Source organism: Carettochelys insculpta, chromosome 17, assembly GCF_033958435.1.
Source record: "Carettochelys insculpta isolate YL-2023 chromosome 17, ASM3395843v1, whole genome shotgun sequence".
Lineage (NCBI taxonomy): Eukaryota > Metazoa > Chordata > Testudines > Carettochelyidae > Carettochelys > Carettochelys insculpta.
The window spans coordinates 27,748,879-27,820,540 of record NC_134153.1 but is presented as its reverse complement, the minus strand read 5'-3'; the positions used below and the strand labels follow the sequence as shown (position 1 = coordinate 27,820,540).

General features: G+C 44.6%; 1 protein-coding gene across 3 annotated transcripts; it reads left to right on the top strand.

Moving 5' to 3' along the window:
• The first annotated feature begins 13,854 nt into the window (after positions 1–13,854).
• ARHGAP40 (Rho GTPase activating protein 40) lies at positions 13,855–54,921 on the top strand. Of its 3 annotated transcripts, none has more exons than XM_075011890.1 (15): positions 13,855–14,053; positions 23,114–23,310; positions 30,550–30,773; positions 35,677–35,755; positions 36,822–36,979; positions 37,943–38,108; positions 38,456–38,547; positions 38,662–38,739; positions 39,329–39,488; positions 41,574–41,656; positions 42,956–43,162; positions 43,739–43,879; positions 46,108–46,268; positions 47,121–47,176; positions 51,326–54,921. In XM_075011890.1, exons 1-15 carry the CDS (start codon positions 13,938–13,940, stop codon positions 51,430–51,432), a joined length of 2,025 nt encoding a protein of 674 aa, XP_074867991.1. In that variant the 5' UTR covers positions 13,855–13,937; the 3' UTR covers positions 51,433–54,921. The 3 variants fall into 3 exon arrangements, with proteins under 3 accessions (XP_074867991.1, XP_074867990.1, XP_074867989.1); XM_075011889.1 differs by having other exon boundaries at positions 36,819–36,979; positions 37,946–38,108; XM_075011888.1 differs by having other exon boundaries at positions 36,819–36,979.
• Positions 54,922–71,662: the final 16,741 nt, after the last annotated feature.

The window sequence follows — 71,662 nt, the reverse complement described above, 5'->3', positions numbered from 1 at the left end:
AGCGCCTCATTAGAATGCCAGCAGCCACGGCACTTCCAAATTGATGCAGCTCGCCACCGTGCGGCCTGTCCAGACAGGGCTCCTTTTCGAAAGGACACCAGCAACTTTGACATCCCCTTATTCCTAACAGCAGATAAGAATAAGGGGGTTTCATGGTTGCCAGGGTCTCTTTGAAAAGGACCCCCCTCTGGACGAGCTGGGTCAATTGCAAAGTGCTGTGGCTGCTGCTATTCTAATGAGGCACTGAATATGTATTTCAGCGCTTCCTCAGTAAACTTCGAAATGGCTATTTGCATGGCCATTTTGAAGTTTTGGGCTAGTGTAGACATAGCCAAGGCGTAAGATTGGATTGATTTAAATCAAGCTACCAAAAAGAGGGGAGGGGGAGAAAGGGGGGGGAAAAAAGAAAAGCCAAGACTGACTGTGCTTAGCATGCACTTAGTTTTGGCACAAGTCTCATTGAACTCACTGGCATTTCTGGGGGGCTTTTGGAGGTGGGGGGAAATATATACTAGGATTCCATTGGAAAAGTTGTTATGCTGAAGTAAAATAGGGAATGGACTCATGGAATCAGCATTATGACCCATGGCAGTGATGCCACAAAATAAAGGGCATGTATTATTTAATATAAAAGAAGAAAACTTCATTCAGTGGCAACTGGCAACTCTAGTTTTCACTTACTACAGCTTTCTGTACTGTATACTTGGGTGATAGATTCTAAACCTAGTTAATTAATTAAACAAGCCATGAAGATAAGCTCAATTAAACCTTTTTCTTCTAGGAACATCCAGCACAGCAAACAGCTTGGGAATTTATTCGTCAAATAACGCTTATTCTAGTTCCTAGGAGAGTTATCCTGGGGCTGCACAGGTTTTCAACTAATCCAGAGTCCCAGGGCAAAAAATGGGTCAGTCACCTTTTATGCTGTCCCTTCCACACTCAGATTGTACTGAACCTCAAATAGAGGAGCACAAAATCCTTCCCTAAGTGTCTGAAGAATTGTGCCCTAGATCTGTTTAAAAATCATTTGCATAAGCACATTATGCAACTACATCACTAGCAAAATAAATACTTGAAGTTGCTAGTACAGAAGAACTCGAGGTTTTACTAAATTCCAGTGCATACTGAAAAGTCCTTTTAGCAATTAAAAAAAGTGAACTTTGCTAGTACTAATACATACGATGTGTTGCTGGAAGAAAAATGTTAATAAAGGAGGATCAAACAAAACAGTGATGATATGGCCAAAGAATTGCTTCTGCAAGGCTACTCTTTGTGTACTTGGCATGCAAGTCCCTAGTGCAGTGCTGCAGCAGAAATAAGCATCCCTTTGTGGTCAGTGAGGAGGGCAAGGAAAGGGAAGACTTTGTAAGGACAAGGAAAAACTGTTTGGCAGCTGGATGAGACATCTGCAAACATAGATAAAAAGACTTGTAACCTTGGAGCACAACACAAAGACCACAATAACATTCAGACACAATAAAACATCCGAACTGAGTCACGCACATGTGGGGAAATGTTGGTTTTGAAGGATGTCGTGCTTTGTTTTTTCGAACTAATGGATTAGAACACTTTTTCAGAGCTGAGCTGAGGTGTCTATAGTACAGTTATGATGAAATGCAGGATTTGTGAACTGAGAAACCAAATCACTGCTACAGCATGTGTCTGTGTAAAGCAGGGGTCAGCAACCTTTTTAAGGCAGAGGACCGTACATAGGAGGTCAAAAAATCAAATTTCGGCACAAGTGCTGGTGATGCTTTTGAAAGTCACTAGTAGTCCTACTTACAACAGCTTCATTAATAAATTAAGATGCAGAGCTCTACTATTTAGGTGGTGGTTGGTATCATTAGGTGGTGTTTTGTTAATTTGCAGGCAGCATGGCTTTGAGCAAGCTTCCGGCTTCAGGGGGAGGCGGGGCGGGGCGGGGCTGAGCTCCCGACTCGCATGCTGATGCTAATTGGCTCACGTGCCACTCTTGTTACTGGTGCCATGGGGTTGCTGACCCTGGTGTAAAGGATGTGTGTTCATTTGAGATGTGTGTATTGGGAAAGGGGGGATATAGTGAAATGATGCTAAATTATATGGAATGGAATTCTGTCACTTTGTCCATTTCTATTATTTCATATAAAGTTTATGTAACTTTACAAGGCCACACAGCAAGTCAGGAATAGAATAAGGAGGTGTGGCTTCTAGTGCCTTGTTCTGACCTCTAGATATGAGGGATGCAGGGTGGTGCACATTATATGCCAGTGGACAAGAAATAAAGATATGTGGGTTCTAGTCTAGCCTCTACCACTGACACCTTCTGTATAGCCTTGAGCAGTCATTTCACCTTTCTTTGTTTTCCATCCCATAAACAGTACTTGTTCATGTCTGTCTGTAGAACACTTTCAGGTTATTTATGAAAATAGCTGTGAGAGATCTTACTGTTGTTCCATCTCCCTTTTAAAGTCTTCACCTCACTTCAAAACCTAAATTATAGCTATCCTCTGATCACCTGTGCAGTTTGTCCACCTTGGGTTTCATGAAGATTCATATAATTCCATTTATGATGTGACCTAAATAGCTAAAACTATAATTCCCTGGAGGGTTGTTCTGGCTTGTTGGGGTAGGATTATAAAACTGCACAATTATTACAGAGTAATTTGTAAAGATGTGAGTAAGCACCCTTATGAAACAGATGAAAAACACAATTGTGCGCTTCTTGCATGCTAGCGAGAGCCAGGTGATTCTGGTTGTCATTTCTAACAGCTTTGTGCATGATCAAAACAAAAAGCAGTCAAGTAGCACTTTAAAGACTAACAAAATGGGTTATTAGGTGGGCTTTCGTGGGACAGACCTACTTCTTCAGACCATAGCCAGACCAGAACGGTCTGTTCTGGTCTGGCTATGGTCTGAAGAAGTGGGTCTGTCCCACGAAAGCCCACCTAATAACCCATTTTGCTAGTCTTTAAAGTGCTACTTGACTGCTTTTTGTTTTGATAGTGTAGAGACTAGCACGGCTTCCTCTCTATTGCTATTCAGCTTTGTGCATGGTGTGAGGATCTGCCAGGTTTTGTTGAAGGTGCAGTGTAGGGTAAACTGAGACAATCAGGTTGTCTTTAACTCCATAGTTTTCAGGGGAAAATAGGCTAAATGAAATACTGGCCTGATGTCAGTCCTGGCATAAATGACAAATAAGGAAAAGGAGTGTTGATTCCAGTAACACAACTTTTGCCATAAGAAAGGGATTATGTAACTAGGAGAACAGTGGCAGTCTGTTTTACGGACCTGCTCTGGTTGCCACTGAGAGGTTGGCCATGTAGCCTGTGCTAAACCAATGTAATGGTAATTATGCCTTTTGATTACAAACTCTGGCTGATACTCTTGGAGAGGGGTTCCCCCAGCAAGCTTCTGGTGTGCAGGCAGAGGACAACTGATAGCAGTTGCTAAGGGAGCAGAAGTAAATAGATGCCATCTTTTTGGGAGCAACACTGGCGAGCATTGGTGTTGTGGTGAAAATAGGACTGTCCAGAGATGGAAGTTTCCCCCAGTTCTTCTGAATTGGGTACAACCCCCCCCCCCCCCCCCCCCCCGGTTTTTAGAGTTGCTGCACAATATGTCATTTCAAATAAATGCTCTCCTGCAATGGAGAACAGAGCCAGGGCTCTCAGCAGGCATTGTTTCAGGGCGTGGGGGTGATTGTAGGAAAGAGGCAGTTAGATTGGTACAAGCAGACAGCTTTATTTGCTTTTCAGTAGACATAGGCCCTGGTTGACAGTGTGAGCAGATGAATATATTTCTCTTGTTTGGTGCTCCTGTCATACTTTGCACAGCAAACAGAGGCTTGTCTGGTGTCCAAACCCATAAACCAGTGCAGCAGCATTTACTTAAAAAGAAAGTCTGTGTCCAAAAGTACTGAGAACTGGAGGTAACCTTGGCCATGATGATATTTAAGTGTTTGCTTGGGAGGTATTTTTCTGTGGATACTGGGGGAAAACAGTGGTGTTCTGGAGAAGTGAGATCAATTTATAGTCCCTGTGCTGTATTCCAAAGGAGAGTGCTGGCTTTCTGGAGCGGGCCCCCTTCCATTTTCCAATCTAGCCCCAGGATTTGGAACAAATGAACAAGCTGCAAGCTGATATGAATTCCAGAAAGTATTTTGATACCCAGATAAACTTGCCTTCAAAATGCAAAAGGGGTAAGGTTGAAGAAGGCACCATATATTTATTTAGTTTGTAACAAGTGTTCCGACTTCATTTGTGATAAATCTTGTGCTAATACAGTCTTGCTGAGGGATTCTGCACTCCTCTCTGTGATGAGATTTTCTTTCTCCCTCTTTATGATCCCTTCCTAAATATTATTCCAAATAAAATACAGGCAGTAATTGTGTGGCTGCTGACTTCAGATAGTATGCAACCTTGCCAACCCTAGAGCAATTGATTCCACATTCACACAAAAAAGTGAAGCTCTACATGCGTTGTGCATCCTCAGAGTGGTCATGCTTACGGAACTGTAAACCCCAGGAGATTATTTAGGAAATGTACTTAAGGGTCATCCTCTAGCTATTGCTGAGATTCTTGTGATCGTGGAGCAGGAAATAAACAAGATGTCTGTGTTAAGTTTTTGTGATGTATGCTGAGAAGGAGGGCAGTAGCAAAAGAAATAGTGGGTCCGTGTGTTGCATTGCCCCTTATCTACAGCTCCATGTTTTTGGGCACCTTGAGGGGAGTGTTCTCTGTAAGCTGAACCCTTGGGCAGCCGGCCACATAGGATTGATTTCGGGTGCCATCCACCTGATTAGCAGAGTGCCCACAGCCACCCACAGTGGGCAGCACATGTTTCTATTGGTGGTGCACTTAACAAAACTTATTCTACCCATGGATGGTGAAAAATTAGAGGGAACACTGCCTGAGGGCCTCCACTCCTACAGCAAGTGTTGCCTTCTTTATCTTCAGGGGGAAAAATGTAATTGCAATGTGCTGAATTGAGAGCTGGAGTCTGAGCTCTGCAGGTTCTTCATCCATGGAGACAAAAGTAGTGCAAGCTTTGATCATAACTCTAAGCCAGTGTGTCCCAAACTTGATGTGGAAGAGGCAGCTCTAGAGAGGATAGCTCAGTCACTTCTTGCCTGCTCTGCAGAGATGACTTGTTGTGTTTATGTGGACTTGTGTCCAATGGGACCTCAGTGCAGTTCACTGCATGAATGTTGGATATTCAGTCATAGTGAGGGGCTGAACTTTGGAGCAGAAAGTACAAGTGAAAGGTGCTCTGATCAACAGAGCTGGCCAAACCTGTGGCTATCCACTTTTTCTCTCTCATTTTTGCAGGTGTGGATACACATTTTGTATCCACGCAGGGTACTGCTGATCAAATACCAATCCTATCCTTATAGTCTCTCTTCAGATGTGACTGATAGCATTGCCTGTCATCTGGTAGTGTGTTCTGAGGGTCAGCGTTTGTTTACTATTATTAATAAACCTACCTGAGTGCTAAAAATGTGTTTAACCAGCTGAATAGATGTAATCGGATACTGCATGACATTTTCTTCATCTGCTCTTATTTCCGTATGAGGCCAAGTGGGGCTTATGTTCAACAGTAGGTAAACAAAGTAATAACCAGAAATCTATTTTAAGACCTGCAGTTTTTTATTGACTTAGAAAAATGCCCAGGAGGCAGAAACTTGAGCAGCTAGATAGTAAATAACTTCGTTCATCAGCACATAAAGTGGCTTTTGTGTATTAGAGCTTCCTTCTATTGTTACATCTTTCCCTTGGGCAGTGGAAATGTTTTGGGTGACTTCAATTTCATTATTTACAGTGGTGAGTAGAAAAAAATTTATATTTAGATAAAGTTATTGTAGAGGTGTTTGCAATTGGCTGGAGAACTTTTCACCCAGTGTTAAATGATGTAATTAATGGGGCCCAGGATGTTGGTTAGACATGCATTCTCTTAAGTGGCTTATGAAGGTGCAAGAACAAGAAAACCAGTGCTGGTTTGCAAGCCCCATGGCTGTGCTCTGGTTCCCAGAGTGGATGACTGAAACAGGACAGTAACTTTAAGTACAGACTTCTGAACAGATGAACATTCTGGTTGTCCGCGTTGCCATCAGTAAAGAAAGCACTATATAAATAGGGCAGAATCGAACTCGGAGCACAGAGTTTTTGGGGTGGGATCAGAACAGACTGAGGAAACACCCTTCCGCGCCCCCCGCCGCCAGGTCCTAATAATTGCAACATTCATATCTAACACACATCCTACCTTAGCCTCCACCAGATCTATGTACATTATTCAGATTACATACACCCTCAACAACGTTTCTTCTAATTTTTCCCATCTATGTGCAGAATAAATTTTTATGTGCACTAGTGGCGATGCACCACCTGTAGAAACACATGCTGTTGGCTGTGTGTGTCCTGCTAATCCGATGGGTGGCATTTGACTCTCTCCTGGGTAGGCTGCCCAGGTGCTCAAGTTACAGGGAACAGACAGTGGAGATGTGGGGTGGTATGCTTTTGGTTTTGTTTTTAAATGGTCACCAACAAGCATCAGGAAAGTATTTTGTTTCCACTGCTTGTCTTGAGCTCCCAGTCTCCCCAGTTCCTCCAGCTACTAGTGTATTTCTTGAGCATCATTCGTTTGAAAAATTATCAGTTGCAAGTTTCTTACATGAAAAGAGAATCTGCACTGCTTTCCTGGGTCATCTGCTCCTGCTGCCTGTTTGTTTTTTCCCCTTGAAGTTCTGATTCTCTGTTTGTCACATAGCATGTGAGGGCGCTAAAGCAGATTATGAATTCACAAATGGCATCTTATGCCCTCTGATTTTTAGTCTTTGGCTAGGATCAGATTTGGTCTTATTTGCCATTTAGCAGGCTCTCACTTGCTCAGTATTTGACCTGAATCCTCCCACTAAAAGCCAGGTGGCTGCATGATGTCATGTTGGGAATAAAATGTAAATCCAAGTTCCTGACTCTTGGAGGAGCTGTAGAACCACAAATTTGGGAGCTCCATGAGGTCGAAAATTTCCGGTAGCTGCTTTAGTGCTGCTGGTTTGTCACCATTAAATTAAAAAATAGCCTATTACTTTACACTGCCTCAAGACAGAACACTGTATTTAGAGCCTTGTGGATATCTGTATCAGCATGTTTGCAGATTGTGAACTGGATGTGGATTTATCCATGCTGGCCTCTGTCTGTAGCATTACTCTGAGATCAAGGAGAGACTCAATCTTATCCATCCATCCATCACACAGGCTCATCTCATTAGGGACTACAAAAATTGTAATTACTTCTTAGTCTAAATAGGGATGTGTGAAGAGCTGAGGAAAGTGCTAAAATTACTTGGATGACTTCACATTTTCTTCCCTGCCCCGTAGTAATGGGCACTCTCTCTGCAATGTAAAGAGAGAGCCTGGAAAGGCCAAGCTAAGGTTCTTACCTTTTTGTGCTTTTTTTTTGAGCAAGCAACCTCCTTCTCTTAGGGTGCGTCTACACTTGCATACATTTCAAAAGAGGAATGCATATGAGGTATAAATTATGGCACCTCATTTGCATGTTCTAATTTCGAAAGAGCTTCTTTCAAAAGAAGAAAGCCAGTGTAGATGCTGCTCTTTCGAAAATAAACCCTTCTAAAGAATCCTCCTACTTCCCATGAAATAAAGGGAAGGGTTCTTTCGAAGATGGGCTTACTTTCGAAAGAGCAGCATCTACGCTGGTGTTAGTCTTTCGAAAGAAGCTCTTTTGAAATTAGAATATGCAAATGAGGTGCAACATATGCAAATTTACACCTCATTTGCATTTTTGATTTACCTCATTCGCATACCTCTTTCGAAAGAGGGATGCAAGTATAGCTGCACCCTTAGGGAATTTCAGCTAACCTGACAGACTTTCACTGTTCACTCCAGGGGAGCACTGTCCTTTACTTGGGAGCACAGATGAAGTCTGAATAGTTAAACTCTTGTAACCCAATCCTCCTCCTTGCCTCCAGAGCCAGGTGTCTCCAGCCCTCCCACTCTAACCTGATGCTGCCGCCTCCACGCTTTTCTCGCGCTGGGGAGCTCATGCAGATCCGCAGCTGGCGCTCCTGGCGCACAGCTCTGAGGCACATTAAGCTCTGCTTTGTGGCCCATCAGTTGCGGAGCACTGGTAGAGCGTACAGCTGAGTTAGTGCAGCCTGTCAGCTTCTAACGTCTCGCCACGGTGTGGCTGTAGGCTAACACCATTCAGCTAGTGCTCCTGGTTCTCCAGCACCTTCCCATGTACCCAGACAGCTAACTGAAGTTGTTGCAGAGCTCAGCCTGCAGGAGCAAAACTTGTGAAGAAACAGCTGTAGAGCTCTTGGGGGCTTCACACAAGCTTATCTGACACCTTCCGCCATGTGGGGCACATGCGTTCTGCCTGACTGAACCTCCTGTTTATCTGACCTGTTCCCTTCAACCCTGATGAACTCAGGGCTTACTCATATTGGCCAATTCGCCTGGAACCATTTTGTGCAGCTTTGTTAAGCTACTAAGGAGCCACTTGTGTTTTGAAGCTGGCAGCGCCTATATTATGTTCACAGCAAGATCCTGGCCCAGGGCTGCACTAATGATTCGTTCACAGTCTCAGAAGCCAGAACAGAGTTTTATTTTTCCATTTTTCTTTTCTTCCAGCTGGATGGATGAGTGAAGATGCCCATGAGAAGCCTGGTTCTGAACCCCCTTTACTTTTATACCAGTGAAATGCACTGAATCTAGTAGAGAAATCCCTGATTCTCAGTGGTGAGAGAGCAGAGTCACATGACAGGAGTTGCACCTAGCGCATAAGGTTAGCCAGCAGTGTGACATTCTGTCCTATTTTGGAAGGAATTTCATACAAATTATCCCTCCCAGATGCCAGCAACTTAACTGCAGAAAGGAATGAATACAGGATGGCTGAGCACTTTGACCCACTTGGCTCCATACGAGATATGAGGCAACTTTGAGGTGTCTACATGTATGCCTGTTATTAAACTCAGGTTTGAAATATTTGTGTAAAAGCTGCTTTTCTCCTGGTAATTAAGTTACATACATGTAAACTTGTTCCTGTTTCGAGCCATCCTGTTCGGTCTAAACTCTTCCATTTTGTAACTTGCCTGATTGGACTCTTGTATACACAAGTCAATGATCACTTAAGATCCAGGGCTGTGAAGCTAGTTTGTACTATGATTGAGTGTCCTGCAGACAGCTTGTATTATTAGAAAACCTGTTTGGCGAAGGCAGGACATGTTAAGGCTGCCTGCCTGTGCTGGGAGAAGGTGGCTGTGAGGCGAGACATGCCTGCTTTTCTTTCGGCAATGGTAGTTACGTGCACTTGTTTTCTTTCAGAACAATTTTAAGGGACGCTGTGGAAGGATCACTTAAAAAGCTGTGAATTTCACAGCCTGTTCCAGAGCACAGTGCCCCTTGGCATGAGGCCACTTGTGGGACAGCTTCAGTGGAGCGATGCCAGTTCAAACCCACTAGAGGTCTGGCCCATTGATTGAATACAAACTCTTCTTACTTGGTCAGAGTACTAAGTTTTGTAGAATCACCTCACTTACACAGCTGGTTGAAAATGGGAAAACTGATTTGCTTTCCCTGGCTTTTGTGGGCTACTCAGGTCCTAAATCTCAGTGGGTTAGCTTATTGGATTTAATTGTATAGTACTGTGTGGGGGTGTAATTGTCATTAACTAACTATTATGAAAGCTATCATTTAGATGGCATCTCGACTTACCATTTTCACATACTCCGCAGCTTTTGAAAAATTCTCCCATCGTACATGTTCTGTGCTGATCACAGTCCAGCATTGACTTGAAATAAAACAAGTCTTGAGGGGGGAGAAAAAAATCATTAAACTGCAAAAAAAGACAGTGGGTGGAGGGAAGTACCCTTTTTAAAGTAAACTTGAAGATGTCTTTTGTTCCCAAAAAACCCCCAAGTGCTTCAGCCTGACCATGGGAAATGCTCCTGGGGCCTAGAAGTCAGTATGAATGAATGAATATGTCCAATAGGAGCTGTGATATAAAACACAAGCGAAAGGAGCACAGCCCTATTTATTGCCTATGCTGTAGGAAAGCAGGTCACTCATGCTAATGAGTAAAATTAGTGAAAATTACTTCTGTAAGCAAATCTGCTCCCCTTTGCATGTTCACTAAACTCTGCTCAGTGAAATGTTACTGTAAAGAGTTACATCACAGAGATCCTCTTGCTACTGTCCCCCCAATGTGCTGATCATACCACTGAGCTTGCTTAGCAGACCTCTGGAACTCCGAACCCCGCCCTGCCCCGCCCCACCCTGTCCAGCTGGGCCAGAAGGGCTGTCTTTCTGAGCAAAGGTACAGAATTGGGGTAACAGCCCCCCCACACCCCAACAGAGTAACACAGATGCTGATACTGGCTCAGCTACAGGGACTTTTCAGCACCCAGGAGCATAGCCCCCAATATGATCTAAAACTCCAAATAAATCTATCTTTGTATGGAAGTTTTACATGGAGGCTCCTAAGTTTGCTCCCTTTATCAATGAGAGAGCTGTATAGCTGTTGCTCCACCCCAGGTAATACTTACACTAGGTTTGATAAAACACAAAAGTATGTTCAGTATCAAAAGTAGGATTTAATTGGTTGCGAGTAAAATCAGACGGATCAAAGTAAATTACTAGTAAAATTAAAACACCACTATTTCATGTGCAGTTCTCAGCAAGCGAGAGCTGATCATGTTCACTGACCTGGGTGCAGCAATGCTGCTTCACCCCTTTCTCTATTTTCCTCCCCAGGTGGTGGTCTGTATAGAGTTCCCGCAAATCTGTGCATATCTGCTTTGTATCCACATCTGTGGCTCATTTTTGCAAGAATAAATTTTTGTCTCTAGAACCCTGCAAACATATGGGTATCTACCTTGTATCTATGGCTATCCATATCTGCAGGTATGGATGCAGATATCCACAGCTCAGCTTCAAAAGCTAGCTGAAGACTCCTTTTGTTTGCTACTCATCCTTTTATAGAATTTCGCCATGGTGTTTGTTCTACCCCCCCCCCCCTCGTTTCTCCTCAATTCCACTGGAAAAATGCTAAATTCAAGATGGCATGACCACATGTCTTTGTAGGAGCAGCCACAGTTTAGGCTTACAGGAGAAGCGACACACATTGTTGTTTTGAGCACCAGACCATTATGTTCCTGAAGTGCTGCTAATGGTGTGCACCAAGAAGACCTAGATGGATAAAATAGGTTTTCACTCAGTATTTCCAGTTTCACATGTAAGAATGGTACTTGCACACAAATAGAATAGACACAGAGGGGATCAGTCTCTCTCAAATGCTAGGTTACTTGCCGGGTTGTGCATAAAGCATACTTGACTTAGGCATATTAAAAACATATTTCCATAAAAATATGGGGGTGTGGCATCCCGGTTACCATTTTACAAAATTGCTCTTGGTTTGAGTGATAGTCTGTGGTTTAAGGTTCTCTCCCCTCTTGAGTTGACCATTCCTAGTATGGAAGCACAGCAAAATTTTAAAATATATATTTTTTAATGTGGGTGGGAAGTCCTATAAAAGAGCGATGTGTGTTTGGGTGCAAGAAGCTGAGAGAACTTTTCTGTTGAATGCAATGTGTTTATCCTTCCTTTGGAACTAGAAATCAGTGACTCTCTTTCTTGATAGACTGCGGGGGAGGGGAGGGTGAGAGAGAGACTTCATTGGGCATGGGAAAAGGCCCTGACTGAGCAAGAAAGTTGATGTCCCTCACCATGTATTGCAGATGTGAGAGCACTCCAGGTCTGGGCTTGGCTGGTCTGTTTTTGAGCAGAAACTTTATATGATAAACAATTTAGAATCGCCCTGTGGAGTTCCTAGACTGTCAAAAGGACAAATTACTGAACAGAAGTGAGGGTAACTTTGTTGTTTTTATAGAAACGGTGACTTTTACCCTGCTAGCTGGTATTAATGCCCACGTGAGAGATTCACAGAATTCTACAAACGGGTTGGCATCTAAATTCAGCCTCCTGTACAGAAACTGCACATTGGAACAAAGTGAAGCATGAGACTAAAGCTTGCCATGGGCCACGCTTGCCTGCTGTGAATAAACTGGTGGTGTTGGCTGGCCAGTAGATCTACACTGATGAGCTTCAGTGGTTTGGAATCGCCCACCTAGGAGCTCCATAGCTAGTAGAACGCGGATTGGAAGAGTGGCTGTGTTTAAGAAAGTAGAAGGAACCCACAAATGAGGGCCTTTCCATACTCTTAGTTTTGAGTCATTCTGAGGAAAGCCAGCTGGTGGCGCCCCTTCTGACCCAGTTATAAGAGAATGACACACAGCTCTATCATCAGAGGGGTAGCCATATTACTCTGCATCCTCAAAAACAAAGAGTAGTCCTGTGGCACCTTTATAGACGAACAGGTGTATAGGCTCATAAGCTTTCGTGGGCAAAGACCCACTTCAGCAGATGCATCTGACAAAATGGGTCTCTGCCCATGAAAACTTATGTCCCTATAAGGTGCCATAGAACTTCGCATTGCCAAGCTAGGAGGGGCACCCTCCTAGCGCCCCTTGCACTAATTGTGCTATCTCAACGTTTGACTAGCCTCACAGGGCTTCACTGAGTAAATTTCAAATGTGATTTGCTTTTTCTATCCGTTTTGCAGTGGTAAAGGCAACTCTGTTAGTGTAAAGATAAGTAGCAGAAAATAAACAGAAAATCAGGCAGGGAAGGTCTCAGAACAATTGACTGTGGAAGGAAGAAGCTGATGACAGGACAAAAGCCATTCACAATGGGAAGGAGGAATGCTTGCTTTTCTTTTGCCCTCTGCTGTCATGTTGCTTGTCTTAAAAGAATTTTTGAGCCAGGGATTTACGTTTTGCCAAATGTTTTTGGTTGCATGTTGTTTGTAGTACAGCAATCCACTTAATACAGGCTGAATCTCTCTAATCTGGCACTCTGGTCAGGCAACATCCATGGTCTGGCATGATTTTGGTTAGCCAGATGTTTACTTATCATGGGTGTGGCCAAATTTCCCTTGGTGCTGTAGAACTGGTGGCTGCACACAGACTTTGGCTCAGTGTTCTGTGCTGTTATTTGGCTGTAATTTATCCCTAAATGTTTTCTAACAACCCAATAAGCAGTGGTAATGTTGCAAGACCATATTGACCTCCCGTGGTCTGGCAAAATCTCTGCTTCAGCACCAGTCAGGTCCCAAGGGTGCTGCACTAGAGAGGTTCAACCTGTACTGCTTTATGCTCTAACAGGTCAGGAAATTGGTCCAGAAGGTGATACCAACCCGAGGAACAGAGACTGAACAGTCATAACTGTTTTCCTTTTTCCCAAGAATTGTTGGGCTTCCATTTGTGTACTTTATCTGCCAGAGGTCAGATGACTTTCTTTGGGATTACTGGAAGGCTAACATATCCCAGTCTGTCAGGAACCTTGGTACAGTTCAGGTGGCTTCGTTGTATACCGCTATTCATGCGGCTCAAAGGAGTTACTTTTCACATGGCTGATATTTTAGTTATCATTCAACCAGCCCTGATATGGGCATGTTCCCTGTCTGATTTCATCGGTTATATGGAAAATGGTAGCACAGTCTCTAGATCTAAATTTACAGTACACTTTTCAGCTGGTTGAAACTGGTCTCGCTGTGCCCTTCAGGTATGTATTGCATTCCTAGCAGAGGAAGGATGATAATAGCCCTTGGACAGGCTGCATATTTGTGTATTTAAAGTTACAGGTATGTTTACCATGAATTAATTATATCAGTCTGTCTGGATGGATGAGAGGAGGAGGAGGGAATTCCATCCAATTAGCAGAGTTTCTACAGCATGAGTAGGTGGTGCTGTGGTTTTGCTTTCTTTGCAATCAGCTGCAGATGTAATGCAAGGAATTACAGCAACTCTTGCTCTGACTATGAAAGGGGCACGGATGGACTGCTGCTGAAAGAAAGTAACCATAGAGTCTTCTTGAAACCAAGACCATGGATAAAATAGGGAAGCCTGCTTCTGCATTTTCCAGAACTCGGATTCCCAGACCTCAGATAGTATTGCAACCCATTCACGGCCCTATCCATTCGCAGGTCTTGGGCATTTGCAGGTACTGAGTACTCACATTTTTAGTTTCCTTTTTTTCCTAATTGTACATTTAAGTTTTGCTCAGAAAGCAGGAGGTGGAGGTGGGACAATATTGCACTAGAATGTACAAATGAGTGGAAACCAGGTGAAATGCTAAAAGGTATATGAACAAGAGTAATTAAGAATTCCTTTAAAACACACTTTGGCCATCTTGAGCTTCCACAAATTCTCACATAGCATTTGAATGTAAATCAGGGTAAATTAGTATGTTTCTTAGCTCTGAGTTACTATATGAAACAGAACAAACCTTAATCAATGAAACTGTATAAGCAAAGGGGTGGGGGCAGACAGAGAGGGAAGCATGTCAGGGAGGGACTAACTTATGGGATCTGAAAATTTCTTCATCCAGACTTCAGAAGTAAAAACTTGAAACAATTACAAATGCAGTTTATAGCCCATTTTCTATAGTTGATGAAACTGAACACGAGCGCCAGGAAAAGTGTATTTTTATACAGTATGCAGTGTGAATTACTCTCTGAATCTGTATTACACTGTTCTACAACAAATCATTTATTACTAAATCAAATCTTTGACAGAATTACTCTTGGTTTTAACCTGCTGTTTCATATCAGAGCATCTTTTACTGGATTCTGCTAGTTAGTTGGCTCACCAGTTTGTATCTAGAATATACAGCTGCTGGGAAAAGACCTACTGTTTAAATTCTGTTTTGAAAATGTTTTATTGTTAGGATAATCTAACCTACCTATCTGGAAGGGTTCACAGGAAAATGAATGAATGTTTTCAATTGTACTTTTTGAAGTTCAGCACGTTGTGTAGTCTGTTTTGCTGGATAATTGGTCTGAGCAACATGGGAGGAAAACAAAAAACATGGTTTTTAAAAATTGTGTGAGGGGAAGAATGTTACTTTATATCCATATTATATATGAACCAGATTCTAAATCAGAAGCACCTTTTTGAGACTGTGGAAGTATTTTCTTTGGGACAATTGAGTACTGCTAGAGTACTGAGTATTTTGAAGCCTTTGCACTTCTGAAAAAAACATGTAACCACCTGCTTCAAGTTCTTGATTCTCCACACTGCCAACATAATACCTGTATTGCTCAGTCTGAAGACACTGGAGTAGAAGTATCAGTGAGGTAGCTGCGTTAGTCCGTATCTTCAAAAACAAGAAGTCCTGTGGCACCTTTATAGATTAACAGATATTTTGGAGCATAAGCTTTCGTGGGCAAAGACCTGCTTCGTCAGATGCCTGAGACCTCTGATGAAGCAGGTCTTTGCCAACAAAAGCTTATGCTCCAAAATATCTGTTGATCTACTTACTATAGTATTGTAGAATATCATTGCTGTAGAGAGAAATGATATGCAAAAAATCCTGATATTCTGATTTAACTGCTTTTAATGATCCATTGTTCCTGCAATAGGAACTATGGAATGTGCATCAGATTATCATTAAGATACTTATCATTTTACGCAGTAATGGTACCTTTTTGTTTAGCTTTCTTCCCAAGTACTCTCAGAAAAGAGCTATTGATCCAGCTTTCTGTCCCTGAATGCACCCCCCTCTATTATTTCTAAACCTTCTATTTAAATTTGGCTGACAAAAGGCCATGTGTGTGTCTTGGCAAGTTCCCTGTTGTATACTCTGGAAGCCAGCTGCTTTGCATTCTCTAAGCTCTAGAACTTGCTTGGTGACATTCCATAAGATGACCAAGCTGCACATAGGAACTGTTCAGGCAACCTGAACAAATGCAGAGGTTAACTGGTTTTAGGCAGCTGTTTTTGATAAATCTCTCAGAACAATTACCAAGCTGTGGGGGTCTTCTGCTTCTGAGCAAAGTCAACACGCCTTGCTGCCTCAGCATGGGTCTCTGGAAAAAATTAAGGCAATCTAGCTGTGTTGTTTGGGGTGGAAAATTCACACCCTGAGCCATGTAGTTAAATCAACCCACCTCCTGATACTGACAGTGCTGAAAGAATTCTTCTGTCTACCTGCTGCTGCCTCTCCAGGAGGTGGATTAACTGCGACAATTTAAAGATCCCTCTTGTAGCTGTAATGAATGTCCTGCGTTAGTGGTAGGCAACCTGTGCTCATGGGTCACATGTGGCACTCTGGAGTTCCACCCACAGACCCCCTGCGCTTCCTGCCCTTTTCGTGCTTTTCAGAGCACCACAGGTCTGCGAAGTCACACTCTGCCCCAGCTCCTCCCCTTTCCTGCCAGAGCTGGAATGCTGCAGATCAGCTGTTTGTGACTCCAGCTCTGTGATACAGGGGAAGGAGCAGGGACATAGTACAAATCGGGCAATTGGTGGCAATCCAAAAGTGCTAATGGGGTGGGGGGGAGTAGGACTTGTAGGGCTCTAGTGTGTGAGAGGAGCAGACAGGGTCCTCAGGACGCAAGTGGAACTTCAGTGGGCCACGTACTGCCACAGCCCACTGAGATGGAGGGCCACTCATATGATCCACTCCCTATTCTTGGTTTCCCATGGCTGGTCTACACCAGAAATTTGCAGTGACACAACAGTTTTTAAGTGTGGATATTACCTGAGCAATCTAAGGAGCTTATGGTTTCTGCCCTTCCTGTTTCCCACTGTCCCTAAATCTCAAGTATGAAGCTTAACTTGAATCTTAAGTGTCCTTCTCTAGTCCTTATACTGTTGGTCAGTAGTTAATTCATGTACCTTCCTCATAATGTCTTGCCTGTTGTTGTTTCTCAGCATTCCTGAGCGGTAAACTCTGCTTTCTATTCTGTCTGGCTAAATGCATAGTGAAATTGGCCAGCCTCTGGAGTGGGCTACAACAGGAAATGAGTGGTGCTGCTGAGTTATTTCATGGTAATTACTACAGTAGGCATTCAGCATTAGAGTAGTGGGAAGGCAACTTAGAAATGTACTAACCTCATGTGAAATGTATCTTTGTGATTCCAAGGAGGCCTTATTTTGATAAATGAAGGACCAAACAGAAAAGGATCCTTGACATACCCTTCTAGCATGCTTTCCCTGAGGACCTCCAAAACCTGTTAAGAAAGAGACTAGCTTCCCTACAGAGAACAATTTTTGTTCCTGAAATTAAGTGGCACCTCACCCCAACCCATCTAATGTAATCCAGACTGACTGAAATTTCAGTCATGCTCATATGGGGGGGAGGGAACCCTCTGTCAGCATGCGTGCGTAAGGAAGGAAGTCTGTAGAACATAAAAACTTTATTAATCAGTATAGAAATGTAATTGCACAGACATAAAAACCGTAGCATAGCTCAACATTTTTAACGAGATTGGTGAGCCTGACACCAACAGCCAATCATTCTGCGCCTCCTTATGGAATTTCATGCCCTGCCCCCTTTGCACACCCTTGCTGTATAATACAGGCCAGAGAACTCCCCCAGAACAATTCCTAGACTAGATGTTTTTGTAAAAAATCTGATCTTGATGGAAAATCCACTATGATCCTCGGTAAACTGTTAAAATGGTTAATCAGCATCATGATTGGGTTGGTTTTTTTTTTTTTTAACACCGTCCAGTCTGATTTTTTTTTTTTTGTTTTTTTGTTTTTAGCTTGAGCTTCTAGCCAGTAGACCATATCCTACCATTAGGTGACTGTGGCTGTTCTTATGTTCTTAATTCTGGCTGACTGTGTATAGTTGGAGAATTAGTGCAACTTCTGTACTGGTACATCAGCAGTCAGCATGCTCTTTGCACTAAGATGGAATAAGAACAATGCAAACTTCTCCATGGATCTTACAAAGGCTTTTGATGTAGTCAACAGAAAGGATTTGTTGCCCCTCAGTCTTCCTTAGTTGGATTTGGATTGCATTAAGCTGTGTTGGTGATCAAAGTGATAGCTTTGAAATCCACAGTTGGTATCAAACAGGAATGTGTCTGGGCACCAGTTCTCTTGAGCGTATTGGTCCCTCTTGCTGCTTTGTAATGCTTTCTCATCTAGTACACAGGTGTTGTCTCCACACAGGATTAGATGGGAAAACTCTTCAATGCCGCATATTTGAGAGCATGACAGAATTTCCTATGTCATTGACACAGCACTTGCCACACGCAGGGAGGTGAATTTTGATATCAAGTGTGAGAGCCAATCTACGTGATGCAGAAGTACTTGGAAATAGCAAAATTCAGAACAGCCAGATGTAATCACTAGTATCAAACACAGATATCTTTATGGACTTGGCTGTTCGTAGTGACTGGACAATGGGTACAGTCCAAAGAATTTCCTGGATGGAAAACTTAGGGTGCTCCAAGGCCACTGGGCTGACCTACGTTCAGATTTAAGGATATTTGCAAGAGGGACTTGAAAAGTTTCAATGTGGATGTTACCAGCTGGGAAGATGCAGCTAGTAACAAGCTGAGTTAGATCATTGTGTTGCATCAAGAATAAGTAGAGATTGTTGGACGGAGAGGAGAGTGAAAAGAGAAGAGCAGCAAGCTTCCACTGCTTGGAGTGAGTCAGTTTTATCTTCTGGTCCAGCACTTCGTCTACATTATCTCTTGCAATGACTCTTGCTTTAGTTTGGGCTTTTTAGCTACCCATGATGCCTGCAACATGACGTGCAGTAAATGAACTTCTTTGGTACTTACACCATTGTATTTTGAGGTGGAGGGTTGCCATGGTTGTGTTTTTTGTTTAGTTTTTAAGCTATGCACTTCACCAAGTTGATTTTCTAGCTGAATGCTTTTGTTGAGTTAATTTTTAAAAAACTTTAACCCCAACAAAAAGTTTTCTGAGTATTAAAGTTCATCAGCATGAACCTGGATGTTCCAGCCACTCTTTGCTCAGGTCTAGCTGGCTTGATTGTTTGAAATATACAATCTCCACATCCAATCTAAATTGCTGCTACTCGTGTGGGTTACTGAATATTCCTTCTTCAGTGAGCGCTAATCTTAGCGTCCAGAATCTGATGTTAACTTGATATGTTTTCTGCCTCATTGGTCACATTTGTAATGCAGCTTTAAACAGGCTTTGGAAAATCAAAAGAAAACCATTCATGGTTTTTAGTTTAGAGATGCAATTGGGCTTGAAATCTGTTTGCTTTAGAGTAGTGCAAGAGGAAGGATGGCCCACTGGCTAGTGTGTCAGTCTGAAGATTTGGAGCTTTCAGGTCAAGTCACTATACCACACCAGATTTCTTACATGACCTTGGGATAATCATTTGCCTTCCCTCTGAGTTCTCCTTCAGTAAAATAGAAAGGACAGCGATGTCTAACCTTATTGGGTGAGAATAAATTGCGAGGCATCAAAGTACTACAGCCATGGCAGTCATCGATGTTCCCTCTAATTTTTTCCATCTGTGGGTGGAGTAAGTTTTGTTGTGTACCAAAGTATGTATAGATGTGCACCACCAGCTGTGGGTGCTCTGCTAATCAGTTGGGCAGCACCTGAATCTCTCTTGGGCAGCAGCCCAAGTGCTCAACTTACAGGGAACACCGACGCATTTCGCTCGTACACGGCTCATCTACAGGAGGCCCTTTTCAAAAGGTACCCCGCAAACATCGAAATCCCCTTATTCCTATCAGCTGACAATGACAGTCAGCTGATAGGAATAAGGGGATTTCAATGTTTGCGGGGCTCTTCTGAAAAGGGCCCACTGCAGATGAGCCGTGTACGATCGAAATGCAGCACTTTCGAAGTGCCGCAGCCAGCAGCATGTTAATCAGGAGCTGAATATTCGTTTCAGTGCCTCATTAGTATTCACTGATTTGGCCACTTGGCATGGCCCTTTCGAAATTTTAGCCAAGTGTAGATACAGCTTGATAGTCATAGGAATTATTTTAAATGGAGCACCCGCTCAAGGGCCAGCATTCCATTGTGCTAAAGGTTGGACCAAATGCACAATCAAAAGATGGGCCCCTGCACTAGAAATCTTGCAGTCTAACTTCACGTATGATACCAGTGGGAATGGAACCCTGGATGTCCGTGGGCCAAATTTAGTGAGAAAATGGTTGAGTCAGTTACACATCAGGTGTGACTAGGTCAGAAAACTGGGATGTTCTGAGTTTTTGGGATTGGGGTGGAATCGCTGTGAGTGTAATTAGCATAGGTATAGTCCCTCTCATTGCCTGACTAGCTTATTTCCTGCCTAGCTAATGGCATGATGAGCATGTTTGTAGATTCTTCTGTGCTTCTGAGGTCAAGATTTGGCTCTTGATGTGGGTAAATTTTGTCTTTTTCCTGTCCCTGACAAGGTAAGCAAGGTGATGTGTCCTTGATTCAGTGTTCCCATTCTCTTGTATGCCTTATTTGACCCCAATGCAGAAAAATAAATGTTTTGTGTATATAGCTTTAAATGTAATACATGTGCACATTTATGTATCAGTGTCTGTCTTATGCATACAGATGGATATTTTTCTGTGTTCCTGGCACCACTTTGATTCTGGCTTTTGAAAATCTGTGAGCAGTGATTAGTTTCCCCAAAACTACTTCCTGGGTGAGGCCAGTGACTACTATAGAAAGAAAGCGATTGTATCACAGAGGCAAGCACTTGATCAAGAGACCATTACTTTCCTTTGGAATTGGCCCAGGGGCATACGAAGCAGAACTCTTCTATTTTGGTCAGTGGGGAAAGATACTTGTTTTTATTTCCCCAACTCATACTGTAATATGCTCGTTTCTTAAGAATTTGGTTATTGGATCCCCTTTAGAAGCACGTCTGACCTTTCTTGGGGACTTTGCAAAACTGCAAATGCAGAGCTCTTATTTTGAGACTGTATCTGGGTGATACAGCTCTCAGTAGGTGGGGTGAGGAAGCAAACACTCATGAGCTGTGTCTACACGTGCACGCTACTTCGAAGTAGCGGCACTAACTTCGAAATAGCGCCCGTCGCGGCTACACGCGTCGGGCGCTATTTCGAAGTTAACTTTGACATTAGGCAGCAAGACGTCGAAGTCGCTAACCTCATGAGGGGATCGGAATAGCGCCCTACTTCGACGTTCAACGTCGAAGTAGGGACCGTGTAGACGATCCGTGTCCCGCAACGTCGAAATTGCCGGGTCCTCCATGGCGGCCATCAGCTGGGGGGTTGAGAGATGCTCTCTCTCCAGCCCCTGCGGGGCTCTATGGTCACCGTGGGCAGCAGCCCTTAGCCCAGGGCTTCTGGCTGCTGCTGCGGCAGCTGGGGACCCATGCTGCAGGCACAGGGTCTGCAACCAGTTGTCGGCTCTGTGTATCTTGTGTTGTTTAGTGCAACTGTGTCTGGGAGGGGCCCTTTAAGGGAGCGGCTTGCTGTTGAGTCCGCCCTGTGACCCTGTCTGCAGCTGTGCCTGGCACCCTTATTTCGATGTGTGCTACTTTGGCGTGTAGACGTACCCTCGCAGCGCCTATTTCGATGTGGTGCCGCACAACGTCGAAGTTGAACATCGACGTTGCCAGCCCTGGAGGACGTGTAGACGTTATTCATCGAAATAGCCTATTTCGATGTTGGCTTCACGTGTAGACGTAGCCATAGTGTGGTGGCTGGGTGGTCTAATAAGACTTTATTATCTTGAACTTCCCGTCAGGGAATCACAGCAGTGCACTCTCTGTTCTGTAGGTCTTTCCTGCTTTACTTTTCTTACAACAGTAGAACCCCAATTATCTGACCTAAACGGGACCAAAGGATGATCCGGTAATCAAATGTTGGATAAAGCAGGGCCAGCCAGTGGATCAGGGCCACTTGCTGTTAGGCTGGCAGAGCATACCAAGGAGTGTTGGATAAAGGAAGGCTGGATAATCAGGGTTCTACTGTAATTGCCAATAGTGCCAGTCCCAAATATTTAAAAACACAAGAGCTGGATTCCCCAAAGCCATGATTGGCTTAAACACAGAGATTTAAAAAAAAAATTAGGGTAAAGACTTGCTTGCCTTTTGGATTTGAGCATTTAGGGTTTTGTTTTTTTTTTCTTTCTTTCTTTTCTTTTTCCTTGCCCATGAGGGCATCAGAAGCGTTTTTAAACTGAAGCCGAGTTTCTCACAATTGCATGTCTTCGGGAGCTGGAGCTTCAAGGAAAGCACCAAACATTGTGAGACTTGTGATGCAGCTGCAAGAGTTGGCAACACTGAACTGTTTCACCTGTAAGAGCTCTTAACAGTCCTTTGAAATGCAGAGTATAACAGCAAAATCTGTGATGTAACACAGAGGTTCCAGGTTATCAGACTAGTTAGCAGGCTACATAAGGCTAGATCAGTTTATATAGCTCGTGACAAAAGCAGTGGTACTGACTGGTTTGTCTCGGCACTGCTAAAGGTTTGCATTCTGAGTCTGGAATGATCTAGAATCATTCTTTTCTTCAAGGAACTTTGAGTTCCTTGTGGAAATCAGGCAGGCAAGCCCTGACCAACTAGCTAGGGGCTGAGGTTGAACCCAAGTTCTGTAACTATGAAGCTGTCAAAGCCATTGTGAAAAACAGTCGGAGCCTCTTGCTCACCCTGAGTGCTGTGGCAGTGTTAATTCCTAAATTCTCACTTCCTGGCACTGTGCCTGGGATAACTTCTGTTGTACACTTGATGAAGCTTTTTTGCCTAAAGCCTAACAATCTGTTGCTTAGCAGGTAACTGGGGAGTAATTTTGGTCTCCATGTCTGGTCTCTAAAGGCTCGTCTATGTGGTGCTAGCGAAGAGTACCAGAGGGGTGTGATTTGTTAGGTGCTCTGAAGTCCTGTGAACTAACTGCCTAGTGTAGACTCCACTGGTATGCTCTAAGGTACCTAGTTTTGTGCTGGCATAGTCCCATGTGGACCAGGATAGGCACTTCCTTTAGCAAGGCGTACAGTAGGCGATTTCGTTACCCCTCACTTCCACTCAAGGGTGTTCCATAGGAGGTTACTGGAAGGACAATTCAAAGAAACTTGTATTTTTACTACTTCCACTCACATCATACTGCATGTAGCTAGACTAATTAATGAGCTTGCTTCCAGTGTTCAACCTCCCTAGTATTGCTAAACAAAAACAATAGGACATCAAGCACTTATCTTTATTTGATTGTCACAGTAATTAATCATCAAGTGTTAACTTATTCTCAGTAAGTATAGCAGTGGAGCCTAGATTTCAGTGTATTTAATTTCCGTCCTCTATCCCCACCAGAAATTGCCCTTGCAAAATGAGCCAGCTTCCTCAGAAGAGTTCTGTGGAGCCCCTGTTGTCCGGGTGCTTGAATTCCAGAGCAGATTCTTTGGACAGCTTGTCAATGGACAGCTTTTGGCTGGAAGTGGAGAATATCAAACAGAGCACAGAAGCTGAGCAAGAGGAGTGCAACCTGGCAGATATCAAAACCCCAGAAGGTAGGTCATTTGGAATATGGGTGGAGGGAGAACTGGTGAGGAAAATGTCATTGGCAAGGAACAAATATCACTGGAAAAACTTCCGAAAAGTACCTAGAGTCCTTTTGAATGTGAGATGTAGGCTCCTAATTTATTTCAGTATATGTGTAATATTGGAGGCTATTCTGGGCACCAGTCAGAGGGCCAAATCAGGGTGAATTGCTAAAAACAGGACTACTTACAGCCCAAGACTGGGGGGGATTGGGGGGGTCCTCTACTGTAAGACACAACAAATCAGTCACAAACAGTACTTCTACCACCTTGGCTAGCAAGAAGCCACACAAGCAATTCCCATGCATGCTCCAGCTTCTCTTGTACCACAGCCAGTAACCTTTGCAGAGATGAGAGGTTATGCAAACAAATCTCACCAAGTCCAAACAAGTTTTTCCAGGCTCAAAGGAACAGCCATATTCCCAGGCCAATGAATGGGGTAAGATCTGAGAAAGAGCAAGCTGTGCCAGTCCTTTGGAATCTAAAGGTTTATTCGTAAAAAGAAAGAATAGGTTGAGAGTAGAATTGTTAAAGCCATCAAATTACATACCCCAGTCAAAAGTGCTTGATTCAGGCTTGCAGCAGATGTGGAGTAGGCTGCTATCTTAAGTCTCTGCACTATATCCTTTGGGGCTCAAGTTCATGGCAAAGATGCTTCTGAAGTGATGAGCTAGAAGGAAAACAAATGGAGGAGTTTTCTTGGCTCCCCTTTTACACCCTTGCCCAAGTGGAAGGAGTTCCATTGTTCTCCCTCTGTGGAAGCACCTCTGAGAGGGCATCTGTCACATTAGCAGGTTACCTGTCCAAGTCCTTTTTAGGCAATCAGCTATTGCCTGCCTGCTGGATTGCATGTTCACAGCCAAATTCCTCACGTTTTGAATCCTGGTAAATCCCTTTCTTTCATTTGACAAGGAAGCCTTGCACAATAGGTTACCAAGCCTCCTGTTGAGGTCTTCCAGAAAATAAAATTTTCAAATACAAGTGCAGAGCCAGTACTTATACCTTCAAATATAAAAATGATACATGCATGTGAGCAGTATAAACAGAATCAAAGAATGTTATGCTTTCCATAGATCCTTCATGTTGCCTACTTTGCACAAGATTTGGTGCAAACATAGAACAGAGATTGCAACAATGTTTGCATGTTCATATTAAAATTCAATAATGTCACAACAGGTGCTTTTGATTATTTTACCTGGGAATATCGCTCCCTCTAGCCCTCCCCAAAATTATCTCTCTATTACCATTTTTTTTTTCTGCAAGTAAAGGTTAGAGGCAGCGATCTTAGTGCAGGTCTGCACTACAAAAGAAATTTGACCTAAGTTAGACAATTCCAGCTATGATAATTGCATAACTGGAGATGATATACCTTAAGTTGAATTTCTGGTGCAGCCCTACTGTAGGAGGTTAATGGGAGAAACTCTCCTGTCGACTTCCCTTTACGAGGAGTACCATGGTGGGCCGGGGGGGGGGGGCAGCCTGTGACTTGAATATTTTATTTTTTTAGCATGTCCCTGCCAGATGCACTAAATCAAACTCTGGAAGATCGACTGTAGGAGTGTCAATCTTCCGCTAACGGTATGTCTGTATTTACCCAGCTTTCAACACACGGCAGTTGATCTTTTGGAGTTCAGTTTTGCCGTGTGTGTGAAGATCCAGCAAAATTAATCTCTCTGGCCTCAGCTGTTGGCCTTGGTACTCCACGTTATTGCCATGGAATAAGGGACATCATCGCGAGTCGGAAGATCCCTGATCTATACTAAGGCAGAATGTTGATCCTGATGCATTGATTCTAGCCATGCTCATAGCATAGCTAGAATTGCACATCTAGGATCGACTTTGTTCCCTAATGTAGACCAGGCATTAGTGAAAACTCGCCCCTGATGTGGAAAAGGGAGAAAGATGCTGGGGTGTGAGAAGAATTCTGCAGCATGGCCTTGTATACACTGAGCATTTAAAGCTTTATTTTGCATAACATAAAGCAACTGTAGGTGTAAGGTGCTGCATTTCCAAACAGTCTCATCAGTTGCAGGCATCATCGCCTAGCCTGTGCAGATGAGCTCTGGGGATTCCAAATTGGATCCTAATGTGGCTGGGTATCTGACCTTGTTTGTGAAAGGCTGTACATCCACATGTAGGGTTTGTTTCTGGAGATGCTAGGAGTGCATTTGTGCAAACATGCTGAACATTGTGAAAAGGCATCCTCTTTCAAAGACATTACCTTCCCTCTGGTCATCCCCCCTTCCTTTCTTCTTTCCATGTGGGTGCTCTGCTAATCAGGAGGTCAGATTGGATCTTATAGTCCCTTCTGTGTTGGAAATCCATGAATTCCCTGTTAAGTTTTTTACTTTCATTGTTTTGTGAACGATTTTCTTCTTGCAGGCAGTGCAGCCCACTAGATGGTGCTGTACCATGAGCTCTTCACAGCTTTGCCAAAGGGAGGAGAGCACTGAATGGTCTTTGCAGATTAGGCAGTGCAGGGTTGGGATTCCGGGTTACAATTTAGAGCACAGCAGAGGCGTGAGCACCTATTTTGATGGCGTTGGAGCAGGGGGAGGCGGGGGAACTAAGATTCTGGTAACTGCTCGTGGGTTGCACTTTCCTATGGAAGGAAGCATGGGATCTGGGATAGAGGTTGGGCGCAGAAGAGAGCTCAGTGTGGGGGACTGGGATGCAGGATAGGCTGTCGGGTCTGAGAGAGCGTTTGGGTGAGGGAGAGGTGATGAGCTGGCGCAGGGTATCGGAGTGTAAGGTCCCGGCGGGGGAGTTGGGTGCAGAAGAGGATTCCGACCTGGAGGAGGGATATTGGAGTGGGTCCAGGGTTGTAGAGGGGGTTGCCCTGGGGTGGGGATAGGACAAGGCAGGGAAGAGGGTACAGAGGGTTTGGGTGGTGACTCAGATCAGAGTGCAGGGCTCAGGAGAGGATTCTGGCCTGGGAGGGATTTGGGGTTGCAATGCTAGAAACTGACCACGGCCAGGAGGCACTTACCTAAGTAGTTCAGCAGGCAGCACTCTGTTAGGCTTCCTGCCAGCAGCTCCAGCTCCCTGGCTGTTCCGGGTGGCCCTCTCTTCTGGGGCAGGGCGAGGGGGAGCATATGCTGGGGCCCCCAGCAAAACCTGTCATGTCTTACTGCCAGAAGCCAGCCCATGGGAGCTGAGAGATTGTGCTGCACTTCCTGGCTTCCAGCAAAATCGGTCAGCTTCTATTGGCTGGTTTCTGGTCAGTAGGACCTGAGGAAGTTTGAGGGCAGGCATAGAGCATGAAACTGGCCAGTGGAAACTGAGAGATTTTGTTGGGGGCAGGGGCAGCAACCCTTGTTCTCCCACCCCTTTTCCTCCCGCCATTGCAGCTGGCTGTGGTCTGGATTAAAAGGCTTGATGGGCTATATCTTGTCCGCCCCCGTTAAACACTAATTCATGTTATTGGAGCTTAGCAAACAGCTAATAACGATAACCCTAATAGAAGCCAACTCAGACTGCCATGCACGGATGAGCTCCTCAAAATGCTGGCACAAATGAAAAATATCCTGTCTCTTTCCTGAGAAGCAGGTAGTTTTTCTCCTCTGGGAAAATTAATCATAAACGCCCTGACCACAAACTGTCATCAGAGCATGTATATTTTGTCATGCACGTAAGATGACCAGGATTCTTCTGGTAATTTTGTGTCTCCTTGTACTTTCAAAGCCCATCGGATTCTTCTGTGACACTGTGTGGAGGAAGATGGTCAGCTTCCATGCCTACAAAACTGTATTCAAGTCGTCATCAGATCATCATGTTATCTCACTAGTCCTCAGTTCATGATCTTCAGTCCAGAGACTGCCCCGGCTGTCCAGTCATAAAGTGTAGATTTAAATGAGTGTGTTTAGTGGCAGTTGTTTGTTATCTTTGTGGAAAGAGAGCCTCTGATAAAATAAATATCAGGAACTTATGCTGCAAAAAGCCATGCTGGGCTGGCACTCAAGTGAAGTTACGAGCGTTAGATTTCTGAATCTCAGATAGGGAAGTTAATAGTTAACCAGTAAGCCTCACCCAAAATGGATGAGGGCTAACCAATAGGGGCTGGAACAGCCCCCTGCTCTCTGCAGATGGGGTTTGCTCCAGTGCTGTGGGGCTGCAGGTGGTGAGAGGCACTTGATTGTGGCTGGAGCAGCCGTGGTGCCTGGCAGGGGGGCGCTTCTCCAGCCTGGACAGAATAGCCCTAGTCCCTGGTGTGCTGCATCTGGGGGGGGGGGGGGGAGAAAGCCACCTCCCCCTTTAATTGGTCAACCAGTTAAACAGTAGGTTAGCTTACAGTTTAACCAGTTAACCGATTAAACTGGATTTTACTTACCTAATCTTAGAATTTCCTTGACTACTTCTGCCCACCTAGAAGCTTAGAGACTCTGCCAGATATCTAAGCCTGTGCAATGGGAAATCTTTTCCCCTTACAGCTTCTTTAAAATCCATGTATCAAATTTTTCTTTCACTTTGGGATATTGTACATTGAACTGGTAGTTCAGGGTGGGCTAAATCTTTTGGAGTAATTCAGGGTGATGTTCCTTTCTGAGTACTCCCTTTTTGGCTAAATTACATTCCAAAAGGTGTGCTCATGATGGTCAGTGCTCTCTTTAAATTTCCAGATCCATGTGGCTTCCTCAAGTACATATTTCCCTTTTCTCCCCGGGAGTATTACTAGATACCTACATAGCTTGGGTCAGCCTTGAAATTATTCTCCACATTAAATGGCTGAAGGCAGATTTCTTTGAATGGGACAGATCATCCCTGTGGAGTTTCTCAAACAAATAGCTAGTCACACTTGTTTCCATTTACGCCAACAGTAAATGTAATTTAGCCAGAGGCTACTACGTTGAAATTATTTACATTAATTATATTCAAGATATTTGGGAGACTTCAGGTAGGCCACTAGGTTTACTAGAAAACCACAAAATTGGATATCTTATTAGCTCTGTCTGTTTTTCATTTTCTGTTGTGTTTTGGAGTTAAAAGTTTTAAAAGTTGCAAAAATGTCCATGATAGTTCTCCTCACTACCAAAATTGAATAAACTATTGCACACGGCTTGTTCCCACTGACCTCAAAACTCAGACTTCATGAGAACCGATCTGAACCTCCGAATAGTAAATCTATATTACAAAGCAAGTGATATTTATTTCTGTTCTTTCTTTACCAAGTTACAAAATAAGATGTAGCCTGGAAAATACCTTGTAGCTATCACTCCATAATGAGCTCTCCCCTCGTCCTTCATTATATGGGTTCTTTTGCTTGTTTGTAAGGTGTTTGCGGTGATACGTTAGCATTGTCCGGTCACTATGAATTTAACTTCACTAGGCTCGGGTACTATTACTGTGGGCCCTTTGCATCTCGAGAAATGGTAGGTAGGGGCAGTGAAGGTCTGTGGGCAGTGTTTGAGTCTCCAGCTTCTCTCATGACTTATCCGACCAATAATGGATTTGCATGGTCGATTGCAATAACCGCATGTCAGTCTATTTCCGAATTCTTGGGTCTGAGAGCTTTTTCTTCTAAGACAAAGTTCTTTTGTATGGCTTGCATACATACTATTGCACATATAATTTTACTGGAAGGCTGGGGTACTTCCTGTAAAATTATTTGAGTTGTACGGTATAATAGACCAGTATAATGGTTTGTGTGAGTAGCTGTCCTTGGAGGAAATACAGGGCTCTAACAGACTAAGAGCGTGAACAAATATTCTGTCTTTAGTCAGTTCAACAGTGATTTTATTTATTTTATTATTTATTTTAGCCATGTCTGTAAATGAATGAGTACAAAATGTCTGTGAATAAATAATGGTATGCAAAGACTGGGTTGGCCGAGGAGGAAAGGAGGGTTCATGGCATACAATATATTAAGTCTGAAGCCACACATGAATATCCTCATTCACATAGCACTGTCTGATCTGCACACAGAATATATGCCCAGGGAGGGAGAATTGTTTTTGTTAACATCCTTGTAACTGGCATATTCTGTCTTTTGAGAACTTCGTTTTAGACTTATAACATGCTTTGACTGTAGTACTATTTTCTTTAAAAGGATATAGTTGTAAATTAAATATATAACTTAATTCTACCAGCATGTAGAAATACTGCAACGATGTCTGGGCCCACTTAAAATAATAATATAGCACCAAGGTAACAGTGCGGAAGAGATTAAATAAAGATAAAATTGAATTTTTTTTTGTAGTCTGAATCTGCCCTGAGCTAAATTTACCTACGTATGTAGCTGTTAAAGGAACAGTCTAAATTGTAAGTGCATAAAAGTCACAATGGAAATATTGGCTGTTGTGGTTTATAACATTGTTTTTGGGAGCTGTCATGGATGAGGCTCGCTCTTGGTGTGAACTGGTGCGATGTCCCTGAGAAGCATGGTTCTCTTATGCCAGGGCAGAATTTTGCCTACAAAATTCCCTGGAGGCCACATTGCTGTCGGCCACGGTGCCAGAGAAAGGGAGAACGCAATTTTCCTCCCTGACTCTGTCTGCTCAAGATTCAGCCATAATTGCTGTTCTTGCAACATCAGCATGTAAAGATGAGCCTTCCTAGGGAACAGTGTGGCATAAGGTGATCCAAGGAGTACGTGGTGGTAAGATGGCTCTGCCTCTTCTCCCAGCTGATCTGTGGAGCTCCTGCAGAGGGGAGTTTAGGCTGCAGCTTTTGCAATGGGCATGTCCCTCCCCAACCGTGGCTGACACGAGAAAGGGATTGTACTTTGCTCAGGCATAGTCTCTCCTGGTGCCTGCTGGAGCGATGTGGTTTGGCTCCATCTCTCTAGGGCTTGGCCTAACCTAGGAAAATAAATCAATTTCAGATATGCAGTTGTGTAGTTATCTGAAATCCACCTACCTATCTATCCTCACTGAGGAAGGTCAACAGAGTTTCTCCTGTTGACTTCCCTCACTCCTCGCAAGATTGAGTACAGGGGTCGACTGTCAGCTCCAGATAGGTCAGTCTTGCACATACCTACCAAATGTGCAAAATGGAACCCCAGAAGTTCAACCCTGACCAGGTCGCTCTTCTGGATAATATAGACATAGCCTAGGTTTCCTAAAGCAGGAGCTCAAGAGACGCAATCTTGGATGGATTGAAGTGAAGTGAACCATTGGGATTTGTCAGGTCTGGCTGTCTCTCTCGCCCTGCTTTGTCCTAGCTGTATCTTTCTCACAAACACTGCCTTTCTCATCATCCTGTGCCCCTCAGAGGGAGAAGCTGAAGCTGAATGGCTGCAGGATGCGGGTCTCTCGGACCTAATTGGGGAGCACAACTTGGACAATGACAACAATATAGTGCTGCTCTCCACCTTGACCAAGACCCAGGCTGCAGCCGTGCAGCGAAGGCTGGATACTTACTCACGGTCACGGCGGAAGAAGAACAAACCGCCTGTGCGTGATGTCAGAGATGTTTTTGGTGTGGCCAGCTCTGAGGTATGTTGATTTACTGACTTCCAGAATGTTTCCATGTATAGTAGCAGCTGCTTTGGCTTTCTGGCTCCGTGAGGTTATGTGACTAAACTAGCAGCATTTCACCCTTGAGCCTCAATGGAACTTTAAGAGTTTTGTGTTTCAGGTTTACAGTAAAACAGCACTATAGAAACTGAGAGCTTAAAGACTTAACTCTAGTCAGTGGAGCGCTAGAGCAAGGTGGCAGAATGGCAGCTCTATAAGCAGGGAGTCCTCTCTGTAGCCAGAGAACAGGAGCGGCCAGGGCAGCAGCAACACAAGTTTTTTCCAATGCTGTCCTGCCAGTATGCCTTAACCCTTCCCACATTGAGGACCTGTTTTAGTGTCCGTAGCTTTCCTGCAGACTGCCAACAAGCATCTTAGTTAATGCCCCTTTTGGAGGGGATCTTTATCACATTTATCTTACTAAAGCTCAGGGAAGTAAACTTGCTAGCAAATTCACCCAGGAAACCTTATCCAACAGAAGTTACCCAGTTCCTTCCTTTCCATTTGATGCCTCTAAAAATCTAGAATACTCCTTTTATGCATCTGAGTCCAGCCTGGTATTATCCCTGTAACTCAGACCTTTCATAGGAATCAGCTGTTTCTTTCATTCTTCTCCAGATGACTTTGATAGTGTATTCAGCTGATACCTAACCATATAAAATTCTCCTTTTAAATATGTGCTGGAAAAAACAAACTAGTATTTCCAAAATATAAGGCTGGAAGTTAATGGCCAGTGTTAGCTGTAGTTTCTCATTGCTCTTTGGTTGAGATAATTCTAGCATGCTTAATTGCACAGAAGTATGGTTGTGAATAGTGCCATATAATGTAGCTTGTTCTTGTTTATGCACAAGTGGGTGACAGCGCACAACCATTCTGCCTGTGCAGCGACGGTGACTAAACAGGAAGTCTGAAAACTGGGACATTATATTTTTGGGGGGAAAGAAAGGGTATAGTCTTGTGTATCTAAGACACAGCCCCTAATATCAGGTCATCTGGTTACCCTATGTGGGCCTACAGTAACTGTTTTTTGCCCTGGGGTCCAACTTAATGGCCTCTCTGAAAATTTGACACTAAATGTTTTAGTTTTAGTTTATCAGCAACAAGTGTGATGTGATTCCATTGGCTCTTCTGAAATGACTCCAGTTTCTGCTGCTTCTAACGTATTTGCTAAGCTTATAACTATTAATCTCCTGTGCACATGGCTAATATTTGCATTTTTTAATCCATGGTACTGAGGTCCAGCTTTATGCTTTAAAATACTTGCTATAATGTGTGCTCATTCAGAGATGCTAAATCTTATTGAAATAGAATATTCTGTCTGGTCAAGTTAGAAGCTGTTACTTCTATCCTGTAAGCAAGTTTCCCAGACACCATTCCACAGGCTCTGGTTACACCTATAGGAATGATTTATGTTTTTCTCTCTCAGTATTATTGTTTGCACTCATGTGTTCTTAAGATCCCCAGTCATTTAACAGAATGCACTGGGCAAGATGTACAAAGCTGTAAACTACGAATCAGTGAATTTTAAAGCTGGCTGTTTGAAAACTTGTTTCTTCCTTACTCACTTGCTGAGACCTGAATTCCATATTCCAGTGGTTTCTTCCCCTTACTGCCAGAGAAGATAAGATCATAAGCACTTAAAGTACAAAAGGCCAATTAATTGGCTCTGCTTCTGAGTTCTTTCATGCCTTCCTCCATTTCAGGGGAGATGCCAAATCTTCAATGTAATCAATGTATTTGTGATGTTTAATTATTCCTATTTTAATACTCTGGGATCTTACACAGCTTGTAAAATGTGTTGATTGGTACCCTTTTACAAGCTCTGATCCAAGTGCCATTGATTTCAATAGGCTTCGGAACGGGCCAGTTGAATGTTGAGCCAAGTTCTGCCCTGTAATGCAAGTGTGGGTTTCCCACTGAAGATAGTGGGAGCCTTGTACAAAAATACTTAGTATGTCCAGTGTTCCTGGTGCTTCTACACCCATGAGCGCTCTCATACTCTGTGCGCGCACGCATGCGCATGTGTGTATTATAACCACTTTACAGATAAGAAAACGGAGGCACACAGCAGTCATCTGATTTTTAAAGCCCTGCAAATCCCTGGATACCTGCTTTATAACCGTGGGTATGTGCACCTGTGGGTGTCATCTGCAAAAATGAGTTGTGGGTATCTGCACTATGGATGTGGATACAAGTGTATCTAGAACCTTGCAAATTGGTGGATATCCCTACCTGAAGGGGGTTCCAGGGAGCATGGGGAGAGGCTGTTCAGTGGTGACAGATGACAGAGCAAGGAGCAATGGTCTCAAATTGTGGTTCAGGGAGTCTAGGCCAGATATTAGGCAATACTGTTTTACTAGAAGAGTCGTGAAGCACTGGAATGGGTTCTAGGGAGGTGGTAGAATCTCCTTCCTTAGAGGCTTTTTTTTTTTTCCAGTCCTAACTTGATAAAGCCCTGGGTGGGATGGTTTAGTTGGGATTGGTCCTCCTTTTGTCAGAGGGTTGAACTTGATGACCCCCTGAGGTCTTGTCCAGCCCTGTGTCTCTACGTCAGTGAGGGTATCCATGGCTTACTTTTGCAGATACAGATGCAGCTGTGGGTACCAATTTTATATCCACTCGGGGCTCTATTGATTCTTACCATGAGCACACTGCATTCTGAGTGAGTCTCAAACCCAGATCCCTTAAGTCCTCATCCACTGCCTTAATCACAGGACTAGCTGCCTGGGGGGAGAGCAGTCCAAGAAGCTAAGAGTAACAAAAACCGGGCTCCTGGTTCTAGGATCAGACCCTACCCCATGTATACCTGAAGGGGAGCAGGGACATTTCCTCTTGTTTCTAATCATGTTCTTAATGTGAATTCTGGGTGCTACATTTGATCTAAGGATGGTATTATGCCCAATATGTATGTTCACTCTGGGACTGATCCTGCAGCTTTGTAGTCAATGGGACTCCATCTGTTGACTTCATTAAGGACAGGTTCGGGGCCTATGGAGGAACCACTCACATGTCAATGGATGAAAGCCCAAAGGGACTGTCAGTTTCCTTCATGGTGATTATAATCTTATGAGTTCTCTGCCAGTGTTTTCTGTTTTGGGTAGGGTGGGGAGCATTGCAGTCCACCTTGATCTTCTGAAACAGCATTTTTAGTCATCAAAACTACTTGCATTTCTAGCAGAGCTTTTCACACACACGTTGCACCATCATTATTGTTCACAGAATGGGCATGCCAGGCTGTAAAGGACCGAGGTCAGTGGTCTGCAACCTGCAGCTCAGGAGCTGCATGCAGTCCTTTAAGAACTTTTGTGACTCCTGATGTTGGAATTGCAAAGTTAAAAAAAAAACAAAAAACCTGACTATTTTCGATAAATGGTGAATGTCTTAAAAGCTCAACGGTGAGCCCAACTCATAGCTAAATAGCAAATATGTGATATTGAAACATTGAATAACTTCCACTTTAATATGTGCAGTGCGCTGTGGGATACGACACTGTTTTGATAGTGTTGCTAATAAAGTCTTGATTTTTGGAAAGGAAGAGGAAGCTTGTAGCATTCCTGCTCTGAAGGACAACACACATTAAACATGAAATAAAACTGGCATAATTAAATTGAGTTCAGGAGCAAAAGTCAGGAAAACAGTGGCACAAACACATGTAAAGTGTGAAGGAATGGAATATGTAACTAGTTTGTGAATGCCCTGCAGTAAACATGTATCGTATTACAGGTGTGTGTGTGTGTGTGTGTGTGCGTGCGTGCGTGCGCTGTTGTTTAAAATAGGGGTTACAGAAAGTACAGCTTAACATTATTTACAGGCATCATGGCTCTTGAATTCTTCAGATTCTTACTGAATTCAAAAAAAATGGTTCTTGTCACTTTGGTTGCTGACCCAACATAATACTCTGCTTTGAGAGGTGCAGGACCAGGTGGTGGTGGTACTGGGAAAGCTGCCCACAAGGTTAATCAGAAAAAGGAATTAAAATACTTTTTTGCACCTGGATAATTTCACTTATTTGCAGTAGCTCAGCATCAGTTCCTTGTTCTTTATTTCCAAGTTAACTGGACACTAAGATTGTTGCAGCTGGAGCTAGTTAGCCTTCATTAAAGGTCTGAGCCAAAAAAACTGGAATGAAATATTCTTTTTCTCTTTCACAGTCCACTCTGATAACAATGGAATTTTATCAGCATGTTCTTAGGAGGCACCTGGCATTACACTGATCTTTTAGACATTTGTCACGTCAGGGACCAATCTGATTTGTGGCACAGAGCTGTGGTATTGTGGAGCAGAGAAAAAGGAGACATAGTCTGTCCAGGGCATTTTTGTCCATGTGGCTAAGTAGCACATAATTGAAGAAAGTGACTTCTCAAAGATCAGCATTCCAGGGATGGAGCACCATGTGGATGGATGTCACAGGAGCTGTTTGAAAAATGACTGCTGATTGGTGCATTTTGACAGCCCGTTGGAACACTTAAACTCAGTAGATGTGGCCACTGACTTCTGAAGCTGTGAAAGAGTAAGAATGTGTGATTTGACGGTTGTGCGAGGGTACAGGTAATGGAGGGAGGGGCAGGGACAGACATGCTAATTGCATGTTGCTGCTGCTGAGGAAGGTTAAGCTATGGACACTATAAAATTAAGATACGTACCCTGAGGTTTGCACAGTATTATTTCACTGCAGTTCTTTAAGTGATTGTCACATCCGTGGCAGGCCTGGCACATTTGAACATAACTAAATAGCATCGTTATTGCTCTCTAGGGCTACAGAGCAAGATTATTTGGCCTGTTCCTCCTTGCCGAAACCAGGATGCCTGTGTTGGTCTCTGATCTGCTCTGCCTGTCATATATTGCACCAAGCATGTTCCTTCCTTTTTTTGTCCTCCCCTAGGAGATTGTAAAGGAGTTGGAGGAGTCTGACATGGTTCAGTCTCAGCACAGCGTGGAGACGTCAAACTATACCAAGAAACGTAAGGCGGTTTTACTCTGTCAATTTACCATGTGTCCTTGAGGTTAAGACAGGGAGCATGTTCCGGGAACACAGCATCTACGATGAACTCATTTTCACCATATAAAAATGCAAGCAAATATCTTTTATGCCCTTTTCCTTAGCAGCAGTGGAAAAACTAATATGTGTATCTGCATCCCTTCCAACAAAATCTCATCCCTTTATAAGGCATTAAATTGATATGTTGTAATTCACTTGACCACTCTAATTCACCCTCTTTGTTTGCAAAGGGAAATGCTTAGAACTGTCCAGGTTCTGGGTTTTTATAATTGATCCTTGGTTTCAAAAGGGCAGGGATGGCAGTACTTGTTTACATTTGGTCTCCTGAGTGGATTAATTCAGTCTGAATATACGTTCTTGCCGGGTTATGTGAAGTTGCATAAATGTACAGACTTTTGTGTGTCATCTTCAACAGCATGGCCCTCCTGGACTTAGCTTGCCTCCTGTATTAAAGGCTCTGAGAAGAGTATTATCTTTATGTAGCATAAGAACTAAGTCCTATGATACCTAGGTCCAATGCCATCTGGGTATGGCAGAGCACTGGCTTAGATTGTTAATCCAAACATTTAATTTGTCATGGATTTGCTAAACTTGCCCCAGTGCTCAAATATCATGGTGTGGTGTTTTTGATTTTTTTTTTTTTTTTTTAGAGGTTGAGTAGTTGCTGTGGCATGCACAAGTTTAGAGAGAAACGTGCTATCATGCCAAAATCAATTCTGTGACTTATATTGAAGTCGTCCATCTAGAACTCATTGATTTCAAGGTCACCTTAGACATTTGGCATGTTGCTGTCCTGGTGGACTGTAGTGATATTACTGACTGTAAGCCATTCTACCCTGTTGATCATGGACATAATAGTATGTGCTGACAAACCTTGCCAAGCTCAAATACACATGAATATAGGTTTTTTGGTTTTTTGTGTTGCTTTCACAAATCTTGCACATAATACCTGCTCCTAAATTAGTTTGTCCATATGTCCCCTTTGCTTTCCAAAGCTCATTAAATTAAGAGTCTTTCATCCATAGCAGACTCAAGGGGACTCCAAGATTTTTCCTGCATGCTCAGAAGTCCTGGAAAAGAGGAGATATTCTGTACTGACATTGCCTACTCGGAGCAAGCAGCCCTTTTGCTCAAGGGATCACTTCTGCGGGAGCCTAGGAGGACAAAGGATGAGAGCACCTTAACTGTAAGGGCTGTGTGGTATTTTTCCTCCTTTGGAACCTGTCGTGTTCCCCTCTTATTAGAGAGAGGCGTTGAGAATGTAGTTAATTGTTTTTCAGGGTATTAAGCATAATAGAATTGTATATATGTGAATGGGGAATTTGTGCATTTGTAATACAATGATAAACAAAAGGAACTGTGTTGTGGTAGAAGTCAGGAAAGGAGGTATCTCTGCACCAAATCTTAGCTGACATAATGCCTACAGTTCTGCATTGTTGGTGTCTGGGCTGCTTGCACTTCCTCTTTTCATTGTACTGAGCAGAAGTATAATAAACCAGACCCAATGTGCTGTTTTGGGGAATTTTGACTTGTATAAGAGAAGAGAATCGGTGAAAAATATATGAAGCTATTGGGCCCCCATCTGAGGGCTACAGTGGATTGTGATGGTCTCATGTCCTGAAATTGCCTAACAAAATTGGGACATCCAATAAGACAACAAAACCAAGGAAAAGCAACGCCAAAGAGAGCATGCTCTTCCCGAGCAGAACAAATCCCCTTATTTAATTCTTATGTGCATCCACCTGTGAAAGTGCAGTATGGTTTGTGCCCCATTGCAACTGGTGGTGGTGCATTTTGACTCTACAAGAAGTTGACCTACTGCATTCAACCCATTGTACTACAGTTTTCAGAGGTCTGGCTGCAAAACAGGTTGCAGAATGAAACTTGATGTAGTTTAGGACTTTGGGGAAACCAGAGAAGGTGATTGCAATAGTTGTGGCAAGAAGGGAGTGCATGGAGAAGAAATTCCTGGGAGGTGGAGCAAAAATAGTGCTATTCCAGGGTAGCAGTTTGTGGTTGGTAAGAGACAAATTTACAGCCATAAGAGCAACGGAAGGAAGTGATAGAGATGCTGAGGAATTCAAGACCCAAAGAAAATCAACAGAATTATCTGCAGTAAACCTTACTTTCTGCCATTGTTTCTCCCTAGCAGTTTAAGATCCTCAAAGGGAGGCTGGGAGTGACCCGGATAGGAGACTTATCTCCCCAAGACATGAAGAAGATCCCCACGTTGGCCCTGATAGAGTTAACGGCTCTCTGTGACATCCTGGGCTTGGAGTTAAAGAGGAACAAGGCAGCCAAGCAGAAGGCAAAAGGTCAGTTCAGTCTCTGTTCTTGTGGTCAAAGCTGAACAGAGGAGTCTTGGGAACACTAGACTTCCTTGCAGACTCTGTCTAAACAAAGCAAGTGCAGAGCAAAGGCGATTCGAGATGCATTGTACTTACATAGCTGTCACCAGAGACCAGAACCTGGGATTCTCTCTGCTGCTCTGTGGGTCTCACCTGTTCCTTTTGGTGTTCTATTTACTGTTGTAGCTTCTGTTCCTTTCTTTCTGTCAGTGGCTTGGGTATTGTTGAAGTGTAGCTCTGGGTTGCAAAATTAAAATACCCCTTTGACATACAACAGTAATAAAGAATTACAACATGAATTGTCCTTAATGCAGAGAATAGACTCTTTGGCATTCCGCTCAGCACTTTGTTGGAAAATGACCGAAAGCTCAACCCCAACATCAAGGTCCCCCTGATTCTCCAAGCGGTAAGTTACCTTCAGAGTGGACTTGCATGTGATTGCTCCGCTCTTGCTCTTGAACCATAAACTGAAAAGTCTGTCATCAGGTCTGTAGCTGAGAGATTTCTGATTCTCTTGTAGTTGTTGTCATGTTTGGAAAAGAAAGGTCTTGACACAGAAGGCATCCTGAGAGTTTCTGGCTCCCAGATGAGGATTAAGGTACAGCTGTTTGGTTAATACTCTATGGGAGTACATTTCAAGTGTTTGTGTCGTATAACCCTTATTTATGGTATCGCCCTTATTTTAAAATTATCTCCAGCCACCTTGCCCACACAAATGAGCAATAGTCACTGCTGGAGAGCCTGCTGCAGGTGGAACCTTTCTAATCCAGAACTCTCTCTTGTCTGGCAAACTTTGTAATCTGGCATGATTTTAGTTAGATGGAGGAACACTTATATGGGTGTGGCCAAGTTTCCCATGGTCCCATAGTTTGTTTACAGCCACTGTCCTGGCTTTCAGTGTTCTGTGCTGTTAGTTATATGTAACTTACCTGCTAAATCTTTACTAAGAGCCCAGTAAGCAGTGGAAGTGCTAGGAAATATTGCCCTCCCATTGTTTGGCAAAATCTCTCATCCAGCACTGCTCAGGTCCCAAGGGTGCCAGACGAGGTAGGTTCAACCTGTAGTAAGTAGGTCTACTCTGGGAAGCATTCCGCAGCGTCTGCATTAAGGGATTGCTCAATGCAAAATCCCCCTTGGATTCCCATTCTGTTTGAGTGAAAGTGATGGGGTGTTTCCTTCCTATACAGAGCCTGGAACAAAGGTTGGAAAGTGAGTTCTATACCGGCCTGTTTCGCTGGGATGAAGTCCGTCAAAATGATGTGTCCGGCTTGCTGAAGAGATTTATTCGTGAACTGCCCACCCCTCTGTTGACAGCAGAGTATCTGCCTGCTTTTGCTGCTGTGCAAAGTGAGTCCGTTTCCAAGCAGCCCTGGTTTTACTTTAAAGCTCCTTTGGACTTGGGTTTTCCTGCTTGGTACATGCCACCTGTCCCTTTTTGTTCTAGACCAATGTGAACTAGAATCAGTCGAATAGAGACGCTGTGCCAAAGTGGAGGAAACACTAGTGTGTTGGTTTTTTGTTGTTGTTGGTTATTTTTTTCCTTTATTCCCAATGGTGTACAAATGAAGAGTGCCATGCAGAAAACCAGCGTCCCAACAGCACGATTTATTACTGGTACAATAGTAGCACCTACTGGCCCCTGTTGCACTAGCCGCTGTACAGACACATGATAAATATTATCCTCTCAGTATAGAATCATAGGCACTAGAACTGGAAGGGATCTCAAGAGGTCATTGAGTCCAGTCCCCTACCCTCATGACAGGACCAAGTATTACCAAGACCCTCCCTGATAAACATCTGTCTAACCTGCTTTTAAGCATCTCCAGTGATGGAGCTTCCACAGCCTCCTCAGGCAGTTTATTCCAGTGTTTAACTACCCTGACAGTTAGGAAGATTTTCCTAATATCCAGCCTAAGCTTTCCTTGCTGCAGTTTAAGCCCATTTCTCCTTGTCCTATCCTCAGAGGCCAAGGAGAACAATTTTCCTCCTTTGTAACAGTCTTTTAAGTACTTGAAAACCACTGTCATGTTCCCTGTCATCCTTCTCTTTTCTAAACTTAAACAAGCCCAGTTCTTTCAGTCTTCCCTCACAGCTCATGTTCTCTGGGCCTTCTCCAATTTCTCCGCATCTTTCTTGAAATATGTTGTCCAAACTGGACACAGTGCTCCAACTAAGGCCTAATCAGAGCCGAGTAAAGCAGAAGAATGACTTCTCGTGTCTTGCTCACACCACTGCTGTTAATGCATCCCAGACTCATGTTTGCTATTTTTAAAACCAGCCTCATGGTGTTGACTCACACGCATAAGTAGATAAGACCAATGAAAGACAGGGGAGGGGAAAGTAGAGGCACAAAGAGAGGAAGTGATTTTGCTCCTGGAGAACCAGGAAGAGAAACCAGCTCTTCTGAGTCTGTGTGTTGCCCCTGCCCTTCCCCCATTGGACCATGTTACCTCCTGCATGGTTTTCACATCTCTGAACAGACAGCCCCCTTTCCTTTCCAGTTCTCTGATAGGATGCAGCTTTTGTCTCAAACCAAGCATTGCTTCCATAAAGGCAGAAGAATGTCACAGCAGTTCACTCTTCAATCCATCTAACCTAGTGTATATTTCAGATCTTGCAGCTGTGGAACATACATGTTAAATTAATTTTTATTAATGTCGCCCAAAAGTCACTCGTTCCCTAGTTTTCTGTACTTCTAGTCCCTCTCTACTGCAGGAAGAAATATGGATTAGGAGTTGGAGCATGTTCTAGAAATCCCTCGGGATCTTAGGAGCTGCTAGTGGCTTTGCCACAGGGTTGCTGAGTTACTTAAAGCAATCAAAACCTCTGTTTCTGTTTCACCCATTCCTGAAGTGGTTATAATCTGTCTCCTGGCAGGAATGCTATGAGCTCAATTAATTGTGTAAAAACACCTAAGGTTCTGTAGCGCCTCCCCAGATTCAAAATGATTTCCTTACGCTCTTTGGAGAACTTTACCCTCAGACCAAGGAACCTAACTGCTATTTTTCAAAATTGACTAAGCTCTGAGGTTTCACTGAGTATCAGTAGGATTCAGGCTTCTATGGGCTTGTCTTCATGACAGTGCAATCTGGACTGCGGGGCTTGTGTGTGAATTGCCGAGAGCTCTAACTTTGCTGTGTAAATCCTCCTGCAGCAAACTAAATATAGGGCAGTTATAACTCTTGTGCAGCTCACACCTCTATAGTCCAGACTGCAGCACCTTTTGTGGACAAGCCCTGAATCACCGCAGCTTTGGAAAGTTTTGCCCTAGCATTTCCCCCATGTTGGTGGCTTGTGTATCTCAGTAGGGTACCAATCTGTTCAGACCTGTGATTCCACAGTGCAACCAGGCAGATTTAGATCTGTAATGAGACTTGGATTACTTTGCGTGTATGCTGTTTGATGGGACACAGCGTGTTTTCCCTATTGTAGATATCCCAGACCTGAAGCAGAGACTGCAAGCACTCAACCTGCTGATCCTCATTCTGCCAGAGCCCAACAGAAACACCCTAAAGGTAATTATCACTTTGGACTGTATCAGTTGTAGGAGAGAATGTAAATCCTTGCAGGGAACATGTATCTTAATATCTCTCTTGTAGAGAGAAAAGTATAAACAATCTGGATGATGCTCTTTGTCTCATCAACTGCATTATCATGTCTAGGCATGGATGGTGATTATTGGGATGTTAGTGCTAATGCTTTCCAATCTAATGTGACTGCTTCAATTGCCTTCTCCCCCAATCTCCTAAGCCTGGATGAGGCTGCCTAAGGAGGTGGCGCAAAAGATGCATCACTGTGTGTCCCCGCACACGCGGCCAGATATAAGCAATTCTCTAGGTTTGTACAAAGGATGATATTTTGGCTAAGTAAAACTGATGCCCCTTCTCCTGGTTTACTCCATGTGAGTTCTGTGGTGCCACCTAGTTTCTGCATGCAAACGCAGGAGCAGCATAAGTTTTATATACCTTGTCAGGGTGCATCACTTATGCCCATGTTTGAAAATCTTTCCCTTGCTATTGACCGAAATCTCCTTGGCTGCAGGATGCCAAGATGCTCCTGGTCGGTGTGACTCTTGTGTAATGTCTGCTTAAAACAAGGAAAAAAGTGCTACAGAGGTTTTAACTTTCTCCCTTCTGCTGATCAGACAGTGCCAGAATCCTTCCCCCACCTATGCAGCTTAGTCTGAACAAGAGTGTTTCTGTGTTAGCTTTGTGGCAATGCAAGAAGCTGGGCACTCAGGAGTACCACAGAAGCCATAGACTTAATCCCCACAAGCATCTCCCAAGTTGCTCTGTAGTGCCATCTCCATAGGGAGTCCTACAGTACCATTGTCACTTTAAAACTCAAGCTGAACTGGTTGGGTGACAGTTTTTTCTGAGGCAACCTGGAATGGTTTCTGGCTTTGGGTAGAAACAGGAAATGCCGTCTGTTTCATCTGAGGTGAAATTTTGCATTTTGAGTGTTCTTCAGAATCTGGAATCCAGAGTGAATTGTGGGGGCTGCCATCTGCCACAGGGAAGAGGGCCCCATCTGCCTGGTGTGCAAGCCTTGTTGTCTCCCAACCTTTATGAATTGGATGCCCCGGAGCCACTGCACAACTTGGTGCAACTAACTGATGACTTCTTAGGGCTAGGACCTGACCAACGAGCCCACCTACACTTGTGGGCTAATTTAGGGTTGCATTCAGGTCTCTAGAAGTGAAAGTCTATTGACATGAACCCACTTTGCCACTCAGCACTTGCTCAGTCAGGTTTGCTGTTGAAGCTCACCATTCACAGATGTCTTCATCACCAACCTCTTTCCTCCTCTTTCAGGCTCTGCTGGAGTTCCTCAGTAAAGTGGTTGCCAGGGAGAAAAAGAACAAAATGAATCTCTGGAATGTTTCCACAGTCATTGCTCCAAATCTCTTCATGCATAAAGGGCTGGTGAATAAGATCCCAGAAGGGAAGGAGAAGCAGCTGGCAGAGGGGGCAGCTGATGTTGTGCGGTTGATGATCCATTACCAAGACTTGCTGTGGACTGTAAGTCACGTGGCTGTTTTGTTGCATGATAGCAAGCTGTGTGCCTGGCTCAAAGTGAGACAATCCTGCACATCTTAAAAGAAACAGAATGCAGCAGACAAAAGTTGTTGGGTTAAACTCTGCTGCTGCTTTTACTGCTTTAAAGGCACATGGGCAAATATTATGTCTGCAGAATGTTGTTGGTTTTTAGGGACTCTTTCCTATTAACAATAGAGGTCTCTGAAAGTTGCACTCATTTCTCTGCAGGAGACCTGCTGGTGGATGTGATATGTGCAGAACCACCAGAAGCCCCTTAAAGAGCACTGTGTTGCAGAAGTAACTTTCTGCATACGCCTTAAGAGTCCTCCTTATTCAGCAGGGTGGAAAGTGGGTGGGAATATGGCACCCTCCATTCACTATTTATCCCATCAACCTTTAAATGTAGAGAATACTTACATGTACTCCAGTGTAACTGTCCGCATATGTTAGAGCCCAGTGCTTTCAGAGTAGCTTTGTAAGAGCTGTCTAGTCCTCAGATGTACTCATCCACATCTGTCTCTATTTGTTCTACTTACTGGTTGGGTGTTTATTTCGTAGATCTCCTCTTTCCTGGTAGCTCAAGTGCGAAAACTGAATGAGAGCAGCAACCGGAGGTACCAGTTTTATGACAAACGGATCAAAAACTTGCTACGGAAGATTCACACAGACAAGGACAAGGTGGAGAAGAACCAGGCAGAAGTAAGCAACCTAAACCCTCCGAGGAGGGAGTTGAATGAGGATTTCCTGCAAAAGGTCCCATGGCAAACGTATCACTTGCAAAAGTGGTCCATTTATTTTTAAACAGAATTAAAGAAAAATAGCTTTACAAACATTTTAAAAAGAAAGTGTGGAAAATTCACCTCACTGGCTTGCTGCAAAACATGCCCCTTACTAACCTGCACAAATGCTGTGGCCTAGAAGCTATGTGCTCTCAGGGTTGTTTGTGAGGAGGGAAATCTAGAATGATGGGCTCTGTCAACAGAAGTCACTGTCAGAAGGGATTTCCAGCCAGACTGCCCGGCCCTCTCTTGACAGAACCCCTAACTAGAAGATCTTCAAATAGGGCTGCCTGGTGAACTGGAAGCCGTGTCTTTCGACAGAAGGACCCCAGAGCATCTGCACAGCTGTTTTTGTAGATAGAACACTGTCGAGAGAGAAGTTATATCTGAACGGAGAGAGGTATAATGCTGCCAGTGGATGTGCCAGGTCTTGTCCTCAAACTGTTGACAAAGCTCATTTTGCGTGTAGCTGCTCTGCAGTTTTTCCACAACAAAAGCCCAGTTTTGCCAGGAAAAGCTTCTTGTGTAAACATAGCCATGGTGATTGCATCTTTGCTTTTGAGCTGAACCAGGTGTAAACTTGACACAGCTGAGGGTCTGGCCCTGTAACACAGTGGACACACTTATGCACAATGCCTCTTATTACAAGTGCCAGCTATGTAGCCTAGAAACCTAGATACAAGGGCTGCCGCCATCGGGGACCTATCCATCTCTCCTCTTGTGCTTTTGTGTTCTGATAACACTTGTTCTGATCAGTAGGATTCTAGGATACAGTTAGTGAGTAAAGGTGCTTGCCACAGTGCTGGGTATTAGGAAAATAATTAACCCCATGATTAGAGGTAATGAGTTAATACAAATAATAGCCATTCACAGTACTCATTTCCATATCATTTTCTCCCCTATGGGAGCTGCCAGACTATATTCAAATTGTTTAAAACAAGTTACCAAACAGGACCTGCCTCTTCTTTTCAAAATTAAAGGAAAAATGTGCCAAGTGTAGGAAGTGAGATACAGACTACGGTGTACCTGCAAATTCCAGCTTTTAGTATTAAACGGTAAGAAACCCCAAATCAGTTAAACAGGTCACTCTCAAATCCCACCCCATGCAATGCACTGCATCACAGTTGAAAAGCTAACTTCATGCAGCAGCAGCAGCTGTCCACTGTGGTGCAAACAAAGGTAGAATTAAGTGCAAGTTGAACCCCTCTAATCCAGAACTCTCATCTGGCAACATCCAGCATGATTTTAGTTAGCCCGATGACCATTTATGGGTGTGGCCAAGTTTCTCGTGGTCCCATAAAATTTTACAACTGCCAGTCCTGGCTCTCAGTGTTCTGTTGTTTAGCTAGCTATAACTTACCCATAAATACCTTCTAGGAGTCCAGTAAGCAGTGAAAGTGTTGGCAATGTAGAGACAATATTGACCTCTGGTGGTTCTGCAAATTCTCTTGCTTGGCACTGGTCAAGTCCCGGGGTACAGGACAAGAGGGGTTCAGCCTGTTGGAAGAACTGCGTATGTATTGGGACATCAAGTGTAAAACTTGTAAAGGGCTTTGCAGAGAATGGAGGTTCATTTTTAAGAAGGCTTTTGAGGCTTTCAGATTCTAGCTTTCTTTAGAATTTTGAAATTCTCTTAAAGGGAGAAGTTTTAAGTTGCTCAAAACTTTGTTTTGACAAAATCAAAACTACTTTTTTTTTTTTTTTAGAAAATATTACAATGGGACACTTTGCTGCTCTCAGAACTCCTTTTCAGTTTTTCCATCCAATTTCTGTAAGCTTTTTTATTTGGTGCATCTGATTGTTCGGATGGAAGAAAACTACATCCAAATTTCTACACTAGCCTCAATGCCCATACCACTCAGAACCACAAGAGGGCACCCACACTTATTCTATTTATTCTAAATTATAGCCAAGACCAACAATTCCACCCTTGGCTACAATGTTAAAACAGAAGTTGATCATCTTAATCCTCACTGCTTTTAAACACTTCTTCTGTATTTTCCCTTCTCGACCTGCTGAAACTCAGTTAATGAGCCACAGGATTTATGCTTGTATGTGATTTCCTGCCACTTTTTAGAAAACTGACATCTTTCTTTTAAAACCATTTTTCTCACCCATTTTCTCCCTTCCCCCTCCCTCCTTTTTTAGCCTTCCAAAACGGTGAAAGTCCAGACCTCTCTGTTGCTGAAGGATTCACTGGAGGTTCATTTGAACAATGGAACCAAAGCTGCCGACGTCCTGAGACAGTTTCAGAAGCACCTCAGCCAGAACAGCTGGAGTATTGTCAACACAGTCAACCTCATCAAATGGTAAAAGGCTCTTTTGTAGTTATGAGCAGACCGAGGAGTCCAGTTTCCATATGTCTTCTCTTGCTGGGGTGGGAGGCTGCAAGGGGGGAGATCATAATGACTTGCGTGGAGGGGGAAAGGAATCTCCAATCTTTTTCTTCCAGGTGTGACTTTTGGGATGTGGAGCAGCTAGTGGCCATCTGATCCCTGGGTGCTAGAGAGCAGGTCAACTGTGACAATGTGCAGCGTGGATGCCCCCATGGGGGGAATAAACCTTACTGGCTCCCATTTTGGAGACTGCAGTAAACCAGGAGAAGTGGTGTCAGTTTTACTTTGTACAGACCCAGACAATTGCTTGTTTCTGGCTGCATGTGTGGAGGCATGCAGCGATGTATCTCTTGCACCACCTCCCTAGACAGCCTCCATCCAGGCTTAGGAGAGTGGGGGAAGAGGCAGTCGAAGCTGTCACGTTCGAGTGGGAGGCGTTAGCACTCGCATCCCAATAATCGCCTGCCATCCCCGCCAAAGGCGGCTGCGGCATTCCTTGCACAGGCGAGTGCTGCTTGACTAGGCTGTCAGTCCAAGGTGAACGCTCCTGGTAGACATTGATTTTCCTACCTTTTCAGTCTGAGGAGCTAGTCCTTTGCCAGCCCATGGTGGGTAGCAGTGAAGAATGTCTGCCTTGCTTCAGTCCCAATTTTTGGGTCACCTTTTCAATAGTCACACTCCTAGAGCACAAGGGGAGTCTACTACCCTAAAGATTGTAGCTCTCTTACCCCTGCTGGCCTATAAAACATGAGCTGGATGTGATTGTTCCAAGCTGCCTTGGCAGAGCCCAGCTACAATGCTGTTTTTCTTCTTTGTCTCCTGCAGCAATGGTGCTTTGGAGTCGATGAACCTGCTCCTGTATGAAGTAGGCGGCAATATAAGTATGTGTGATTTAAAGGCTGGGCAACTACAGAGCTATGCTTGGTGCTGGGCCATTAGGGGAATTGAGAAAGTCTGACTGGGGGAAAAGGTCTGATAAAGGTGAACTAATATTGTACTCATCATGGATGAAAGTCACCCAAGTACACAGGGCTCATACATGATCCTCTGCCACCCAAGCCCTTGAAGGAGTCCTTGCAGTAATTCTCCAACTTGACAGAGGAATAATTGGAAAAAATGGTCCCAGTACTGAAAGTTAAAGTGCAAACATTCCAAAGAACTCGGCACCAACAGTTGTGGTCGGCTCCCCTTGAGAACAGCAAGAGCTTGGGGATGCTGAGCTCTTCTTAACGTTGGTCAAGTTGGTGCAGCAGCCTGTAGTGAAATATGGTGCTAAAATGGTCAGAAAAGAAACTCTCTTCTCTGAAACGCAGCATAACAAGGTCCTTGCAAACTTCTTTTCATGGTGCTACAAAAGCTTTTATGTCAGCCGTTCTAAGAACTCACTTGTGGCTTTAACGCTGCTTTGCATGGGACACTCGAGAAAAGCTGTTCCACCCTCCTGCTCACATACGGGTTTACTAACCAAATCCAACTTTATTCTTGTGAGCCAGGCTCCATTGTACAGTTTGTCCTGGTTAAAGGAGGAGTTGGCAGCATTGGTAAGATGACCCTATACTGTACTCTAATGTTTAGTAGCAATGCAGTATCCCCATCAAAGGGGAAGACTAATGCTGCTGGAAAGCTTGCTCACTAAAGTTTCGCTGATAGCAGCTGCTTTAACAAGTTCAAGGTTCGGGTGGGTCCTTGCTTGCTGTGTGAGGATGGTGTCGCAAGGCTGGCTTGGCTCCAGGACACTGTTTAGTCCACTCTCCTATGGCCAGGTCACCGTTGCCCTTGAGATGGGGGAAGGGGGGCGGGAGGTGGTGTTTTGGGGGAATCCGGGCCCCACCCACTCATTCCAGGTTCCGACCCGGGGACCATGTGTGGCTGCTGGAGGTGGGGGGAGGGCTCCCCTCGTTATGAGCACTGCAGCTCTTCCCTGGGTCACTTCCCCAGACAGCTCCTCCCCCTGCACCTTCTCCAGGTGGTGGCCGTGGCAGTAGCAGTAGCAGCAGCCTGTTCCTTCTGTCTTGGCTCCTCCTGTGTGTTCAGCCTGCTTGGCCTTACACCCAGTCCCAGGGCCTCCTGAGCAGGGCTTTAGCCCCTTGTGGCTGAGCTCTCCTCTCCTCTCCTCTCCTCTCCTCGGTGCCTCTAGAAAACTCCTTTTGCTTTGCTTTTGCTTCTCCTCTCTCTGTTTCTCCCTGCCTGTTGGGCAAGGGTTCTTTTAAAAGCAGGTTTAAGTGGGCCCAGCTGGTTCCAATTGACCCAGGGTGGCTTCCTCCCCAGCTGCTCTCACTCTGCCTGTTTGCCTGCCCTGCTTTTCCCTCTTGTTCTTGCCCCCTCCCAGCCTTACCTTGTCACAATGGATAAGGTATGTTATGGTATTTGGAATGCGTAAACATCCTCTCTCCTAATGAGTACAGAGGGTGAGGTAGCATCATCCTCATCCTCCTCATCAGTAACCATGGGCTCAGCGTCCATTGGCGTTTGATGCCTCTCACTATTTCCTTCCATCTTTCCCTGTCCAGTGTGGAGTGGCTTAGTTTCTGTAGACTAGCTCCACACCAACCTGCGATGTTGTCTATCCATTCTCTGTGAGGTAGCGTGAACGTGACATAAAGATCGAGTTTCGGTTATGTCCATTTAAAATGGTATTGTCCGGAGAATAACTAACTATACCTACACCAGCAGAGATCTGCTTCTCCATTACAATATCAACAGAAGAGTAGGGGCTCTGCTCCATGGAAAGGATACAGTTGCTTCTGTCAGAGCCAAAGGCTACGAGTGAGCTGTATGAAGGTCGTCACCAGCACTTAAGTTCTTTGCTACTCACTGAGCTTGTCTACACTAGCTGCCTACTTCGAAGGGAGCACAGTAAGTAGCGTGTTGGGAGTTTATTAATGAAGTGCTGAGGTGCATATGCAGCGCTTCATTACGCAAATTCCCCCCTACACCCGGCAACTCCAAGGTGTTAAACTTCAAAGTGCTGGCTTGCGTCTATCCAAGCCTCACCATCTCCCAACACCATACTCGTTCCTTGAGGAGTACAGGGATTGGAAGTACACTGGGCACTTAAAGTACCGGTGGGTGGGCCGCAGCTAGACGCGAACTGGCACTTAGAAGTTTAACGCTTTGGAGTTGCTGGGTGTGTGAGGGAATTTGCTTAATGAAGCGCTGCATATGCACCTCAACACTTCATTAATAAACTCCCAACACCCTACTTTCCCTGCTTCGAAGGGAGCATGGTGCTAGTGTAGACACAGCCACCCTGTGTTATGGTGCCTTTCTAGTGATAAAAGACTAAAGCTAGGAATGAAGGTGGTAGGGAGGTTTGCTGTAGTGACTGGAGTTGGCAGCAAGAGTAACTGTTTGGGAATCTGCTGATTCATATGCTGGAGGGTGGCTCAGTAAATGTCACTTACTCAAAGGGATGCTGTCGGCTTTCACCAGAACTTAAGCGTATGCGTGCGACACTGGAGAAAATTATCGACCTAGAATGAACTTATTTTTTTTGTTAGCTACTTGTTCTTCATTAAAAATACATAGAACTGGTGGCACGGCCAAGTATTGTTATAAGTATTGTAGGGTGAGGCATTTAGCTGTGTAGGAACTCACATGATCGACGTGAGACTCGTGCTCATTATCTTGCTGAATCGGAGACCTACCTTTGTAGGTAATACTCGGTAAATTGTTTCATTATTCTGGTGTACCACTTCTGTGCATACCAGAGCTATGTAAGGAAAGTAAAGGTATGTCTTCACTACAAAGAAGATTGAACCTGCCATGGTCAATCCATTTTAGTGCACTTGGTAGGGATGTGCTAAATCAAACATGCAGAGTGCATGCGTTGGCGCCGGCTCTCCTGTCCCTCGTTAAGAGAAATGGTAGTCAAAGGGAGCAAACATTCCCATCAACCTTCTTTAGTGGGAATGGCGTGAAGCTGGAATTAAGGTATGTAATTAATCTCGTTGGAATTCCATATCTTAATTTGACCTTCTGCTAGAGTATAGCCCTGTTTTAAAAGATAATCTGATCTCTCATTGGGTTTTTTTTAAAAAAAACTTTCTTGATTTCTGAACCATTGCATTGGAATGTGATTTAAACCCAAATGAAGTGAAATTGACTAAAACTACAGGTGAGAATTACAAATCTGGCTCTTAATTGAGCAAGTTTGAAATGAAAGTGAAACAAACAGCATAGATTGTGAAAACTGGATGAAATGATAAAAGTTCTGTTGTCTTTATAAACAAAGATCATGATAATAGGTAAGGAAATTTCGTTATTTAAAAATTTTTTTAAAGGGAAGATCAGGTTGCAACCCATTTCTGTGCTTTAACTCTCTGAAGCAACTTCCTGCACACTCGGGCCGTCCAAAAATTTGGAGTCATGCCGCTTCAAATATACCCATATCTGTAGTGGGGGTTCAGTAATTTTGACATAGCTTATTCGTGTATGGAATAACTATATACTGGGATAAATCATTTTACACTAGGACTCTTTACCAATATGTCTATAATTTATTTCAGTAAAAGAAATCACACCATTAACCAAATTGTTATATCAGTAAAACTTTCTAGTGCAGTCTCATCACTCAGTCAGATCCCAGCAATGCACAAACAAGTGTTAGAACTTCACACGTGCAAAACACATCACCAATGTGGAGGAAGAATTGTCTCTCATACCTTCAAGCATTAATGGCCCTGAATGGTGTGGGTAAAGTTTCACTGCAAATGAAAACCCTATTTTATTAAAAGTTGATCCATGATGAGTCCACTTCTAAAAGCAGGGAGAACTATTACTATGATTTGCAGACTTAGAATAATAGAATAGTAGGACTGGAAGGGACCTCGAGAGGCCATCGAGTCCAGCCCCCTGCCCCCACGGCAGGACCAAGCACTTTCATTTGCTCTAAATAGCCGTGCACGTGCATGCGCACGTGTGTGTTTAAAGTCACTTTAATAGTAGTACACAGAACAAAAAGTAATAGCTATGAGACTGAGGGGTTCAAAATACTACTTTTTAAAATTCTTTTTTTTTTTATCCTACAGGTGAACGTTGCCTGGACCCAGATACATATCTCTTAGATTTGTACCACATTAACCCCCATGCTGAATGGATTATAAGACAAAATCCCTCCTTTCCACGGATGCTGTAGGGAAAGGATGAGTGAAAACAAACTTTTTGTTTCAAGTTTCTGGGCGGGAGCAGGAAGCTAGAACTTGTCTTAATGAATGTGGCATCCCAGCATGGAGGAAAGATGTTTACTTCATATGAAAATAAGTGGTATTGGTTTGTTTGGTTTGTTTTGTTTTTTCCCCACTTCAGTTACAGGAGGCTGGGGAGAAAAAAAAAATGCACCTGAGAGTTGGTAACCAACAAAAGTCAACATTAGATCACAGAACCGAGAGGGTGTGTATGCCCTTTGTAAAGCACCTGCAAGCAGAGCTGCAGCGAAAATGGAGGAAGGCCCAGTGTTGGAGAACAAACCTGGTACAATCTCTCAATCCTTTTGGGTTTGGATTGTTCTTTATTTTGACCACACCCTCATTTTGGAGGAGAAAGATGGTCAGATCAACTCACTCTATCAAGTGTCTCCAGGCTGCATTTGTGAAGCTGCATGAACTTTTAAGTGAGCATCAAATGTACAGTGCTGGGAGAACTAGGTGCATCACATGTATGGTGCTGGGCCCCAAGTCTCATGATTTCTCTGCAAAGTGTACAGATGTGTTTGGTTTTTCGTTTATGGAGGGATGTAATGGGCCTCTGGAAAGACTGACATTCTTGAAGTAACATGTACATTTAAAACTGCACACAAGAGAAAAGTAACCTGGAAGAAAATAGGCTTGGTATCAATCCTTCTCATATGGTCCAGCTGGTAGAGGAGTATGCCAAGGAGGAGCTGCTTGCTGGTCTGTGCACAGATCGTGTTGGTGGTAGATGCACCCAAGATGTGAAATGCTTCTGGATCAGGCTCTTGTTTTGCTGTTTAGTCATCTTTGTGAAGGCCCCACAGTAAAAGGTGGTAGAGGAGAGATTCTGGAACTGCATAAGGATTTTTTAATTGTATTTCAAAGCACTTCTCTCCTGATCATGAGGGTCAAACAAGGCTTGGTTTTGGTGTAGTAGCACATATGTGAAGACCTGAAATATCAGCGTTAACATGAGGCTTAGTCAGCTTATTGCAGATCTTGCCAGTGCAAAGGTAACTTAAGTGATGTGTGGAGCTCATCTTTGACTGCAGACTCCCTCAGGCTGCCATGGGCACCTAATCAGGCTCTTTTATACCCGCTGTAACCTTCCATGATTCTGGAGTGTGCATGATGTGACTTTTTTTTTTTTTTTTTTTTTGAGGGAGAGCCCAGAATGGTTGCAACCTGTCTGACAGCATAAATATCAGTGAACTGGCCTCCTTAGACTCTGAATGGGAATGCAGCTCTGAAAGAATACCTCTCGTGTCACTTTCCTTTATAATGGTGCTGAGGTCCCTAAAGAATCAGGGAGCCCACTGTCTATAGCCGCTATGGGAGTGGAGTGTGCAGCACAGCTGTCTGCCTCACTGTATCCCTAGCATGCTGTGTAAGGTATTTTAAACATTCACATGTCCTTTGCCCACCCTTATCCACCTTGGAGACAATCTCAGTATTATTTCTTTCACTAACTGTTTCCATTTGCCATCTGATCTGAGCCGCTTTACTGTTTCTTCAGCCTGATATTTAGCTGTTGCTGTTCCCTGTCTGGAATCATAGAATTTTTTAAGAGCACTTCAAACATAGATCTTTTTTTTTTTTTCCTTTTTTCATCCCAGTTAAATTATTTTGAGATGATTAAGATGCTTGAGAAACAGCTGAGCCGTATTCTTTTTAATTCTTAGTCTGCTGTTGTTCCTGTATTTACACTGCTGACTTTTTAAAATGTTAGTATATATCAGAATGCTTGTTGCTTATTTCAATTCTTTTAGATTAAACTTTTGATGTGCTGGTGCATGAATTTGAAGGATCTTCACTTTCATTTTCCCCACTCTCCTAAGCCCTTTTTAAAAAAGCCTGAATGACAATCTGAAATTGTAAGCGAAGATTTTGGAAAGAAGCTTATGAGTATGGGGTCTCAATTTTGAAAGCCAGGCTGGGGGATGAGGGAGTGGTACTTACTCAAGTTGCCTTAGAAGGGCCTGATTTTCAGAGGATGGATGCTTCACAGCTGAAAATCAGGCTGCTGCTAGTTGGGGCCCTCAAAGCATGGCCGCAAATTACTGGTCACTACCAAAAATCTTGGCCCACATGGTTACTTATAAGCCTCAGTAAAAAGAACAAAACTCCAGAGAATTAACAAGATGCTAATATAGTATTCCAAAGTAATAGCTGGTGCATGGTGGCAGGGCTTTGGCCACCTGGAGATCATCTCGTGGAGGGTGTGGAAGCTAGAAGTGTGTAGATGAGCCCGTTCATGCCCTCCTACTGAAGGTGTTCACACTATCAGATGTATTCCTGATAGTTCTAAATCATGATTTTTTTTTTTCCCCCCTCCTCCCATAGGCTATTGTCCCTGGCAGCTTTATTAGTATCATACCTTTTTCCAGTGTAAAACTCATCTAGTGACATTTCACAAGTCATTACAATAAATCTCCAGTCAGGAACTGGAGCAGGACATTCCTGCCAGGTGCAAACAAATGACCCCTCCTCCAGCAGATCAGCAGCTGACTTTGAATATCCCTTTTCTCCCAACTTCAGCCGAGTTGTTTGGAGAGATGGGGAGATACGAACACCTCAAAAGGTTGGGAAATGCCAGTCAGTTGGCTGCTGGGGGTAATGATTTAGGGTTGTCGGTAGGGGAGAGAGAGTCTACATTTTGGGCTAATTTATTTTTTCAGAGTTTCCAAACCTGTATGCAAAACATGCACAGTTAATTTAACTGAACCTTCAGATGCTCCTCATCCATTTGCAGGCACAACTGTCTGGCTTATGCATGCAAATCAAAGGTGTTTTTGTACTTTCTTTTAAAAAAAAAAAAAAAAAATCTGGTCTGCCCATGGCAAGTACAATAATACAGTGAGTTTTGAGATGATGTCCTTTATAGGTGAGAAAACAAAGGGCATTGGCCAGTGTCGTGGCAGAGGAGTTGTGCTTGCTTTAAAAACAAAATAGTTCATGCTACAAAGACAGATTACAGTAGCAGAAGCCTAGTCCAAATTGCAGTATAGGGCTCTTGTTTTGGTATGAGAAGTATTTGGTAATACTGTAATCACTTTTATGGTCTATTGGTTAAGAGTCGGCGAGTGAGGTCAAATGCTACTCCAGCCTTTCTACAAAACCACTCATTTCTTCGAGTCTCTCTTCACAAACCAAATAATGTGAAATCAGTGCTGTGAAAACCAGGTTAGGAGGAGTATCTCACGAGGCAAATAGGCTAGGGATATAAAACTATAGTCGGATTGTATGTCAGACTCCTTATCTCTGTCCATAGAATTGATGTTCCTTTGTATTTTTGTTTAGTGATTTTGTAAATACGACCAAGTCCTGGTGAGGTTACAACCGTGCCACCACACTGTAAAAGTTTGTGTGTGTGTTTTGAATGTTTGTTTTTGTTAACTTTTACACTATTTTTAATGCTGTATTTAAAATTCACTTACTCAATAAAGCAACAAAAGAATCTATGTGTTAGGTAAATGGCTTTATGTCCAATATTCCAATGGCAGGATCAGGATGCGATGGCAACTATGAATTTGACAGGACAAAAGTACATTCACGCTGCTTTCTTTGTCTACTGGAGATACTGGTCTGTATTCTGATCTGTTACACACTGGATTTGTTACCTGCATTTGCAAAGACCCTGGCCCAAATTCAGTCTTGGGGTTATACTGTGAGAAACTATGTGCATTAATGTTTGCAGGATTAGGTTATAAAGAGACAGATCCTTATTCCCTTGAAAATAAGGGCAGCATTCCTTTAGGCGAGGCCAAGATTTGACCATCCAGAGGGATTCTAAAGTCCAAGTATCAATAATAATTTTTTACATCTTCAAGTGAAATGATCAACATTATAATAAAATATGTTGACTGTGCGTCTTAATACCCATATAGCAAAAAGGCTAGTCAAGTCCATTACAAGATGGCCTTTTTTAAATAGCTTGACGTTCCCCATGTCTTTAATTCCAGACGTTGTCAAGATGTACGCAGCATTTAACAGCTTGTCTGTCTTCCTTGTGGCATGATTCAGACTCCACTCTGTGGACGGTACTGCTTACTTTAGGATGAGGTGACCCTCAGACCTAGTCTCGGGAAGCGAAGGCGCGTAACAGAGCAAACTGGCCTTTTAAAGGGGTGTTGCTGCCCATGCGCTTTATTTTTGCCCCAGCCCCTTTATGACACAGCCAGGTCTTATGGCTGAGAAGGGAATCGTGTGATGGCATGACTGTAAAGCTGCTTCCTCCTAGGTAACAGGGAGGGCAAGATAAACATGGGAGCCGTGGTGTTGGAGCAGTTTTTGTAGCATGGAGCCTGAAACCCTGTACAAAGCCAAAGCCTATGTATGATGGAAACCTAACGCCAGGGGGAGGGGTTCTGCTGCACTGCTGTGTCCACAGTTGGACCTTTCAATTAAAGCACCAGAGAGAACAGAAGAAGCAAAAGGGCCTGTACAGGAAACCACGAGGCATCTTGAGGAAACAGCTGAAGGGCTGGGGAAAGGAAGCCCCCAAGGAAGGAAGGGGTGGTGTTTTGGATACAAAGCTCCAGGCCTCCCAGCCAGCTGTCTGTGGATCTCCATCCTGTGCCTCAGGAAGAAGGCACAGGATGGAGAAGGGGGAGTTTTTAGGAGGGCCAAGGAGTGTGCCCTTCATTGAGTTGCTATTTTGGCTAATGATTAAAGCTTGGGAAAGACCGGGAGGGACAAGAGGAGGGTGGTCTGGCTGTGGACAGATGGAGCAGTGTAGGGATGATGCCTGCTCTGCATCTGCCTGAGGAGTTTGGAAGAAGACTGGTGAGCCAACACGCCCCCCCCCCCCCCCCGCAAGCAACCAACCCCATTACCTGCATTCATGGAGAAGAACTCATCCCGGGGCGGGCAAGAACTGATAACCTGTCTTCAGGAAAAACAACTCCCCTGGGAGGGTGAAGGACTGCTTTTGTATGACTCATTGACTTTGGAGGGATCTTCTTGGCCTGGGTGGAGAAGTAACGCATTCTACTAGCTGGAGGGAGACTGTGGGCCAGAAGGCAACTGAGGTCTGGTATATCTGATGTTATCTGGAACAAAGAGGGGAATCGGGGTGCTGACTGGCTGATTCTTGAGCCTTTTTGTCCAGTACTTGTGTCTGTGGCTTACATTTGAAAATGAAGGCTTCAGCCTCCATAGCTTTCCTTCTCTTCTGAGGCCAAGGGGGGGCCAACTCTGTGTGTGTGTGTGTGTGTGTGTGTGTGTGTGTGTGTGTGTGTGTGTGTGTGTGTGTGTGTGTGTGTGTGTGTGTGTGTGTGTGTGTGTGTGTGTGTGTGTGTGTGTGTGTGTGTGTGTGTGTGTGTGTCACACTTTGCCCACTACTTCTAGTTCCTCCTCTGCCACTTAGTCATCTGTGGCTCCTTTGTTGCCAGTGTTTCCAGACAATAAGAAATATAGCCAGAGACTTCATCAAGAACCTGAACATCCTGACCCAGCCAAGACAAGGGTGAGTGCTACAGGCTCTGGAAAGACAATACTTGTTCATTCATCTACATCTCAACTCTCAGCTAAAGACAAAACCCCTCTATTCTTCTGCCCCCGCCCTTCATTTGGCCATGTCTCTGGTTAGCAAAGTTCGGAAGGTCCATCGATTGGTAGCAGCCAACAACCAATTGCTGGCTATGATTACGGGGCACTAACGGTTTGAGACGTTATCTATGGAATGAAATTCTGATTAGTTGGTGTCTTATTGCTGCACTTGCCTAGTGTCTAGGTGGTGAAACGTGGCAGAAGCCTAAAGCCATGTGTCTATAAAAGCAGCCCTGGTGGTAGACATGGGATTATCACTCTAGGGGTATGTCCTCACTACACAGAAGATGGAGCCCGGTCAAGGTCGATCATCTGCCATTTTTTTCGTATGCTTGGTAGGGATGTTCAAAAGTGAAATGTGCATCTGGCAGTCGACCACTGTATTCCTCAATGTCACGTGGAATAAGGGAGGTCAATGGGAGAGTCTGTCTCGTGTTTCCAATGGCTAGTATAGACCTGGCCTAGATGTAGGTCCCTAAAGTGATTCTAAAACGAACAGGAGAAAAAACAGCACAAAGGGTTTGAGACTGTGGGGTTTTTTTTTTCCCCTCTTAAATATTTCAGAGGGATTATCTGAGGAAAACACGAGTTCATCAAACTCAGCCCATCCATTCATCTTCCCGTATTATCCTACTGCTAATCTCTCTTTCCCAAGGGCACTTTTTTGATTGATCATTACATGCTGTCTTATCTGCTCTGAATAAAAGCCTGGTATTTATTTTGTATACTGGACCCAGTCAGATGTGAGGCAATAATTGGAAATAGCATGTGAGAGCTTCTCAAAATGTCGGTTAAACATACTTCTGTGAATAAAGTGGAACTGACTTAAATGTCACCTGTTTAAAAAACAACACTTGCCCCAGGACAAAAATCAGTGTAGGAATACAATGAAGTCTGGAATAAGAATAAACTCAGTGCCTGAATGAAACTTTAGCGCAGTGAGATGAATGCCATAGAAAAACAACCAGATAACAGAACAGTTCTGCTAAACAAATGTATTTGCTAAAGCAACATGAACTTCCCTATCACATTTAGATGCTTTCCTCCTTTATGGACAAGTAGGAGTTTGACTTCTCCCCTCAAATTTATTTATTAAAAATAAGTGCTAATTTCTACAAAAATTTCCTGCCAATAGGTCATGATTTTTAGCAGAACTGGAAGCTTTTGCAAGGTTTGTCTGCATATATTCTCACACAGTCACTGAGAGGTGGGGGAAGGGATGCCATGTAAATGGAAGGAACTCCCCAAACTAAACGGGGCACACTGTTTAGAGGTGAGGTGATGTTATATGTTGAGACCGAGCATGAAGTTGGGTGTTGGTCTAAATTTTTCACATGGTTTTAATTGACTAGACTATAAGTAAGGTGATATGAAAATAGTGCCATAAAAGTTTACCTTGGGATTGTGGGACTGTCTCAGTTGGGCCAGACTGAGGTGTTATAAATACAGTATTAAACCATAAGCCTTTCATCAGGGGCCCACTGAAGATAATGCAAAGTTGCCGTGGCTGACTAGCAGGTAGGTGATGACAGCAGCTCTTAGAGTTGGCAGCTTTGGTTTCCATGGTTTTTCCCCATAGGTTTTTAGGCTTTCTGAAATTTACGGGGAACACCTATTCCTCACTGGGAACATTCCTGTGACTTACTGTACTTCCCAAGGAGATGGGAGAGGGAAGAGGCAGTTAATCGACTTCACCCCAGCTACTAGCAAGGAGTGTCTGTGTTCTTCAGCACTTAGAATGGGCAGGGCCCTACCACGCTCCAAGGCCCAGCAGTACATCTGAAGCACTCAGCCTTTCTGCTGTGCCTGGCTCTCTAGCACCTGCTCTCAGGTGCCCTTGACGGGCCTGGCCGTATCCTGGAACCACAGGCTACGTCTACACGTGCACACTACATCGAAATAGCTTATTTCGATGTAGCGACATTGAAATAGTCTATTTCGATGAACAATGTCTACATGTCCTCCAGGGCTGGCAATGTCGACGTTCAACTTCGACGTTGGGCAGCACCATATCGAAATAGGCGCTGCGAGGGAACGTCTACATGCCAAAGTAGCACACATCGAAATAAGGGTGCCAGGCACAGCTGCAGACAGGGTCACAGGGTGGACTCAACAGCAAGCTGCTCCCTTAAAGGGCCCCTCCCAGACACAGTTTCACTAAACAACACAAGATCCACAGAGCCGACAACTGGTTGCAGACCCTGTGCATGCAGCATGGATCCCCAGCTGCAGCAGCAGCAGCCAGAATCCCTGGGCTAAGGGCTGCTGCACATGGTGACCGTAGAGCCCCGCAGGGGCTGGAGAGAGAGCGTCTCTCAACCCCTCAGCTGATGGCTGCCATGGCGGACCCCGCTCTTTTGATGTTGCGGGACGCAGATCGTCTACACGTGCCCTACTTCGACGTTCAACTTCGAAGTAGGGCGCTATTCCCATCCCCTCATGGGGTTAGCGGCTTCGACGTCTCTCCACCTAAGGTCGATTTCAACTTCGAAATAGCACCCAACACGTGTAGCCGTGACGGGCGCTATTTTGAAGTTGGCGCCGCTACTTCGAAGTAACGTGCACGTGTAGACGCGGCCACAGAGTGAATAAACCTCTCTGGCTTGGGTAGGGGTGAGATTCCCAGCTGCTGCAGACAGCATTCAGAGGGGACTGGAGGAACAAAGCAGTTGCAGTGGAGAGGAAGAGTCTCATGCTGAGGAAAGCAACTGGAGAGGGGTGCATCTGGAGCCACTGCCACAGTGCTGGGGTGTGTGGGGGTGGCAGGCAGATTAATTCACAGGAGGTGGCAGATACATGGAGGGGGCTATTAATTTCCACCAGCACCACCCCCCGCAAATTTCTGCAAACCAGCTCCTTCCCAGTAGACTACCACAAATGCCCATACTCTTGGGGCAGGCTTGAACAGTTGCCCCCTGTCTCCACCTTGCTAACTTCTCTGAGCCTGACCTCCATTAGTGCCCCATTGCTGCAGTTTGGGTTCAGGGTGGCTCTGCTATGTTGCACCTACTTCTGAGCTCCACTGTAGTTCAGGGCAGGCACCCCCTGTCCCCTCACTGCCAGCTGTTTGCAGGACAAGACAGAGGCCTCTAGTGGCCAAAAGGAGAAGTAGCCGGGGGAAAATTCATGAGCTGCATGTATCGGAGAGGCAGCCGTGTTAGTCAGTATCTTCGAGAACAAGAAGTCCTGTGGCACCTTATAGACTAACAGATACACGCTTTCATGGGCAAAGACCTGCTTCATCAGATGCATGGGAGGGGGGTTTCAGAGGAGTGGCTAAAGAGTGGGGTCTCAGTAAAAGGGGGAGGGCCAGAGCTGACAAGGTCTATTCAGCAAGGTGGAAATGGCCCATTTTCAGTAATGTATCAGAAGAGGAGAAAACACATCAGATCAGAGAGGGGGATGTAGCCCATTGTCAGAGTCTAATGTAGAGATACTAACACCCAGGGCAGAGAAGCTGCTTTCGTAAGGGGCCAGCCGCTCCCAGTCTCTGTTTTAATCCTTGGTTGATGGAGTCAAATTTGCCAATAAATTGCAGCTCAGAGATTTCTCTGTCCATTTTGATTTTTGAAATTTTCTTTGTTTCAGGACTGCAACAAACCCCGCTGCCAACTCTGCTCACATATCTATACCAGTGATACCATCACAGGACCTAATATCAGCCATACCATCAGGGGCTCCTTTACCTGCACATCTACTAATATCATATATGCCATCATGTGCCAGCAATGTCCCACTGCAATTTACATTTGGCCAAACTGGACAGTTGCTACATAAAAGAATAAATGGGCGTAAATCAGACATCGGGAACAGTAATGTACAGAAGCCTGTGGGAGAGGACTTCAGTCTCCCTGGGCACTCAGTAACAGACTTAAAAGCAGCAGCTCTAAAAAATTTCAAAAATTTCCCCCTTACAAAAGCAACTTCTCCGCGCTGGGTGTTAGTATCTTCACGTTAGACTCTGACAATGGGCCACATCCCCCTCTCTGATCTAACGTGTTTTTCTCCTCTTTTGGTACGTAGTACTAATAACGGGTCATTTCCACCTTGACTAAATAGACCTTCTCAGCTCCGGCCCTCCCTTTTACTGGGAACCCACTCGTTAAATACCCCTCTAATTCCCCCCCCCCCCCGGCACTCATGCATCTCATGAAGAGAAAGCTTATGCTCCAAAATATCTGTCAGCCTATAAGGTGCCACAGGACTTCTTGTTCATGAGCTGTGTAGCTTTTTCCTTCCAAGGTGGTGAGGGCCCCCTGCCTGAAACAACACATTCAGCTCTTCCCCATTGGTGTGGGAATGCATGTGAACTACTCGCCCAATTGCTGCTAATCACTCTAAGGCCTTTCCTTGACTAGGGAATTGTCCTGAACATAAATGGTGCAACTGCTAGAGAACAGCCTTTACCTCTTGCTTGAAACCTGGAGAAGCTCCACCAGTTCCTGTAGTGGTGGTGTATTAGTAAAGTCACTCATCCTTCTAATCAAGGCAAATCACCAGCCTAGTTAAATTTATGCAAAGTCAAAATCAACTGCTTTTTTTTCCACTGCAGGAAGATACTGATCGGGGAGAAGGCAGAGAGGCCAAAACATCCATGCCAGGGTAGTAGGAGATGCTCTCAAATTGGCAACTTCAGTGCACAGCAAAGCTGAAGGGCAGTGAACAGAGGAACTCTGTAAAAAAAAAAATCCATGTCTCCCTCTGCCTTGCATCACCGCTTTTCATGTCCATCAGTCTATGCTGGCAAAGATGCTTTTGGGCTCAGCTGATGACGCTGCAGCAAGCTGTTCTTCGAGTGGTCCCCGTGGGTGCTCCACAGTAGGTGTCGGGTTCGCCCTGGTGCCGCAGCTCGGAAAATCTTCAGCAGTCTCCGTCGGGTCGCACGTGCGCCGATGCGCGTCGGCTCTTCGCGCGCTTACGGTCACGTGTGCGATCCGGTGCCCGCCAGTTCCTTCTCAACCACTAACGGCTGCAGACGGAATCCTCTCCGGCTCCAATGCCTGAGACAGATAAATCTTATTTTTTTTCTCGTTAATAGTTTTTAACAGTTCATAGTTAGCAGTTCTATAGTTGTTATAGTTAGTTACTCTGTTAAAATCCTTCCAGAGGATAAAAGGCCAATTCTTAAGGCAATTGTGCAAGAGGGCTACGCGGCTTCTCGAGCGGGCATGCAGATTGCACTGGATGTGGCGGACACAGCAGCCCGTGCCGTGGCCACTGCAGTGGTAATGCGGAGAGAGTCATGGCTTCACACATCCAGCATTCCAAAGGAGTTAACAGGTCAAAATTGCAGACCTCCCCTTCGACAAAATAAAATTGTTTGCTGAATCGACCAACTCAGTCCTACGCTCGAACAAAGATTCCAGAGCGACACTTCGGACTTTAGGGACATATACCCCACCGTTCAGAAGGAAGAAATTTTATCCTCAGCAACGCCGTTATGGTTACCAACAGCAACGTACCCAATTTCAACGGGGGTATGATCAGGGACGTCATCAGCAAACGCATTATAAGGGCCCTAGGCGCCGGCCTCAGCAGGGCAACGCCTCCGCAGGGCAAAGTGCAAGACAACAAGTTTGACGGGTATGTCGAGGGCTGCGAAGCCAAGACCATACCTCAGTGCCAGTCTCGGTACATGTTCCATCACCGACTCAAGCCATTTTACCCACAATGGAAAAGCATCACGTCAGACAAGTGGGTATTGGAGATTGTAAACACGGGATACATGATCCCCTTCCAGTCTTTACCTCCACCAAATCCTCCCACCGCACCCCTTCTCAGAGACCCCTCTCACCTACCGGAATTAAGGCGGGAGGTAGACCACCTCCTATTCATAGGGGCGGTGGAGAGAGTACCGGAGCAATTTCAAGGCAAAGGGTTCTACTCCAGGTATTTCCTGATGGAAAAGAAGACAGGAGGGTGGAGACCCATTTTGGATCTACGCGCACTGAACCAGTACCTACGCAAACAGCGCTTCAAAATGACTACGATGGCTTCAATAATCCCAGCACTAGACCAGGACGATTGGTTTGCAGCCCTCGACTTACAGGATGCGTATTTTCATATCGCAATTCATCCAGCCCACAGGCGTTTCCTCCGGTTCCTTGTGGGCACAGATCATTTCCAGTACAGAGTCCTCCCATTCGGACTCTCTTCAGCACCCAGAGTCTTCACCCAGACCTTAGCGGTGGTGTCAGCATACCTGCACAGACGGGGAGTTTTCATTTTCCCGTACCTGGACGATTGCCTGCTAAAGGGAACTTCCCGGGCGGAGGTATTACGGATGATACACATCACCACAAAAACATTTACCTCACTGGGCCACATCATCCATTTCTCAAAGTCAAAGACCGACCCCACGCAAAATAGAGTTTATAGGGGCTCGGATAGACTCAGTCACGTCAAGGGTGTATTTACCCGAGGCTCGTTTTTGTGCCATCGAATCTCTCGTACAACTACTAACGTACAGCCCCACTGTTCCAGTTCTCATGTGCTTACAACTGTTGGGGCATATGGCAACCACCACGTTTGTGGTGCAAAACGCCAGGCTGCATATGCGAGGATTGCAGCATTGGTTGGCAACCGTATACAAACCCTCAATCCACACCGTCCACAAGAGGGTGCCACTTACAACAGAGGCACGAAGCTCGCTAACATGGTGGGGAAACCCCAAGAATCTCCTAACAGGGGTGCCCTTCCGCCAACCGCAAATTACTGTGTTCATTACAACAGATGCCTCCTATATGGGGTGGGGGGCTCACATGGACAACAAAACCACTCAAGGATTATGGTCCCCCGCAGAGAAGACACTGCACATAAACATATTAGAGCTCAGGGCAGTGTTCAATGCATGCAGGCATTTTCACAATTATCTGCGTGGAAAAATAGTCGGCATGAATACCGACAACACCACCACCATGTTTTATATAAACCGACAGGGGGGAGCCAGGTCTCATACGCTTTGTGCGGAGGCAGTCCGACTCTGGAACTGGTGCATCGCCAACAATATAATCATAAAGGCTTCATACCTACCGGGGGTCCACAACGTTAAGGTGGACCAACTCAGCAGACACTTTGCGCCCACTCACGAGTGGCAGATCCGTTCAGACCTACTTCACCAGGTGTTCTGCAGATGGGGTTTTCCCCAAATCGACTTGTTCACCACCTGAGAAAACAAGAAATGTCCCCAATACCGCTCCAGAGCGGGCATGGGACAGGAGTCTTTGGGGGATGCCTTCATGATCCCATGGAAGGGCCCTCTACTTTATGCGTTCCCTCCCACGACACTTATACACAAGGTCTTGGAGAAGGCCAGAAGGGAGAGAGCACGCATGATACTCATAGTCCCAACCTGGGACCAGCAACAGTGGTTCCCATTGCTCTTGCACATGGCTCAACATCCGCCATTTCCCCTACCAACAGTACTGGACATTCTCACTCAGGCTCGGGGGTCAATACTGCACCCGCACCTGAAGAGACTTTGGCTACAAGCATGGCTAATCCATGGCTAAGCGCCTTAGAGACTACATGCTCAGAGGGAGTACAACAAGTCCTTGAATGTAGTCGGAGAACTTCCACCAGAAAGACTTATCAGCACAAATGGTTGCGTTTTTCCGAATGGTGTTCCTCCAGGCAACTAATACCCCATGACTCCACCATAGCTACGATTCTGGATTATTTGCTACATCTCAAACAAAACGGACTTTCGCTATCCTCTATAAAGGTGCATCTGGCGGCTATATCAGCGTTTCAGCATGAAGAGGATGGATCAACCACATTTGCCCATCCTGTTGTCTCGCGTTTCCTAAAGGGGTTGGTGAATCTGTACCCCCCTCGGAAACCAATACCGCCGTCATGGAGTTTAGACCTAGTTCTACACACCCTCTCGGGACCGCCCTTTGAACCATTGGCTACGGTCCCCCTTCGACTACTTACTATTAAAACTACTTTCCTCCTGGCAATCACGTCAGCTCGCAGAGTGAGCGAACTCGTGGCCATAATGTCCACACCACCCTGCACGATCTTCTCAAAAGAAGCGGTGGTCTTACGATTACACCCAGCCTTCGTTCCGAAGGTCTCTTCAGACTTTCACGTCAACAAACCAATAGTGCTGCCCTCGTTCTATCCTAAGCCTCACAACTCAAATGAAGTATCAGAGGGGTAGCTGTGTTAGTCTGGATCTGTAGTAGCAACGAAGGGTCCTGTGGCACCTTATAGACTAACAGAAAAGTTTAGAGCATGAGCTTTCGTGAGCATCTGAAGAAGTGAGTTAACTCACGAAAGCTCATGCTCTAAACTTTTCTGTTAGTCTATAAGGTGCCACAGGACCCTTCGTTGGTAACTCAAATGAAGAGGCACGGTTGCACTTACTTGACATAAGAAGGGCACTGGCCTTCTACATCGATAGAACTAAACCTTTCCGGAAAACGGACAGACTCCTGGTGTCCATTGCATCCAGGTCAAATGGAGAAGCGCTATCTTCACAGAGGATTTCAAATCACATTGTGTCTTGCATCAGACTGTGTTACGAGATTTGCAAGACTCCTCTGCCAGTTCCTCCAAGAGCCCACTCTACTAGGGCGATGGCGGCATCAATGGCCTTCTTCAAAGGCATCGCGCTGAGAGATATCTGCAGAGCGGTGACGTGGTCTTCCTATGACACCTTCGCCAAGCACTACGCCATGCACAGGATGCTTGATGAGGATACACGCCTGTTGACAGCAGTCCTTTCATGGGCAAGCTGCGCATAAATCGGGTACCCATCTCCTTTTTTGGGGGGGTGTTACTGCTGGGTAGTCACCTACTGTGGAGCACCCACGGGGACCACTCGAAGAAGGAAGAGAAGTTACTCACCTGTGTAGTAACGATGGCTCTTCGAGATGTGTCCCCGTGGGTGCTCCACTACCCACACGTTCATCCCCACTTCAGAGCTCTGTTTCTGTGTGTTTTCAGGGGCATCCCGAGCGGTTGATGAGGAACTGGCGGGGACCGGACCACGGACGTGACCGTAAGCACGCGAAGAGCCGACGCGCATCGGCGCATGCGCGACCCCACGGAGACTGCTGAAGATTTTCCGAGCTGCGGCGCCAGGGCGAGCCTGACACCTACTGTGGAGCACCCACGGGGACACATCTCGAAGAACCATCGTTACTACGCAGTTGAGTAACTTCTCTTTCTCTGGACACAATAAGAAGCAGCAAAAAGGGAATAAATTGGTATTACTTTGTAACAAACCAACAGAGCGGCTGATGAGCTAGATTCCAGTTTTCAAGCAAGATAATTAAGGCTATTGCACTGTTGTTTTTTTTTCTTCTTCCCCCAAAAGGAGAAAAAGACATGGGGTTCTCTAATAGCCCTGCTGACTCTGCATCATGCCCTTAGCACATATTGTTATGTGTTGCATTTATTATGAGCCACTTGTTATTATTCCTAATTATTTAGCAGGGGGGAGGTCTCTTACTAAACAGTGAATTTGTGACTTGATGAACACTCAGCTGCCTGCATTTAAGGTAAAATTACTGTAATTAGCAAATCGATCAAGCCTGGATGCACTTTGGCTGCCTGGGACAGAACAAATGGATATTGAAAGAGAATTATTTAGTTAGAAAAGGGGGAAGGGGTTTCAGATTTCCGGAGTGGCATAGGCTGTGCGTATTTAAAGCTTTTCATATGTTGGTCCGAATGACAAAGCGGTGTGCTTGTCTCTCGTTCAATTTGTTCTGCAGCCCTAAAACCTTGTATTTTTTACACACGTATACCCACAACCTCCAGCTCACCCAACCTAAGCAGGGCCTAGTTAACAACTGGATGGGACACCTCCAATAACTATGCAAGGTGCTGCTGATTCAGGGGGATATCTGCTTCCTTCTGAATCATCAAGGTATGTGCAAAACTTCTGTTCACCAAAGTGATAGAAGGATCAGACCCTGAGGTTGTTTTACAGTAAAGTATTTATGTAGGATGTTGTCTTCCCTCTTCCCTACTTGCTTTTCATCCTGTCTTTCTAGCAGAAGACACAACTTCTTTAATTTTCTCTGTAACGCAACGAACCTCACTGGATACACAAGCAGAGACTTTTAACCAGAACAAGAAGAGTGTGTGTGTGTGTGTGTGTGTGTGTGTGTGTACACAGCAGCTGGTGGATAGCAGAGCAGGTGGGAAAAGAAAAAGGCAGCTTTGTCTGGGACAGTGGCATAATAGAGAGAAAGGGTAGTTAATCAACTGGCCTTTCTAAGAAAGGGGGTATACCAAGTGCATTTTTCTGGCTAACAATGTGATCGGTACTAACTACAGGTTGAACTTCCCTAATCTGGAACTCTTATCTGAAAACATCTGTTAATCAGGCATGAGTTTACCTAGCCAAATGACCACATACCATGGGTGTGGCCAAGTTTCTTGTGGTCCCATAAAGTTTGTTTCCAGCCACCAGTCCTGACTCTGTGTTTGGTGCTGTTACTTAGAATAAATTTGGGGTAAATTACAGCGAAGAGCCCAGTAAGCAGCAGAAGCGTTGGTAACATGCTAGGCAATATTGACCTCCTGTGGTCTGGCAAATTCTGTCGTCCAACACCAGCCAGGTCCTCGGAGTTCCAGATCAGAGAAGTTCCGCCTGCATCAGAAATTACATAATGGGACCATCTTGGTATCCCCCGGCAGAGCTTGGTGTGTGTGTGTGTGTGTGTGTGTGCGCTGCGGAGGGGTGGTGGGGACAGACAAGGTGTGGGGACCACAGTGCATGCTGTTCTGCAGGGAACAGCATTTGTCTGGTTGCTGGATTTGTTTTCCAGCCACTGAATAGCGAAGAGACATTGCACCCATGTGTGAATGGAACAACTACGTTCAGAACCGACCTTATTGTAACAGCACTTTTGTAAAGACTTGATTTTTTTTTTTTTTTTTGTCTTTGAAGTGCCCTTTCCCTATTAATCCACGCATTAGCAGAGGGGTAGGTGAGCTACATAGCCCAGAGGCAAAGGATCGTTCTTCTCTTCCTCTGGGTTAGGCTGTTGTTAGAGCCTTTTCTGCTCCTTGTCTCTATTCCAGCATGAATACAAACACTAGCCTTGGTGAAATAGGACGTTACATTCTATGATTACACAGAATCCACTTGGTTTGTGGTGCCGACGACTCATCGTTTCAGAGATCGTGCTGTTGGCTGCTCTTTTATCCCCTCTTTTTTCTCTTTCCTTCTGTGCCACCATCCTCCATTTTGAAAACTAGCTATCTGTCAGACATTTTGCCACTCTGTTCTCCGCTGCTGTCACTTCCCGTTGGGCTTTTCCTGTCTGGGCTTGAGAGACATCCCTGGTTGGAGGGGATGTTGAATCACTGATGTGACTGTCACATACATGCAGGGAGAACCTGTGTTGAACCGTCAAAGGCAGAGCCAACAGCATTTGAAAGCTTCATTAGCCAGGCTTTGTTCTGATTCAGTGCAGTCAGGCACATAGATAATGCCTTGAGTGTTATCAGCCATGTGCAGGCCTTGGTTGCATAGCAACCCAGATTGGTCTACATTGCCAGTTTTCTGGGAGGAAAAAATACACATCATTTTCTTCAATTTAGCTGCAATGCAAATAAGAATTTATTCCTGGCTACAGATCCTCTTAGTTTCTTCATCTGAGGGGTGGGGCGGGGGTGGGGAAAAGGATGCCATGGAGTTTGGTTCCATGTTAGCATACAGGAACTAATGAACGTGAATTTATTTGACACGAAAGAGGTCAAGCGCTCCGGAGTTCTTGTTTGTTGTGGCTGCTATTTTTCATTTCTTCCGCTTTTGCAGAAGATTTGGTATGGGAAAGGAACTGGGGCCTGTGTCATTCAAGATCAGGGAGGGAATTCCTCTCTCATCAGGTTATCGGTGAGGGGAAAATTGCAAGGTTGACAATCCTTTGTCTAGTTCAGATTGTAAAGGTATGGAATGTGGAGCATCTGTGGGTGGATTTGGTGCATGTTAATTCTTGTCCCCGTTTTGCTGTGTTGTCAAGTGCTGGGTTGGCAGTTCTGGGAACTGAAGCCTCTTCTCTCAAGAGTGGTCTGTTAAATGTTTTTATGGCAAATTTTAGCAGGATGGGGCCTTCATCTTTGATTGGAATCTTCTGTGTTAAAAGAATTGGAGCTGGTCAAAACCTATATACATGTAAAATTTAGAACTGAAGTGTTCAAAACGGATGCCTGTCTCGGTTTAGCGCACACACGCTCTCCACATGCACCTGCCCCCCCTCACATTTTTTTTCAAGAAAATTATTTAGAAAAACCTGGCAAAAGTAGCTACTGAAATAGTTAATTTACTGTTTTTATAGGCACAATTTCTCTCAAAATCACACCTCATTCTTGAATAAAGGCTGTTTTAAAGGGGAGTCTTTTCCCACCCCCCCCCCACTGGAAAAACTTCCAATAAATCATTAAAGTAGTGCAGAAAGGCCAGTTTGCTGTAGGATACCTCCCTGTTTCTCCAGCCATGTGTCTCATGCTCAACCCTGATGCGAAAGTCAAGAAGGGAAGGGAAACCATTCACTCTTTGATGCATCTTCTGAGATGGCCAGTATGTGGCTTGTCATATGAACACATCTAACGGGAGCTGGATTGAGACTCACCAACTCACTCTTTCCAGGTCATTGATTATGTCACAAATCCAGGTGGCGAAGACTGAGTGAATGGGGGCTGTCAAGCGTGATTTTTTGGAGGTTGGTGGGAAGTAAGTAGTTTGTTGAGGTAATTACAATGGGTGTAACACAGTATCCACTTCACAGTAGTAGCCAGGGCTGGTGACAGACTTAGCTGGGTACTGGATGATGTGATGCTGGGGCTCAGCTCTGGGACCCTAGAAGGGGCAGTGCTAGGGGCAGCCAGCCCTCAGTGTTGTCTGGACTGTGCTGGGCAGAGCTCTGGTGTCAAATTAAATGGCCTGGGGTTCTAGCTGCTGCTGCTGTCATCACGGTAGCTATGGTGGCAACTTCCCCCACCCCTCATTGGTGGCTCTGGTGATAGTCATTATATACTGGCATCAGAAGTACCCAGATTCCAGTCGCTTGACCATCCCCTTCCACCACATCAGCGAGGTATAGAAGTAGGTGTGGAACATAGGGATTGTCCCTCACAAAGGCCTTGGAGTTGCTGAGTGTTCAGAGCTCATCTGGTTCATCCTTCAAAACCTGTGTTAGGATTTACTGCCCCCAAGCCATGCCAATGCTTGCAGGAATGTACCCTCCAGCAGCCATTTATTCATTTGTGCACAGTCTGTGCCCCCTTTTTAGAAAAGCATTCACTTCCATTGTAAGTTCCTTAGGGCATGGATTGTCTCCTTACGGCACAGTGTCTAGCAGAGACTGCTAGAGGATTTCTAAGTGCAACCAGAGTGCAAATACTTAAAAATGAGCACCCATAGAAGGTGCCTTTACACTTCGGAGACTGAAGCTAGGGATATTGGTTCTGTAAACAGGAAATCCACTCTGCCCTGGGCTCAGCTCTTATTTTAATGTAGGTTATCAGTAGTGATCACCTGGAAATAAGTTGGTACAGGGGCAGTCTAAGTTGATATAATTGCAGAGTTGATGGCCATCATGTAAGGACAATGTCAATAAGTTTGGGTGTTCCATGAAGTTTGAGGCTAACGGGGGGGGGGGGGGGGGGGGGAAGGCATTTTCTTTCAAATATTGGCTGATTCATCAAGTAGTAAGAGACTGCTGTATGTGTACTGTACATCCCCTCCTATCACACTAGCTTTCTACTTTTCATGCTTGTATTCCAATATCGAATGATAATACATTTTCCTTTCTCATCAGTGATGCAGTTTGCAGATTGACTGAGATTAACTAGGGCCCTCACTGTATTAAACACTTTAAAAGAAACCCATAAGAGCTTAGGATGTTTATGAAAAGCAATTTCCTCAGAACTGAGCCATTTAATAATAACTCAAATCGGTGGCATTCAGACTCTCATTTATTTTAAGCTACGTTTCCAAACTGTGATGGGTCCATAATCAGCAAGCCAGCCTGGCAGATTTTGTACGGCTATGAGCTCGTTTCAAAGGAAAGAGCCTATGTGACTCGGTCCGCACTGCAGCTTTGCAAACATGCTTGTCATTGCAGAGAATAATGGGGCTTTCAGGGAGAAATAATGGTCTCTCTTGATTAATTGCTAAGCTTGATTAACTGCTGCAGTCAATATTGAATTGCTGAAGGTATCATCAGAAAGTAAGAATTTGGGGAGGTGGGTGTAGCAAATGGAACCAAGGAACTGGAAGAGGTTGTGCACCTTGTAGGAACTCTATAGCTTTGTTTCCTGCAGTAGTGAAACTATGCTCTTGAGTATTCATCTGCGTTTTTCCAGTAACAGAGCCCTTTGGAGAGCCAGGCATGTAACCCCAGGTAAGTCTTTGCACCTGGGACCTGATGCCAATTCAAGCAGAGAAGAAACACACTGCATTCTGTTTTAAAACACTGGTTAAAAATTAGATCAATATCCCCCAGGAAGGGCTCTGAGATCATGTGTGACAATGCCTTTTCAAGCCCTTAAGGATGTTCAAGGATTGGCAAAAGCCTTTGGGGAGTTGGTAACACTGTGCTCTTAAACCTTCTTCATGTTCAGTTCCAGGTGTTGGCAGCAGACTCCGAGATGATAAACTTATAGGTGTCCTGGCCTCTG

Excerpts from the sequence above, each read along its gene's own strand:
- ARHGAP40 (XM_075011888.1), top strand. The coding sequence starts at position 13,938 with ATGGATAAAATAGGGAAGCCTGCTTCTGCATTTTCCAGAACTCGGATT. Across the intron at positions 38,740-39,328 it reads GCTCCCAGATGAGGATTAAG|AGCCTGGAACAAAGGTTGGA; the intron begins GTACAGCTGTTT and ends CTTCCTATACAG. Across the intron at positions 43,163-43,738 it reads ACCAAGACTTGCTGTGGACT|ATCTCCTCTTTCCTGGTAGC; the intron begins GTAAGTCACGTG and ends TTTATTTCGTAG.